The sequence below is a fragment of the Artemia franciscana genome, chromosome 12 (genome assembly GCF_032884065.1).
Source record: "Artemia franciscana chromosome 12, ASM3288406v1, whole genome shotgun sequence".
Taxonomy (NCBI): domain Eukaryota; kingdom Metazoa; phylum Arthropoda; class Branchiopoda; order Anostraca; family Artemiidae; genus Artemia; species Artemia franciscana.
Window position 1 is genome coordinate 10765286 of NC_088874.1, and position 72089 is coordinate 10837374.

Consider the following 72089-nt stretch of genomic DNA (forward strand, 5'->3'; position numbering starts at 1 on the left):
TGTTTCCAACCCTGTGACACAGAGGAATAAGAAACACTATTAGTAGTTTTTTCCCTATCTGCGCAAAGAATTTGTTCATATGATGCCGTATTTGGCCTTTTTCTGTTACAAGTTGATCGTCTACAATGAAAAGCCTTGGGAGACGTTCTGGTTTCACGGACATCCAACTAACATCTTTAATCACGTCCCACGTCTTTGTTACATTTTTACAACAATCAACAAATCTCTTTGTAAAATGTTCTTTGTAAAAACTTTCTCTTTGTAAGAACTTTAGCTTAAAGAGCGAAGCATTGAGGAGGGGACAACCCTGTTCACAAACAGAATAATTTCTGTTTGTTGTAAGTTTTGATTTCACTACTCACTTGCAGTTAAAAAACTTGTTTTTTCTTCATTTTATTTAATTTTTAAAAAATATACATAAATAATAAATTAAATCAAAAATATATAAAAAGATAAATAAAATTAAATGACTCATTTATTTTAAATGAAAAATAAATAAAAGATAAAAATCAAATAAAAGATAAACAATAATAAAAATATTTCAATAAATAAGAAATCAAAAGAAAATCAAAAGAAAATCAAAAAAACTTTGAAAAAACACAAAAACCAAAATATGAAAAAACTGAAATATGTAATTTTACCACGCTGCCTAATCATTAAAAAACGAAATTATCGTATAGAGGAGAAAATCCAGGATAATACAAGCTAGTGAAAAAAAATTAAATTATAATGTAAGTATTTCGGTCAATACGCTTGACAGTCTCAGTGCACAAGATTAAAAAAAGAAGAAAAAATTTGATAAAAATCAAAAGAAAAAATAATCTTAAAACAAACACAAAAAGCAATACTTGAAGATTTGAAATAAGGGATTTCAACAGACTGGCTAATCATGATAAAACAAAAAAAAATCATTAAAGGAGAGAAACAATTATAATACAAGCTAGTGAAAACTGTGTATTTAAATGCAAATTTTTGGCTAAGTCACTTGAGAAACTCAGTGTATAATATTTCAAAAAGAAAAGTACTAATTAAAATCACAAATCTAGTATCACTGATTATCAGTCACAAAAAAAAAAAAATCAGACCCTGTGCTTGTGCCTTTGGCTAGTGAAAATACGATTAACGAAGTTTTGCAAATTGTCTGGAATCTAAAGAGAAGTGGAATTTTTATCTTTATAGACTTTCCATCAGCTATGAATGCAGTCCGTACTGAATACTTCAAAGGTCGGCATATGAAATCTTTGAGAATCATCATTGGTTTGCCTGTGAAACACATAGGGTCGAAAATATGGCTAGAGGTAAAAAAGTCTACTTTCAGTTCCTGGGACATTTTTCCTGATAACTAGTTAAAAGTGAGGAAAAAAGGCTATTCTGTTGTGTTGTAAGACGTTTTCTCCGTATTGAGAAAATAAATGATTTTAAGAGTCCAAAGTGGCTGTTCCAAGACTGTGAAATGTCTAAAATATCTTTTTGCCTGATTTTTGTAGTTAGTTTGGTCTGGTGAAGTGCTCACACCAGGTTCATTTTTTGTTTTTTGTTAAATTCTAGTTGTGCATCTGTGCCGCTATTCTCAACGGATTGGTGCCGAAAGCATTTCTGTTTTTTCCGCTGTAAACTCGCAATCAACATCGTATGGTTAGTTTTGCTCAATTTTAGTAGCGCTGGAACTGACAGAGGGTGCAGTCACCTAAAATAGCTAGAAGCAAACCCTATAAGTACTTGAAATTTTATTAAAGTGGTATGTGATAAAGATAAAATAGGATAGAGATAAGATGATTTCCTCCATAGTGATTATTTTACTCAGGAAATGATCCTACATTGTATTAACCCATCTGACCAGAGTTTGGCGCTTTTTGAATGCAAGGGATTTTGGAGAAGTTCAGAATACTTGTTTTCAGCTATTCCTGATACTGGAGTCAATGTTTTCGACGCTTGCGAAACTGTTTTAACATAAACGACAGAGGCATTGGCACTTTCCATTCTCAAAGGATACGTCTATGTTAACGAGATACGGGTTACAAAGAAACAGGAAGAATTGGCAATATTCATGAAAAATAATATATCTTACAAAGTATTTAGTGAATACAGTTATCTCTATTCCAATGTCAGTAACTGCCTAAAATCCAATAATGTAGATTCATCGGCAGAATTCTTAGTTTTCAGACTTTAAATCAGATTTAAATGATGTAAGTCGTCCCTGAACAAGTTTGGGTAGAACGTCCCCGTAAAAACCATGGATATCCAGAGGTCGAATACAATCTATAACTGGAAAGATAGGCTTTACCGCTCCTATTTGGACCAAGTAAAGCAAATTATTTACAGTTCACAAAGGACAAAATGTACTTACAACAATCCTGAGGAAAGAGAAGCAGTCATATTACGAAAGAGTTTTTGGAGACTAAATGATCACCGAGGAAAACATTGTTATTAGTTAACAAACAACTTGGCGAATCCTATGTGAAAACTTAGCCACATGAAATGAAATTCACGGAAGAGACTACTTGCACCAATGATAAACAGGGTGTAGTAAAATTGCTCAATACCCACTTTGCCCAAATTGGTTGCCCGAAAAAACAGCTTACATCACATCAACCAATGGTAAGCAGAATAACAGAGACTTTCTAGCTTTTTTAATTTCCTGTCAGTGAAAAATTAATTTTTTTCACCCATATGTCGACAAGAAATTATAAACTTCTCTCGACTACTGAAGAATGGTACCTCGTCAAGAGCAGATGAATCCACAAAAACCTACTTAAACAAATAATTCCGACAATAGCTGAAGTCCTAGCGCACATTATTAACCACAATTTCAAGGAGGAGATATTTATTCAGTGCCTCTAAACAGCTCGATTCATCACTCTTCACAAGGGAGGGGATCAAACAAACCGGTCAAATTACAGGTTAATACCTACTATTTCAGCATTTTCAAAATTACTGCATAGATGCATTTATAATATACTTGCAAAGTTTTAGATGAACACTGTATTCTTCTCTTCATCTTGATTTGGCTTTTGTAAAGATCACTCAACCGAACTCGTCATTTTTGTCATTTCTCTTTGTTCTCAACCCACAAGATAACGGAGAAAATAGAGGCTTCAATATTTGTTGACATAAAAAAGGCATTTGGTATAATTGATATATTATTTTATTCTGAAATTTAATTAAAATCAATATGGAATAAGATGTCCTGTAAATACCCTAATAACGTCATACTTAAAAGACAGAAAGCAGCATGTAGATTGGGTTGATGTTATGTCATCCAAAGTCCTACAGCTAAATATTGTAGGTGTCCTTGAGGATTTTATCCTAGTCCCTCTACCAGTTAGCTTTTACATAAATGACCTTACTCATTCATTAGATGAACGTGGATTGACTGTATTCTTATCTGACGGTACAGCGAATAGTATAAAAGTTTCAAAATGAAACCTCTATAAGATAAAGTGTATCAGATGTGACAACATGAATCAAGGGATGGTTGAGCTTTAATCATCTTAGTGTTAACTGCGATTAGACGAAGGTAATTGTATATTCTAGAACCCAGAAAACGTTTCATCTTCTAAGTAAAATCTAGATCGAAAAATATGACTTGAAAGTGGAGAGAGTTGAAACGATGCGATATTTAAATTGGATTATATTGGATGCTAATTTGTCATTTAAGACCAATACTGATAAGCTTCGTATTAAGCTGAGTAGAAATGTTGGGATAATTTGACACCTTTAGAACGTTCTACCATACCATTCAATGCATTGCATATTTTTTTTCTCTTGTCCATTTATATAAAAACTACTGTGCCATAGATTACACGAATAAATTCAAGACCCATCTTTATCCACTTCAAGTTCTCCAAAATAAAGTTTTGCCAACCCTTATGAACTACCTTCCTGCATAATCATCTATTCAAGACTCATCTTCTACAGAGTGCATATAAATACCTAAATATTTTACCTATTACACTCCTTATACATTTTACTATGGTGTTGTCTAAAGTGAATTATAACGAAAATTTACTTCGCTCTCTTTTTCATATGGTCAACTCACTTTCTTTGGAATCTACTCACTCCTACTCTACTCGACAAAATTACCTAATTCACCGGCCTCTTGTCAAATATGAGGAATCGTGGTTTTGTCTCAGGTATAGTTTGATAACAAATAGAAAAATAGAATAAAGGCATGGTCTCTGAGTAGTATAAAGAAGACATTTAAAGAGTTTTTGATCAGTGAATATCAATTTTTTTTCTCTTATTTCCTTTTTTTGTAGTTTATGAGTTCACCTCTTGTTAGTTCTAAGGTTGTCATTTTATTTATTGTTCTTTGGTTGTGAGTTTGAACTGGAGGGTACTATTTTTTCATTATATTTAAGAATGTGTTTGCACTTTTTAAGAATGCCATTTGCTCTATGCTGTCTGCTGGCAATAGGTTAAAATTGTCTTGTAATTATTGTAAAAAATATAAATTCCTGAGCCTGAACCCTCGCTCCGAGAAACTGGACCATGATCAATTTTTTTAATGCCAACACTTCCTTGCTTGACTAACGTGCCCTAAAAAGTCCTATTACATTACAACCAAGCAAATCAAGATTTGGCCAGGGTGTCACAGATTTAAAAAAAAAATTAGATATCTTTGGAGCAAATAAGCCTCGCTGTCTTAAAAGGAAATCCTTGGGTTCAGAAGGCCCATGAAAGATTTTCCCTACACCTTAGATTTGTGAAGCGTAACACTGAAGAAAATCTTGAAGTAAAAAGCCCTGGCTATTGTAGGTTTTAAAAGAAGACACCCAAGGAAATCCCAAGATAAATAAACCCCTTGAAGGTTTGTTATAGGTAATCCGGGGGGAAAAGAAGGCCTGGTTCTCTTAGGTTTCTCCCTACATCCTAGGTTTTTTAACCAAAACACCCAAGGAAATTTTGGAGTAAAACCACCCCAATTTCCTTAGGTTCTTAAATGTAACACCCAAGGGACTCCTGGGGTTACCTGGCCCCCTGGATTTATTTTGAAGAAAATCCTGAGGGTAAAGAAAGTCTGACCCTCATAGATGTTTAAATATAATAGCAAAGGAAATCTCTATTTAATGGGCTCGCTGAATAATTTTCCTTCAATTTTAGGTTTCTTAAGCATAACAATATAGAAATTCTGAAACAAAATCACTTAAGATTGCGTCACCCTCAAAACCTACGACGTAACACACGGGTGTGTTATACACGCACGCTATGGCATCAGGCCCAGGTGGGCACAATAGTGTCTTGAGTGGGTAGCAGTTCTAATAGTTTAACCTCTATCTGGCTTGTTAAAAGTGTCATGCTTCAACTATTTTTCGTTTGCGAAGAATTTAGGTTTGACAACAAACATTTCTTCTCATTTCATAATTTAGACAAATTTTACATTTTTGGCATTATATTTCAATGGATTTTTGATTTAAATTGCGGTAACAAGCAAAAATTCTTGTGCCAGATAACTTTTTTACGTTTGTAATGGTGTTTTAGTTTTAATAAAATGTTTGATTGATTCGTACATTTAAAGGTCCTGAGAATCCCATTTTTCAAACTATTTCATAGTTCTAAAGTAAACTTACTGGAACAAAAACGCTTCCATATTCATAATTTAACAAATTTCAAGCTCTCTTCCTTCTAACCATAAATTTAAATTATCAAACCTTTTAAGACTTATGCATAACTACATTTTAAAAACTTGAAGTTCATTGCTGGAAATGTGTTCGGAATCTTCAGTGTTTGAAATGTTATGTCATGTGTTGGAAATGTTAGTTTATTTTTGAAGAAGTAAGAAAGACTCAATAAATGAATCTTGAATGGTTTAGCTTCATTTGAATGAAGAATATCAATCTTTATAATGTCTTAGGATTAGTCCATGTCTTATTATTTCCGTTGCTGGTTAATATATTACCTATCAGTCATGTGCCATGCTGTTGCTAGTAGATTAGACTATGAGTAAAAATACTTAAGGATGTAAAGAATCCATTTTTAAACATTTGCATATAAGGCAGCTTTCACGACTTGTCTAATTATAATTTCTACAACAAATTGTGTGTCGTTTGCTAATTAGAAGACTAGTTACTACCAAATGTCCATTTTTGATATATTTTTCATTTTTAAGGGGGAAAGTGGTTGACTGGATAGTTTTCAGGAAAATTTTGTGAGTTAGGTCACGAGACTAAATTAAAAAAAAAACTACAAGTTTTGGTAGAAAAATCAGAAACTTTATATGCAATCATCTGAAAATATGAAAATTGTTAGGAGAGTCTTAGCCCCATAGCCTCTGTAGACTTTTTTTACTGTGTATTTTCATAGCCAATATCTTAGTAATTATTTTGGGACTGAGTGAATTTGAGAATTTGCTAATACGAAAAATTTGCAGGATAACCTTATTTATAAATTGTTCAGTTGTTATTTAAGGTTTTAGTTCTTTTCTGCTATAGTTGGCAAATTTCATTTTTGTCCAAGGTAAACACCAAGGGTATGTTTTAATTGATAAATAACATTTCTCGGTAGGTATACCTCTAATTCGGTTTAGAGCCTATTCGCATGGGTTAAGTCTTCAGGTTAATCATAGGCATAAGCTTTATCAAAAGTAACGTTTTTATGGTATTCCCTTATGTACCGGCACATAAGCCTTTTCTCTGCGAAATAGTATAGGCTCTCAAGAATTTAATCCTATGTTGTACACGGGAATTAGTTTTTCAACACATTGAAAGGTTATTTAGTAAATTCGACTACTTTACACAATGAATAAAACAGAAGATATCTATAGAAAGGCCTAAAACGTCAAGTAATCCTACTTTACCAATACTACCAACTACAATTCACTTCACCGTGAAGAGGTACTAACACAGCGGTACATAATCTCCTCCCCTACCCAAAATCTCTTTGGGAACAATACAGAGAATTTACTGAATGAAAATTCTATGGTCTGATAAAATTGTTTTGTTTATATATTTTTCTTAAGATATTCCTTCATGAAGAATTTCATGGCGAAGGGCAAAGGCGGAAAAAAAGTTTTATAAGTCTAATACTCTATAAGGACCTCACCCAGTCCATTAAGCATGTCCCCAAGAGCCTATAGGGGAACACACTAGAGATACGCAAGGTACCTCCATAGGAGTCACCGAACAAGAGGGACCCTTTCCCTGGGGATCCTTAATAGAAACAGGTGAATCCTTACCAGAAGTCATAAGTACATGCGAAGGAAAAAGCAGGTCAAGCAAATATACACTCAACTGGACCAACTGGCATGTCCAAACGTACCAAAAGTCAGAAATTTTAGTGAACAGAAACAAACAGAAAAATGGCTGAAAAGCCTGGTGCCATCTGATGATTAGTTTAAGCTTGACTAAGCAAAGCAAAAACAAATGAATGTGGATTGACAGTTTAGTTTAAATAAACAAATATTTATTCAGTAGTTTTTTTGCAACTTTTGAGACATAAAAGTTAATATACATTTCTTATTTCAGAAATTGGCAATGCAGCTCATATATCAAGTCACGTGATTTTATTTCTCATGATATCAATAGAAGAAAAATCACTTTATAACCAGGAACATAATCTTCTTAGTTTCATTCGTTTTCAGTTGGAATCAGTTATTTAGTGTAATTTCTATTGGTTTTGGGTGTCATTTGTTTATAATTCGTGATGTATTGTACTAATACAGTTAAAATGTATTTTACTTTCTTTTTGCTCATCTTCGGAATAATATAGGTTTTTACTGTTCTCTGGAAATGTTACTTTCCGGAAAAGTTTTTTCAAAAAACAGTGAGTCTTTATTTTCAATTGACGTAGTCATATTCATTGGTTAACAAAATAAAAGTTTAAGGTATTTCGTGTTTTTTTTCCATAAGAAACTAGATTTGGTTCACTAGGTGCACATTAGACCTTTCAATGATTTAAGGAACATGAATATTAGAACTTGGAATGTTATGACGTTTAAAAATGACTATTGTATCGAAATTTTCACTGAAAAACTACTATTTTTCATTAGTATTTTCTTTTTGAACAAAACTATTTTTTAATCAATTATTGGTGAGAATTTTTTTTATCTTGTTGATGTATTTTGAATGTATGTTTATTCAGTGATTTATAACTTGAAAATATTCCTTTTAGAAATTTATGGATTACTCTTTACGTTAAATCAAGAGAATCGCCCTCAAGAGATCTCAGGCTTCAAGAGAATAAAAATTGTATATAAATGTTTCTACCTTTTTATAAAGATGGTGTTCATCATGAATCAAAACTCTATATATAGATTTTAAAATAATATTTGAAAATTTTTCATAGCTCATCAAACGTTACAACAATTTGTTCAAAACTTTCGACAATTTCACTAATAATAAATCTGAGGTAGTAGCTGAAGAAAAACTTTACAAAAATCACTAAATAATTGATAAATTATATCCATTAAACCAAAAAAAACAACACTTTTCAATCACGAAATAAAGTCATAGTGTTATGCAAAGATTTTTAAGGTGTAAGAATTATGATTAAAAACATTTTTTTCTTATTCAGAACTTTATCTTCTCTTCTATTGTGTTTCTTATTTCTAGGAAATTGTTTTATGTTTAAAAACAATATTAAAAACTGGATAAATGACATAAAGGCTCTTTGTAATACTGTTGATTTTCTTTTCCTTTCAAAAATTCAATGTCTTACAAACACTCTATGTCTGTTAGATTTACAAACCTGATAAATAACAGAAGCTTAATTTAAAAAGTCTAAAATACTAATGGCTTCTTCATACCTTTAGTTTTCTTTGCCATGTTCGTCATGTTTCTAAAAAGCTATTTCATATCTTATTTCTAGTAACTAAAAAACTTTTAAGACAAAATTAGTTTTTCTAAGATTAGTAAAGAGCTCCATTAAACTGAAGATCGGCAGAAACAAAGGTTCATAAATTTCATTAAACTGGATAGTCTACTTTTAACATACTACCAAGGTAAGTGAAGCTGCCCACGTGATCAATCTTTTCGTTACCCAACGAAAGATGACCTTTTCGTATTTACTTATTCCTAGCCTTAGTGAGTGAGTGTTCTTAACATTAATTGTCAAATCTATTCTAGAACCCTGAACTCGCAAAACTTTCAAAAGTTCATTCATTTTGCTCACACTTTATCTAACAGCATAATCTATGTCCAGGAGAATTTCTGATCCTTAATTGATTCCATGGTCTCGCATTGCCTTTCCTGTGCTCCTTAACAAAAAGTCCATTAAAATGATCCATGTAAAGGAGGACAGAACACAGCACTGTTTAACTCCTGATTTAAAACAAAGCCAGCTGCTAACCCCATTTCTAACCTTAACCGCAGCAGGAATATTCTCGTATATAGCACTAATCATTTTAATGTATTTATCTGGTATACCATATAAGTATAAGACCTCTGCTACAGGTCTTCTATCAACAGTATCAAACACTTAATCATAATCTATAAGACAGAGGACCAAAGGTGTTTGACAACTAAGAAAATTCTCAGTTATTAACATAAGAGTGAAAATTTGGTCGACGTATCCTCTACCTTTTCTAAAACCGCACTGTTTTTCTCTTAGAACTTGGTCTACAGCATCTCTGAGTCTAAAATGTATCATATTACTAAGTAATTTACTACCCGCAGAGACCAGACTAATGACTTTATATTTACGACACTCACTCTTTTCACTTTTCTTATACAGTGGTTTAATTAAGGTTTTCTTAAAACCGTTAGGCATTTCTCCATTTTCAAAAATCATATTCATAATCTTCAATAGCTTATTTCTAACCTCTGAGCCACCATATTTAAAAAACTCAATTACCACATATCAGCAGCTCGAGCCTTATTTTTTTTCAATCTTTTTAGTTCTGTTGCCAATTCCTCCTCAAAAAACTAATCTTTCTTCACGTCCAAGGTATCACAATTTTTTTCATTTTCGTCTACTTTTTTTCCTGCAAATGTATCTCAAATTCTTGATTAACCTTCGATTTGCTGTTTTAATCACACTCCGCAATACAATTTACGGTGGATCGAGTAAATGGTCAATTGGTAGAATAAAGAATAATTTGAAAACATATTTTTCTGACAAGATTAAGCTAGTGGGAAAAGAAGGTAAAAAGGTTCGAAGAAAAAAATAAATACAGCCCTGAAAGACGATAAACAAATTCATATTAGAAGCAGCAAACACCCTATTATATTTTCAGAAGTCCCAGGCCTATGCTAATAATGTTGTCTACAAGCTAACAAACTTGAGATCGATTTTGTTTTAATATGGAAACAAGATTAAATCCACGTTAACACATTCTTGAAAAATTTGCTCGACATAGATTTAAAGCGTTAGACGTTATAACTAGTTTTATTACAAACAATTATTTCAATAAATCACAACTGCAATCTGTTGTCAAAGCAAAAAATATTAAGATATACTTAACATATTAAGAAAATTAAAATGATATGTTTCAAAATCGAAATTTCAATTATTTAGAAAAATATTATTTGAATAAAAATAAATTTTACTTATATTTATTGTTATTAATTTTAAATTTTAAAGTCGAAACAATTTTAATATGGTAAAATTTATTTAAATGTAAAATATTGAAATATTTTAGACAAAATTTAATCACATTTTCATATATTAAAATTTAATAAAAGTAAATGCATAAAAAGTCATTTTACCACTTAGTTATGCACTTGCCTCAAAAATTTCATATCAATAAATATAAAAATGAATGAACATAAGCCCTTGTCAATTTAGTGTACCGCCTTTCTTCAAGTCTAGTATTCTGTCAATAATTATACATAAAGCGGTCGAGAATCTCTTATGATTGAGATATGTCTCTTATGATTTCGGATATACAAGTTTCATCAAATTTAGTTCTACCCATCAAAAGTTACGGGCCTGAGAAAATTTGCCTTATTTTGAAAAATAGGGGGAAAACCCCTTAAGCTTCTTATCTTAACAAAATCATATCATCACATTCAGCGTATCAGAAAACCCTACTGTAAGAAGTTTCAAGCGCCTATCTATAAAAACGTGAAATTTTGTCTTCATGGGTTTCCGTGAAGTCCGATCACGGGTTTGTGTTTATTTATTTGTTTTTTGTTGTTGTTTTTTTTCCAGTGGTGATCGTATCGACCTAGTGGTCCTAAAATGTCGCAATGGATTCATTCTAACGGAAATTTAAAATTTCTGTGCCCTTTTTCAGTGACGAAGAAAATTGGAAGGCACCTAGGCTCCCTTCCAAGCTCATTTTTTCCCCATAGTCACCATATCAAAATTTTGAGACAGCTATCTTGTCCAACATAGTCGACAAACCTAATAACTATTTCTTTGAAGATGACTTACTCCCCCACAGTCCCCGTGTGAAGGGCTGTAAGTCACAAATTTTGACAATTGTTTACATATAGAAATAGTTATTGGGAAGTGTATAGACGGTTTCAGGGGATTTCTTTTGGTTGGGAGAGGGGATTCGAGGGGATGGAGTTACGTGGCATGATATTTCCATGGATAATTTATCATGGGGGAAGAGAAATTCCATAAAGGGGGCGTAAAAATTTTTAGCATTTCTTAAAATAAATATTGAGAAAATAAATTTGAAAAAGTTTTTTTTTTAACTGGATGTAAGGAGCAGCACCAAAACTTAAAACGGACCGAAATTATTACACAAATGAGGAGTTTCATCTCCTCCTAAATACCTTGCTCTTTACGCTGAAGCATTTTTTTATTTTCAATTATGTATTTTACGACCTTTGTGATTCAGGGGTGATCCTTAAAGAATTTGGATAAAATTTAAGCTTTATTGTAAAAAGTGAGTTATTGACAAGAGGACAAACCCTCTCATATACGTAATAAGTGCATACGAATATAAAAGCTCGAAGGGGTGGGGTTACATGGTATGATCTTTCCATGGATAATTCATCATGGAGGAAGAAAAATTATAAGGGGGGGGCAAGATTTTCTATCATTCCTTAAAAAAAGTAAATAATAAATATGAAAAGTTTTTTCAACTGCATGTAAGGAGCAGCATTAAAACCTAAGACGAACAGAAATTATTACGCATTTGAGAAGGTTCACCCTCTCCCAAATACCTCATTCTTTATGCTAAACTATTCTTTGCAATTTCAAAAATTTATTCTACGACCCTTGTGATTCGGGGGTCATTCTTAAAGAATTGAGATAAAATTCAAGATTTAGTGTAATGAGCGAGGTATTAACGAGAGGACGAACCCTCTCATATAAGCAATAGAAGTATACGAATATAGAAGCTCGTTATGCAAGTTAATTCGTAAGATACGGTTATTTATTACTAACAAAAATGTTCGTAAAAAAATTAAAAGTTCTAGATGTCTTTTTAAGTAACCAAAAAATTGAAGGGCAAATAGGCCTCCTACCCCACCCCTTTCTTATCAATATTGTCCGATTAAAACTATGGGAAAGTCTTTTAGCCACAAAAAAATAATTGCAAATTTAGTTTTTATTATTCATCTCCGGAGAGCCATAATCAAAACAATTATCAATTCAAAATCGTTCAGAAACAGTCATGAGCATCTACTCGAAGCTGACACCAAGGGAAATGTAGATATCTACACCGACGATCAGTAATATATATAAGAGTAAATCAGAAAGGAGTATAAAAGACAGAGGATTGGGAAAAGAAAATAGACGCTTTAATTTTCTTGATGATCCCAAGTCCACGGGAAATTTTCCCTCTTATTATTTGAATATGCCAGTTAAATGATAAATTTTAATCCAAAAGAACTCTCAGGAATCGCACATATCGATCCGGGGGACGACTTATGGAGCCTCTTGGTGTATAAGGCTCAGTAATTGTGGGGCAGCTCACACCTTTACGAGAAAAAATTAGAAGGTATGACTTTCTTACATTTAAAGTTAGTTGATTTATGTCAATCCAAAAGAGTATTTTTTCAGTCATTGCTTGAAGCTTTAGAAAAAGGGAAGATTCGTCTGGAGCTGCAGCACCTAAAGTAGTGTCATCTGCTGATACTATCAATTCTTCTCGACTATGAGATGTGAACACCAACATACTCTGAGAGTAAGACTTGTGACGCAATCCACAGCAAACATTGTTAATTGGGGTGTTCAAAAGTTGGCAGGGATCGTTCACATAGATGAGGCAGGCCCAAGAACAAAATCTTTGGTTACTCAATATTCAATTGGAAATCTTTCGTCTTTACCTTCCTTGGCGATAGATCTATCAGTTAAGTATGACGAGAACTAAGACAATGCCTCCCCACGCACACTAAGATGATAAAGTTTACCAATGAAAATCTTACGTGTTAGGCTGCCAAAAGCCTTCTTTGCATCAAGAATAATGGCTGCCGGAAAAAAAATTAGAATCTAAAGATAGTCGTATAAACTGAAGAATTCTATTACAAGCATGTTCTGTAGAATACTTTGCGCAAAGCCTGAACTGATACTGACGGAAAAAAATTAGCTTCGCGAAATCTCACGAGACGTTTGAGCATTGCCCTTTCAAATATCCTAGAGAACACTGACAAAAGAGAGATCGACCTGTAGTTCGAAGGATCCTTATGGTCACCTCCTTTAAAAAGAACTATCACACGTGCAAGTTTAAGACCTTAGGAAAATAATCCAAGTTGAAATGACCTATAAATCAAATGGTTAATTTGGGTGATAATAGATGGAAGAATATGTTTAATTACTCTAGCAGAAATTTGGTCAAAAGCTGCTGAAGAATTCTTTAAACACAAAACAATATTTCTTATTTCCTGCATCATAACCTCCCCAAGAACTATTGATTTCAAGCACAAAGAACCTAAGAACTGTTTCCAACCCTGTGACACAGAGGAATAAGAAACACTATTAGTAGTTTTTTCCCTACCTGCGCAAAGAATTTGTTCATATGATGCCGTATTTGGCCTTTTTCTGTTACAAGTTGATTGTCTACAATGAGAAGCCTTGGGAGACGTTCTGGTTTCACGGACATCCAACTAACATCTTTAATTACGTCCCACGTCTTTGTTACATTTTTACCACAATCAACAAATCTCTTTGTAAAATGTTCTTTGTAAAAACTTTCTCTTTGTAAGAACTTTAGCTTAAAGAGCGAAGCATTGAGGTGGGGACAACCCTGTTCACAAACGGAATAATTTCTGTTTGTTTTAAGTTTTGATTTCACTACTCACTTGCAGTTAAAAAACTTGTTTTTTCTTCATTTTATTTAATTTTTAAATAATATACATAAATAATAAATTAAATCAAAAATATATAAAAAGATAAATAAAAATAAATGACTCATTTATTTTAAAGGAAAAATAAATAAAAGATAAAAATCAAATAAAAGATAAACAATAATAAAAATATTTCAATAAATAAGAAATCAAAAGAAAATCAAAAGAAAATCAAAAAACTTTGAAAAAACACAAAAACCAAAATATGAAAAAACTGAAATATGTAATTTTACCACGCTGCCTAATCATTACAAAACGAAATTATCGTATAGAGGAGAAAATCCAGGATAATACAAGCTAGTGAAAAAAATTAAATTATAATGTAAGTATTTCGGTCAATACGCTTGACAGTCTCAGTGCACAAGATTAAAAAAAGAAGAAAAAATTTGATAAAAATCAAAAGAAAAAATAATCTTAAAACAAACACAAAAAGCAATACTTGAAGATTTGAAATAAGGGATTTCAACAGACTGGCTAATCATGATAAAACAAAAAAAAAATCGTTAAAGGAGAGAAACAATTATAATACAAGCTAGTGAAAACTGTGTATTTAAATGCAAATTTTTGGCTAAGTCACTTGAGAAACTCAGTGTATAATATTTCAAAAAGAAAAGTACTAATTAAAATCACAAATCTAGTATCACTGATTATCAGTCACAAAAAAAAGATCAGACCCTGTGCTTGTGCCTTTGGCTAGTGAAAATGCGATTAACGAAGTTTTGCAAATTGTCTGGAAGCTAAAGAGAAGTGGAATTTTGATCTTTATAGACTTTCCATCAGCTATGAATGCAGTCCGTACTGAATACTTCAAAGGTCGGCATATGAAATCTTTGAGAATCATCATTGGTTTGCCTGTGAAACACATAGGGTCGAAAATATGGCTAGAGGTAAAAAAGTCTACTTTCAGTTCCTGGGACATTTTTCCTGATAACTAGTTAAAAGTGAGGAAAATAGGCTATTCTGTTGTGTTGTAAGACTTTTTCTCCGTATTGAGAAAATAAATGATTTTAAGAGTCCAAAGTGGCTGTTCCAAGACTGTGAAATGTCTAAAATATCTTTTTGCCTGATTTTTGTAGTTAGTTTGGTCTGGTGAAGTGCTCACACCAGGTTCATTTTTTGTTTTTTGTTAAATTCTAGTTGTGCATCTGTGCCGCTATTCTCAACGGATTGGTGCCGAAAGCATGTTTGTTTTCTCCGCTGTAAACTCGCAATCAACATCGTATGGTTAGTTTTGCTCAATTTTAGTAGCGCTGGAACTGACAGAGGGTGCAGTCACCTAAAATAGCTAGAAGCAAACCCTATAAGTACTTGAAATTTTATTAAAGTGGTATGTGATAAAGATAAAATAGGATAGAGATAAGATGATTTCCTTTATAGTGAATATTTTACTCAGGAAATGATCCTACATTGTATTAACCCATCTGACCAGAGTTTGGCGCTTTTTGAATGCAAGGGATTTTGGAGAAGTTCAGAATACTTGTTTTCAGCTATTCCTGATACTGGAGTCGATGTTTTCGACGCTTGCGAAACTTTTTTAACATAAACGACAGAGGCATTGGCACTTACCATTCTCAAAGGATACGTCTCTGTTAACGAGATACGGGTTACAAAGAAACAGGAAGAATTGGCAATATTCATGAAAAATAATATATCTTACAAAGTATTTAGTGAATACAGTTATCTCTATTCCAATGTCAGTAACTGCCTTTAATCCAATAATGTAGATTCATCGGCAGAATTCTTAGTTTTCAGACTTTAAATCAGATTTAAATGATGTAAGTCGTCCCTGAACAAGTTTGGGTAGAACGTCCCCGTAAAAACCATGGATATCCAGAAGTCGAATACAATCTATAACTGGAAAGATAGGCTTTACCGCTCCTATTTGGACCAAGTAAAGCAAATAAGTTACAGTTCACAAAGTACAAAATGTACTTACAACAATCCTGAGGAAAGATAAGCAGTCATATTATACCAAAGAGTTTTTGGAGACTGAATGATCACCGAGGAAAACATTGTTATTAGTTAACAAACAACTTGGCGAATCCTATGTGAAAACTTTGCCACATGAAATGAAATTCACGGAAGAGACTACTTGCACCAATGATAAACAGGGTGTAGTAAAATTGCTCAATACCCACTTTGCCCAAATTGGTTGCCCGAAAAAACAGCTTACATCACATCAACCAATGGTAAGCAGAATAACAGAGACTTTCTAGCTTTTTTAATTTCCTGTCAGTGAAAAATTAATTTTTTTCACCCATATGTCGACAAGAAATTATAAACTTCTCTCGACTACTGAAGAATGGTACCTCGTCAAGAGCAGATGAATCCACAAAAACCTACTTAAGCAAATAATCCCGACAATAGCTGAAGTCCTAGCGCATATTATTAACCACAATTTCAAGGAGGATATATTTATTCAGTGCCTCTAAACAGCTCGATTCATCACTCTTCACAAGGGAGGGGATCAAACAAACCGGTCAAATTACAGGTTAATACCTACTATTTCAGCATTTTCAAAATTACTGCATAGATGCATTTATAATATACTTGCAAAGTTTTAGATGAACACTGTATTCTTCTCTTCATCTTGATTTGGCTTTTGTAAAGATCACTCAACTGAACTCGTCATTTTTGTCATTTCTCTTTGTTCTCAACCCACAAGATAACGGAGAAACAGAGGCTTCAATATTTGTTGACATAAAAAAGGCATTTGGTATAATTGATATATTATTTTATTCTGAAATTTAATTAAAATCAATATGGAATAAGATGTCCTGTAAATACCCTAATAACGTCATACTTAAAAGACAGAAAGCAGCATGTAGATTGGGTTGATGTTATGTCATCCAAAGTCCTACAGCTAAATATTGTAGGTGTCCTTGAGGATTTTATCCTAGTCCCTCTACCAGTTAGCTTTTACATAAATGACCTTACTCATTCATTAGATGAACGTGGATTGACTGTATTCTTATCTGACGGTACAGCAAATAGTATAAAGGTTCAAAATGAAACCTCTATAAGATAAAGTGTATCAGATGTGACAACATGAATCAAGGGATGGTTGAGCTTTAATCATCTTAGTGTTAACTGCGATTAGACGAAGGTAATTGTATATTCTAGAACCCAGAAAACGTTTAATCTTCTAAGTAAAATCTTGATCGAAAAATATGACTTGAAAGTGGAGAGAGTTGAAACGATGCGATATTTAAATTGGATTATATTGGATGCTAATTTGTCATTTAAGACCAATACTGATAAGCTTCGTATTAAGCTGAGTAGAAATGTTGGGATAATTTGACACCTTTAGAACGTTCTACCATACCATTCAATGCATTGCATATGTTTTTCTCTTGTCCATTTATATAAAAACTACTGTGCCATAGATTACACGAATAAATTCAAGACCCATCTTTATCCACTTCAAGTTCTCCAAAATAAAGTTTTGCCAACCCAACAAATATTTATTCAGTAGTTTTTTTGCAACTTTTGAGACATAAAAGTTAATATACATTTCTTATTTCAGAATTTGGCAATGCAGCTCATATATCAAGTCACGTGATTTTATTTCTCATGATATCAATAGAAGAAAAATCCCTTTATAACCAGGAACATAATCTTCTTAGTTTCATTCGTTTTCAGTTGGAATCAGTTATTTAGTGTAATTTCTATTGGTTTTGTGTGTCATTTGTTTATAATTCGTGATGTATTGTACTAATACAGTTAAAATGTATTTTACTTTCTTTTTGCTCATCTTCGGAATAATATAGGTTTTTACTGTTCTCTGGAAATGTTACTTTCCGGAAAAGTTTTTTCAAAAAACAGTGAGTCTTTATTTTCAATTGACGTAGTCATATTCATTGGTTAACAAAATAAAAGTTTAAGGTATTTCGTGTTTTTTTCCATAAGAATCTAGATTTGGTTCACTAGGTGCATATTAGACCTTTCAATGATTTAAGGAACATGAATATTAGAACTTGGAATGTTATGACGTTTAAAAATGACTATTGTATCGAAATTTTCACTGAAAAACTACTATTTTTCATTAGTATTTTCTTTTTGAACAAAACTATTTTTTAATCAATTATTGGTGAGAATTTTTTTTATCTTGTTGATGTATTTTGAATGTATGTTTATTCAGTGATTTATAACTTGAAAATATTCCTTTTAGAAATATATGGATTACTCTTTACGTTAAATCAAGAGAATCGCCCTCAAGAGATCTCAGGCTTCAAGAGAATAAAAATTGTATATAAATGTTTCTACCTTTTTATAAAGATGGCGTTCATCATGAATCAAAGCTCTATATATAGATTTTAAAATAATATTTGAAAATTTTTCCTAGCTTATCAAACGTTACAACAATTTGTTCAAAACTTTCGACAATTTCACTAATAATAAATCTGAAGTAGTAGCTGAAGAAAAACTTTACAAAAATCACTAAATAATTGATAAATTATATCCATTAAACCAAAAAAAACAACACTTTTCAATCACGAAATAAAGTCATAGTGTTATGCAAAGATTTTTAAGGTGTAAGAATTATGATTAAAAACATTTTTTTCTTATTCAGAACTTTATCTTCTCTTCTATTGTGTTTCTTATTTCTAAGAAATTGTTTTATGTTTAAAAACAATATTAAAAACTGGATAAATGACATAAAGGCTCTTTGTAATACTGTTGATTTTCTTTTCCTTTCAAAAATTCAATGTCTTACAAACACTCTATGTCTGTTAGATTTACAAACCTGATAAATAACAGAAGCTTAATTTAAAAAGTCTAAAATACTAATGGCTTCTTCATACCTTTAGTTTTCTTTGCCATGTTCGTCATGTTTCTAAAAAGCTATTTCATATCTTATTTCTAGTAACTAAAAAACTTTTAAGACAAAATTAGTTTTTCTAAGATTAGTAAAGAGCTCCATTAAACTGAAGATCGGCAGAAACAAAGGTTCATAAATTTCATGCGTAAAACTACTACAAGTCACCAGAAAAATTAATAAAGCCAAAATTAACTGGAATTTATAGTAGATAAACGAGTCAAATTTTAAGTGAACAGAAACAAAGAGAAGTATGGCTGATGAACACTGTGCAATTTGATGACTAGAATTTAGTTTGAACTTTACTTAACAAAGCAAAAACTAATGAATGTGGACTTTGACTTACTTACTTGACTTAAGTCCCGTCCTTTGTGGCTGTATTGGGGCTTCTTCTCTTCTGAACAACTGATGAATGTGGTGACGGTAGTTCGATCTATCTGGTGCTAGACGAAGTAGCTGGGGAAGTTTATTGGCCAGGAATTTTTGGTCCATCTCTTACAAGGTCGGCCTCTCGGGTGCGTGCCATGAACTTGTCCTTCGAATGTGATTTTTGGGAGCTGGTTGGCCGACATTTGCTGGATATGGCCAAGCCAGTGGAGTTGCTGGCTTCTGACCCGGTCCATGATGGTGCAGGGACAACGGAATAGTTTTTGGAGGTCTTCATTTGAGACTCGGTCCATGTAGGTGATCCCTGCAATGCGTCTAAGGCATGTAGTTTCAGATGCGGAAATTCTTCGCTCATTGTCAGCCTTTATTGACCAATTTTCGCTTGAGTATAAAGTAATTGGGATTATGAGAGAGTTGAAGAGTCGCACTCTTAGAGAAGTTGACAGAGTCTTGTTTTTCCAGATTGGCAAGAGGTTCTTGAAGCCGGTGCCTGCCAGGCCAAGTCTTCGTTTTATCGATTTTGAGCAGTCGTTATCAGAAGTTAGGAGGCTCCCTAGATAGATGAAGAAGTCAACATTTTCTACTGGCTCTCCTTTTATTGTTAGCTGCACGTTTCTTGAAGTAGGATTTCCAGACACCAGCATAACCTTGGTTTTGGCTGTGTTAACGACCATCCCAAAGCCCTCGGTCGCCGACACTAGCTCGTCGGTGTCAGCTTCGAGTAGATGCTCTTGACTGTTGAATTTTTCGATGTCATCTGCATATGCCAATTTATCGATAAGCTTCCCTGCAATTTCTGCACCGTCAACAGTCTCGGCAAATGATAGCGCTGCATTGAGGAATAGGTTAAAGAGGTGGGGTGACAAGAGACAACCTTGAAGAACGCCCGCCAATGTCAGAAACCCCTCTGTAAATCCCTCGGACGTTTGGACTTGGCTGACGAAATGTGAATACATTCCTCTTATCAGGATTACTATGTTTTCAGGAACTCCATAGTGTAGCAGGATGTGCCATAATGCATCTCGCCATATCAAGTCAAAAGCCTACTTTAAATCAATGAAGAGTAGTAGCAGCTCTTTTGCAAACTCGATATACTTCTCCATCATTTGCCGAATGGAGAAAATCTGTACTATGGCAGAGCGGTCTTTTCGAAAGCCTGCTGGGTATTCCCTTAAGATATGGTTTGTCCATAAGTGACCGTCTGAGATTTCTGACGGTCAAGGAGTATTTTTGTAAGAATTTTCGCCGGTTGGCTAGTTGAACTAATTGGTCTGTAGTTGTTAGAGTCGCCCTTTTCCCCCTTTTCAAAGGGGGGACGATGGTGGATTTCGCCCAAGATCTGAGGAAGTGGCCCGCTTCCCAGACACTTGTTATGACTTTGTGATAGATATCGACCAGCTTTTATGGGCCTGCTTTTAATAGTTCTGACTGAATACCATCCGGTCCTGGGGCTTTATTAATTTTTAGAGACTTTATTGCTGAAAGTGCTTCATCTCTTAGTGGAGTAGGGCTTGGGTCTACTGGGTACTGCGGTAGTGGGAAAGATATTAAGATGTTCGGGTTGGGCGTTATTGTGGGGTTCAGTTTTTCTCTGAAGTGATCCTTCCATCGTTCTCTTCTTGCCTCGGAGTCCGTTATTGGGAGCCCGTGTTTATCTAACAATGTAGGAGCGGCCAATGACTTCATTTTTGACAGTTCACGGACTTTCTTGTACATGAAGTGGCTATTACCTTTTTGAAAGGCTTCTTCACACTCACGACATTTATCATTGACTTAGTGTTGTAGAGCTAGCCGGATTTTCTTTTCTACTAGGTGCTTCAGCCTCTTGTACTCGTCCTTGCTTTGTCAATCTACCATGGACATGCTTCTTCACTCACAGATCAATAATTTCGGGGGTGATCCACGGTTTATCCAAATGGATCTGAATTCCCAGGATTTCACTAGCAGTTTCTCGTATGACGGGTGCGCTTTCATCGACCTATCAGTCAATTTCCTCTGCAGTTGGAGCTTCCATGGGTTGGATTCTTGACAAGTTGTTTGAGAGTACTGTTCTATACCTGTTCGTTGTTTCTATATTTTTCAACAGGTTGACACGATATCTTGGTAAGCTTTTCTTAGGCTGTTGGGACTTCCAAATACGCAAACAGAGTTCAGACATGACTAGAACGTGGTCTGAGTCGAAGTCACCACCGGCTATGGAGACTGTGTTCAGTACTGATAATTTCCATCGCTTGCCGACAAGTATGTAATCAATCATGTTTGCAGTGTGGCCGTCAGGGGATCTCCAAGTGACTTTCTTTCGTTCTCTATGACGGAACATTGTGTTCGTTATGAAATGTTCGTTATCCCGACAAAAGTCGATGAGCATTTCATCCCTGTGGTTCTGCCGCCCATGCCTGAACTTGCCCATGACATCTTCAACTCCATCATTTGAGTGTCCGACAATGGCGTTGAAGTCCCCAATCACGAACAGAACATCTTTCTTGGGACGGAACGCCGGTTTGTCAACGGTTTGTTGGAGTAGGCTTTAGAATTCTTTGGCTTCTTGGTCATTTCGGGACGAGTCTGGGGCGTAAACTTGGATTATGGTCATATTAGCAAGGGTTCTTTTCAGAGGAATGGTGATAATACGTTCAGAGACAGGATGGACGACAGGAAGAGACTGTTTGGCTCGCTTGAAGAGTAGGAAACCGACACCTTGGTGGTGAACTCCATCACTTCTTCCAGACGTGATGAGTGTGATGTCTTTTATTTTTTCTATTCCTGTGGAGGGTAGGTGAGTCTTAGAAAGTCCATCAATGTCCCAGCGGTAACGGTTCATCTTGTCTAGGACTAGTTCCTTTTTTCCTGGTTTGGCTAATTTGTATATGTTTAGCGTTCCTAGTGAGAGATATGTTTTTGGAGTTAGAATAAACGAAGTCTTCTCCGACTGGAGAGTCGTCAAATTGGATAAATGATCTTCGGCTGCCCCAGACGCGGTAGCGAAATCATTTTCATTCTCATCATTATCAACATTATCATCATTATGCAATTTGCAATTCTTGGTGTCATACCGTCTGTTACCCCGGACGTGGTAGCACTAGTTCTTACTTTCTTATTCGCCATTTTCATGATTTATAATTAAGAGAAGGAGTTTCTTGGCTAATTTGTCAGGGTAGCGGTAGGCCACTCCTTTCTACCCTTAGCAGAGGCCTTTGTCCATGAAGCTGGATCGTCTGCTCTTCACAGTTGTCCCTCTAGGAAGGGATCCTTCCGTTTGGTGGTCTGCAACACCAAGCAATTTTTTCCATTGCTGGGGAAAGGTGTGTAACAACCGGGACATGTTCACATGCCGGTGGGCCCTTCATGGTGTACATCAGAGTGGCCTTCCTCCTCCTCCACCTGTATTTTTGACCCCCTGGCGAAGGTGTCCCAATTTCAATTATGGACCCCCAGGAACTAGGTCCCCCCTTGGTCCACACCTTCTATGAAGGTATCCTACATATCTGTAGAAGTTTCCCCTATCCACCACCTGGGGACGTGCTGAGTGGCCTGGGGGACGCGCCCTACTAAGAAAAGACTCAATAGGACTCATATTGATAATTAAATATAAGAAAACACTGATATTTATTAGTAATCTTTTCGTAATTTATGATATATTAAAGTTAATATACAATTCTTATTCAAGAAATCGCTCCAACCTTAATTGCTCCAACCTTATTTCAGCTCCAACCTTAATATTTCATGTTGTTTTTAATTCTATTACCTTAGTGTTGGTAGTTGACAAGGTTTTGAGGCTGTTTCACTGGTTAGTTGGTTTAGAACGGGAGTAAATTATTTGAATCTGTTAGCTCGACCAGGGTGGACACAGCTTTAAATAGGTCCTGGGGAAGTCTATGAAAAATCATGACAAGTGTCGTATAATGTTACCCCATCTGTCTATTGCACTCCTGGTCAAATGCAGCGAATCAGGTGATCGGTACCTGCTCTAAGTTTTTTATTTTGGCAGTAGTCACCCTAGAAATATCAGTGTTGAAAGCGGTATTACTATTCGTTGTGGAGGTGGTAGCAGTAGTAGTAGGATTTGCAGAAGTAGTAGTGGTAGAATTAGTAGCAGCAGAAACATGTTTATATTGCCCTTTGGTAAATTAATCATTTCCCCTTATCTTTCCCTGAAATTTCCTACATAATACTCGAATTCATTTATCAGATATTCAAGTTTAATAACCGGCAAGCCCTTAGTATATTTTGATTTACATTTCTCTGAACATTTTGTAAGACCATCGTCTCTATTGTTTCGGCCTTTCCTGACATAAAAGGTCACACTTGTTTGCACTTCTTGAATACGAAAACTGTATGTAACCAATGCAAAAAATAGTGTAGCTTAGAGCCCTTTTCTTGAGTTTATAGTAATGTTAATGAAAATTACTTTAATAAGAATAATGTTAAACAAGATGCCTCTCATAAGATTTCCATCATATTTCCTGGAGGAAAAATACGTGAAAGAAGAATCTGGTTTGTCATTTGATCCCTTTTAAGTTTTAAAAATGGCATTGGAAATATGAATTACCAATCAGATGAGCTCCTTCCAAAGTTTTACCGCAAATCCTTCTATAAGAAGTTCTTTGGTACAAAACAATATTCAGCCTATATTTTTCTTTACTTAGGCAGCGTCTATGATTATTGATTGGGCTAAATGAGAAGAAAAGACTGTATTATATTTTGATGAATTTTATAGCCTTTTAAAACAAAATTTTCTTGCAGACTCTCTATATTTAATAAACGAACAAAATGGATGTCAATTTCAAAATACTGTGTAATTAGTTAACAAGCATGAATTCCAAGATGGGCTGGTGTGCAGGTCAATAGAACCGTTCGGAAACGGGTTGTTGAAATATGTTTTGAGACAGCTGTCAAGGTTTGTGTCACGGTGTGAATTAAGCTTAGTCCAAACCTTGGATTGTTGTTGTTTTCTCCGTTTCCAATGTCTATGTCTGCTTCATCTTCCCTATAAAGGTAAATTATTTCTTATGATTTTGTAATAACAAAGTTAATACAACATTGGATGTTGCACTACTCCAAAGGCAACTGCTAAGAAATCTTAAGTCCCAATATTTTATGTATTGGTCATTTTATTTATGTTTACAAGTGTTCTTGATCTATTGAGTAAAATAGAAAATAAACAATAATCAAAATTTTTTTAGATACTTTACGTTCATTTTTAGTGAACATCAATAGAGTTTTTAGACAAATATATTTTTAACAGCTTGTAAAAACTTTAGATTGCTTAAACTTGAATTACATTACCTTACACACTACAAACAAAAAGTATTAAAGTAATCTATGATTGTAATTTTCAAGTCTCCCTTCAAGCACAAAAAAAGTAGATGAATCACAAAAGAAGTGATTAATTTTAAGCTCACAGCATACCAGATGAGTATTTTGGCATCAGTGCAGTTACTAAAGTTCACACCACATTTTTTATTTCAAATTTCTCTGAGGATCTTAATAAGTGATCCAATCACATAGAATATTCAAATGACAACAGGAAAGTGTTAATCAGTTCGAATGTCATTATTTTTTCTCTGTTTTATTTTTTTCACTAATATTTCTATAATGTTCACATGTAAGTCATGACTCTACTTCAAGTTGAAATTTTGGCTTTTGGATTGATTTAATAATTATTTATAGGAATTGCACCGGCCTAGTTACCAATAAGCGTTTTTTCCTTGTCTCATTTTCCAATGTTTTGTTTTATTTTCTTTCTCCTTATAATTCTTGCCACAGAGTCAGGTTGATAGTTATTAAAAATTTAATATTTTGGCCGACGGGTGTATTTTTTGTCTTTTTGGTTTTGTATTTTGTTTTTTCTCCCTGCAATCCTCACCAAAGAAACCTATGAGAATTTTATGAATTGGATTTTTCTTATGAATTTCAGTGTCGTATGTGTATTTTTTTTTATCTTTTGGTTTGTTTGAGTAAATCTTATCTAAAAAAAATTTCCAATAGTTCTAAGGGTTTTATCTCATAGTTTTCAATTTTTTATTCTTCTAGTTTTTTTCCGAAGTTCTCATAGTTTTTGTAAATTTCATGGAAAAAAAGAATTTCCATGCTTATTGCGCAATAATGATGTTTCTCGGGGTTCAATTCTGGGACCACTGCTCTTCGTAATATATATAATTGACCTTCCAACAGCAACAAAAACCAACAAACTGAATTTTCTTTTCACCAATGATACCAGATCGACACTTGCAAGGAATTCTGAAGAGGATGTTAAAGGGAGGTTGCAAATCGTGTTTTCCCAGCTGATTGTATGGCTAAAAGCTAATCTTTTGTCACTGAATGCCGCCAAAACTAAATTTATCATTTATAGTAAACTTGGACACAAAGGAAAAGGAATTTAAACTATAAGTAATCAGGCTAGAGTTATTCAAATTCAAAGGGTCACTTCACTCCGGCATCTTGGAATAACTATTGATAAAAATCCATCGTATAAAGAAAATTGTAATAGATCACGCGTTCAAGTTGCCCAAAGAGTTGGTGTAATGAGAAGGCTTAAGAATTTTTTCTCTCATAAAATTCAACACCTCATTTATTTTGCCTTGGTGTATTCCCATCTTACGTATTGTCCCCTAATTTATTTGGCAACATTCAAATATCATATGAAACCGATATAGACTCTTCAAAACCGGGCTCTTCGAATTTTTCAAATATATTTACCGTCACCTTCTTCTTATCCAAATAAATCTAAAACTAAAACTTTATATTTATTAACTAATATTTTGCCTGTTTCAGAATTATTCACTCTTCATTCTTTTTTATTTAAGGTAAAATATTACCGGTCGGAACTGCCTTCATACTTTCGTACGAATAATTGTTTTCCTGAGCAGCCTGACCATGTTTATAAAACCTGTAATAAATTGAAAGTGCAACACCTGAGATTAACTATACGGTTCTCACCATGTTTTTTGATCATTGGTTCATGGCATCTTTATCTACTATATATTGACTACAGTAAATTTCTCTCAAATAAAAAAGCAACTTCTTTCTATCCTTATGAATAAATTCAAGAATCAGTGATAAAAACAATCTTAAAGTAAATAGTTTTTTGTTTGGTGTTGATATGGTGGGAGCATTTTTCTTTTTATTTCCAAATAAGTTGCCGGTCATCGGTTACCCTCGCTTGCACAGTGTTTTTGTTTTGTTTTTCAGGTTGATTTCGCCGATTGTTGGTTGTTTTGTGGGTTGGTTCCCGTCTAGTAGTGAGTCATGGATATATTTATATTAATTTTATGCATTTTCTTATTTCTCTTTTGTGTCAAATGAGTGTGGTATATTGTTATATCGGGTCTTTGTCAATCGACTTTATGTCACCGGCTTGACCTATATTTATATTGTGTGTTGCAAAGAAGTTTAAATAAAAATCTTGAATCTTGAGTCTTTTAATAAGATATATCTAAGTATTGTTGCAATTTCAGTTGTATTTCCTATATTTAGTTACTAAACGAAACCAGTGTTCATTCTTTACTAACATTTCTATTGATTATTATTTTAAAATTATGCTAAGGCCATAATCGGCTTAAAACAAAAATCTTGAAAACTATATAGCTTGTTATTTCACATACGTAATTATTTCGGCAAAATCCACTAGGACTTATTTCTAGAGGTGAATATGAAAAAACTAAATAAACATTTCGATCTTAAATTCTTTTTTTGGGTAGGCTTCTGCAATTTTCAACTCTATAGAGGAGAAGCACAATTCAAGGATAACATAAAATATTCGGTAAAAAAGCATTTTATCTATTAATAATAGCTCATATTTGCTCTTACTATGAATACTAGCTTTTATTAGCATTTGAAAATATGATTAGGTTCTGACAGTTTTTGTTTAATCACATAGAGTGCAAATCCTTGCATTTCTTAAATAATTTTCTTCCAATCTATTGAAAAGACATTCATATAAGCAGAGAAAATATTAAATTTATTCCTACAAATCCAAAATAATAATTAAAACCGCTTTTATCAAGCCAATTTCAAACAGTGTTTAAGCTATCGTGCCTTTCAGAGTCGAAGAACAAAATAAATACCAGTATCAATATGTCCGAACAAATTTATTATATTTTCACTGATTTTCACAGTGGGTATAATGACTAAATAAGAAGTAGAATATTCAATATGTTCCAAAGGCTTAATAGATCAGAGAAAACAAGCCATTATCCACATTTAGTGAAATATAATCAGAAATGAACTAGTGCTGATATTATCTCTTTTTTAATAATGTCACACATTATTATTGGAGTATTCCCAAACAATGGGATTTCCTGACATGTATGTATAATTTTCTCTATTTTATTCAATTAGAAAAACTTAATTCTGATGAAAGTACTGGGTGAAGTTGAAACTTGAAACAAACAAAATTCTAGCTTTAACATTCAAGATTTATCTTCAATATCAGTTTAAATGAATTAGCTTATAAAGCTTTTATAAATTTGTAGAATTCCAAAACGCCAATACTACTAAGAATACATAACCACTTCACCAAATATGTTTAAGAACAAAAAATCTTACAGAACGTTCAGGACAAAATTTAGTCCCAACAATAAATAGACAAACCAAGAAATAAGTTATTTTCAGGATAAAATCTTATAAAACAATATTTGATCTAGGAATATTAGCTCTTTTATTAGCAGTTGAAGATGTGATTTTGCTCAAGCAATTTTTTCTATTTATATTGAATGCTGATCCTCACATTACCAAAAAAGTTGAACCAGTTGAACCAACCACTTGAAGAAAAATTTATATGAGCTAAGAAAATATTAATTTTCTTCCCATAAATTCAGAAGAAAACTATATTTAGAACTATCTGTGACAGGAACATGGCAATCAGTGGCAAATTGAATCGTGTCAGATAAGCTCTTTCAAAGATTGTTCATTCAGAGTCAAAGAAGAATATAAATGTCAAAATCAATATGGACACACAAATTTACATATTTTTGCTAATTTTAATTGTTTGTATAATAACTAAATAACGCGGAATAATGCATGTATTCCAAAGGTTTAACAAATCTGACAAAGAAGCTAATATAAACTTCTATTATAAATATAACTATAAATAAATTAATGCTAGTATTACCTTATTTCTAATAATGTCATATAGTGTCATTTCAGTCTTAAGGAAAACTGTGAATTCCTTATGTGTATTTCAGTTTTTCTGTATTGTATCAATAAGAAAAATGCCGTAATTCTGATGGAGGTAAAGGGTGAAGATGCAACTTAAATCAAAGAAATTCTAGCTTTTGTACTTTATTAAAGATGTATCTGCAACATCAGTTCAAATTAACTAACTTATAAAACTTTTATAAATTTGTAGAATTCTGAAAAATCCATACCACTAAGAAAGCAAAACCACTTCATCGAAATTTTATTAGGAGCCAAAAACTTTGCTTAAAGTATAAGATACATTCATTTGGCTCCTAATAGTCCTTTGTAGGCCAATAAATAGGTTAATTTAAGAATAAATTTATATTTCTCGTAAGAAATTTAGTAAAATGAGTTTTCCTTGGTGTACTATATCTTAAGAAACTATAAAACGTTGAATAATTTCATAAGTCAGTTCCTTAAAAATAGTACTGCACATATGTATTGCGTGAACTGCTAAGTAATAACTTTTTATGTTTTAAATCAATTGTTTTTCACTTGTTTTTCTTCAAGTCCAATAAAAAAAAGCGTTTTTAAATGAAATTTCTGTTTTCCAGCTCATCCGAGTCTATTTTGTCGTTAAAAAAATAAGAAGATATTGTTTAGTATGTATAAGAAATTGAGTTTGTGGCAAATATTTAGATCTCAGGATAATATTTGAAAGAAATTTCCCTGTAATAGTTGAATCCTAAACTAGACAGTTTAAAATTTGACAGTGAAGTAGATTGATGGAATAATTGAAAAACGATTTCTGAAGTTGCAGCTAATTTTGCAGAAAAAAAATAGGAAGGCTGCTCTTAATAATAGTAAAAATTCGTTATGTTTCATTGAAAAAAAAAAGAGAGTTGTACAAGAAATGTCTGCTCCATAGATCATATAAAAAGACAGCATAATACTAAAATAGTGTACTGGCTCGTTAAGAAATTGAGATGGATTAGTCAATCTGATTTTTACCTGTCAAACATGGCAATTGGGCACTAGTTAATATTAAGGAACGAGTTAAAAATACATTGGCAAAATATATTAAGAATGTGTTTAACTGAGATAGACTTACACGAAAATAAAAGAGGAGAGTGAAAAATTTGTGACATCTTGAATGCAACAAGATGTATTTTATAGGAAAAAATTGGTGACAGAATTAAATGGATTAAAAAATATGCAGCCTAAGGATGCATAAGGATGCTTTAAACATGGTTGTTATAGTGCTAAAAAAAAGCGATTGAAGACCATGAACATGAATTACAAAAATGAGGATACACATAAAATTTTGAAAAGTTTCCATTAAACCACTGTATAAGAAAAACAATAACAGTTAAATAAGCATTTATAATGGGACTAGTCTTGCTTCTGAATGTAAGAAATTTTTTCATCTGATTAAAGACTCTAGACTTAGAAATGCTGCAGACATAGCTTTGAGAGAAGAAAGGCACGATTTTAAAAATGACAGAGGTCGGGTTGGCCAAATTTTCACTCTAAGTTTAATAATTGAGAAATGTCCTAGTTATCAAACACCTTTAGTCGTTGGTTTTCTAGATTCTGAGCAAGCGTTTCATTCGGCAGATAAAAAGCTTTTTCAAAGGTATGATCCTTCTATGATATGCTAAACAAATGTGTTAGATAAATTAGTGTTATTTAAAAAAATAACACTGCTCTGGTTCAGGTGAAGAATGAGGTTAGTGGATAGTTTTCTATTAGTTAAGGAGTTAAGAAAGGTTGTTATCTATCTCCAATGACATAAATCATTTTGATGAACTTTGTCTTCGCACCAAAGAGCACCAAAAACGTAATTGAAGAATATGGATTTAAATTCAGTTTCATTTGGTTTATCTGACAAGTTCATTTGGGTTTATTAAAAAAATTATAACGGTCATAACATACATAATCTCTCATCTCTATGAAAAACTGCATGATGAGTCCCATATCACCTCAAAAATAAATACACAATATGGCTCTCCCTCCACTGCTCGATACAACCATGACCTCTATCAAAAAACATCCTTACAAGTCCCCACCTTTTCATCCAAGAGCAAACCACTCCAACCCCCATAAAAAAACTCAATAATAACTAAAATCACTATTCTAATCAGATTCTTTAATCAAATTAAACTACTTCAAAACAAGATAATTTTTTATTCTTTTTTGGAAAGAACCAAGGGAGCTCCTATCTCTCAGTTCAAGTGGTAGGGTATTGTAAGCCTTAGCACAGACGATGTCAGGCGAAAAATCTGATCTCACTGTTGGCGTATGTCGATTATGTATCTGTCCAGATAGTTTTGTAATTGGAAGAGGCTGTTCAGATACCAAACGGAATAGATTCCTAAAAGGCGGTGGAAGCAAGCCGGAGAGGAATCTGAAAGCAAAAACCAAGCAGGAAAGCTCAAACAGCGATTTCAGCGAGAGATAATCTTTTTTGTGTTTGATGATCTTCAAGGCATTCTTGTGGATGGAATCCAGTTTTTTCAGATGGGATTGGAATGTCAATTGCCATACCCCTGCACAATACTGTAAGTGCAGTCTAATGAGTGCATTGTAGAGAAGGGTAAGGGTTTTACATGGGAATGTTTGCTTCAGTTTCTTCATGATACCCAGATTCCTTGAAAGCTTAAATTCTACAGCATGGATTTGAGGAAGGAAAGAAAGGTTTTCATCTACTATTACTCATAAATATTTTGCACATCCATTTACTGGTCGTTGAATCTTTCCACGAGACCTCATAATTCCTGTTATTTCTGGGCGAAGGGTTCCTATCCTAAAAAATAGTAGGATGCAAGAATTTTCTACATTGATGACAAGTTTGTTGGCTTCCATCCACAGATAGGTCTTTTCTATGATGTTTTCAATTGCTACCTGGATATATTTTTATCTTGGAAGTAAGGGAATATAACATTCCCTTACTTAGCTGGTGCAGCTGATTTAAGTATACTAGACAAAAATCTGAATGAACTATCAGAGCTTTTGCGTTTTCGGGATATTAAAAAAAGATTTAAAAATTAATTTTAACAAGACTAGTTTGCTAAGGCTAGAAATATGCAAAAATGAAAAGGAGACGTAGATAGTGAGGAGATCGACCAGACAGGCAGCTTGACATAGACCATAAATAGGACAGCTTCATATATCTTGGTAGTAATTTTATTAATAATGAGAGCTGAGAAGATGTTAAAGTAGAAAAGCCATGAACCAAGGGGTTTTTCAAATTCGATAAAAGCTACGATTAATAATAAAATAAGTCTGCAAAACAAGAATACAATATTTTAAGCTACAGTGAAGGCTGTGGATAAACTTGGCTCTGAGGTTTGACCTCTGTGGTATACTAGATATTGATAGTTTTGGCAGCTGACTAAGTGACGTGTTGCAAACAGTATCCTTTACGAGAGATTAAGTTTAATCCTTCTTTTTAGAGCTATAATAAAAGAAAAGTTAAGATGGCCGGGGTACATTTTGCATATGAAGGATTATAGAATCCCAAATCTTGTCCTTTTAGCCAACTATCATAGGTTAAACAAAAGCCCCGTTGTCCTTGTTAAAGGTGGAGGGTAAGTCTTGAAAAAAAGATATATGGCGAATTGGAAGTTCTTGGTCGGATGTAAATATATAGTCTTTGAATACATGGTGATGCAGGAGGAGTGTACGTAGCTGTTTGGGTCTCAGGCACCTTTGTGCTGCTGCTAGTTGTTAATGAGAGTAGTAAAACCAGTTAGTAATGAAAAGAAAATTCAATCAGAGCAAGATGTATGACAAAATAATGAACGTCCTTTTTTTGGTAAAGGGGTTAATTCTTGTAAAATTTTACGGCTAAAAAATAATATTTGAAAGCATTTATTAAAGTCCAGATTTCTTTTAGGGTGAATCTACGTAAAAAAAACTTTAAAATTTTTAAATTGATTAAACAAGAGTGAAAAATATGATATTAAAATCGAGTAAATTAACTAAAAGCAGAAGGTTGTCAAATTTGATTCAACTAATGTTTAAAGACAAAACAAACTTAAACAAAATTTTAAAAAATTTGTTTTTACACTCAATAGAAGAAAAAACAGTAAGTGATTCCAGCCTAAGAACAATAAACACAAAATATTTGGAAACAGAACAGTGATAAAATTTCGACAACATCATATTTTTTTAAACTTGACCTATGTTAAAAGAGGTCACAAATCATCAATGTAAAAATAGCACATTTATAGCATTTAGCATACAGATTTAAATATGGGTAGACAAATTTAGTCCAACTAAATTAAATAAAGGACGAGTTCATTTGTAAAAAAAAACAAAAATTAAGATTTAAAATTCACCAATGAAATATTTAAAAGAAAGAAATCAACGGCAAAGATGAGTCAAAGTAGTGAAAGACAACGTGAAAGGAACGTGAAAAAAAAATAAGAAAGATTCAAGAAATCTTTATTTCAACACAAACTTTGAAAATGGTTAATAATATCATATCTAAATAAATGCATTATAGCATTTAAATGACAAATTTTGTAAAACGAAATATTTTACAGAAGTCAAATTTGCTCGAAAAGGCTTAAGAGACTTGAAGTACACCAAACATAAAGACCACAAATAGAATAAAGTCAGAGTTCATGAAATAGAATTTAAAAACAGCGCAAAAACAACAAGTAAACATGAAATTACGTACTTAATTGAAAAATGTTGAAAAGAGTGAATAATCCAATTTTAAAAGCAATATATTCTAATACTTCAAAGCGAAGTATGTGTGATATGCTGAAAAATCTGTGTTTTCGTTCTAAAAATCAGAAACAAAAATAAAATGTTTTATATCATTCTGTCTCTTAGGCAATTTCTGAAACTTCAAAAAACGCAAGTCTTATAAAATATTGATCAGGCTGAAAAATCCCAATCTAAAATTATATAGTTCAAAATTACGAATAAAATACGTATAATTAGACAACAAATCAGTGTTTTCGTTCTACAAAATGAGAAACATAAAAAAAATATTTTATATCATCCATATTCTTATAATATTTTTCTTCACTTAAAAAAAGAGTTTAATTTTATCCATTTCTTTAAATTAACATTAATTAAAACTTATTCTATACTTCTTATCAGAATTAATACATAAAATAGTGTTTGAGCATCCCTTGTGATGGTAAAACAGTATATTTTCAATTACTTCTTTTCTCTTTAATAAATTGGAGATTCGGGAATTTCGATTTTAAACTTCATGGTTTATATAGTCGGTTAGTGGAAGAAGTACATTTAAACTTTTGATGGCTAATACGTTGTATATGCCACCATTTTCGGAATATTCATCAGTTAATTTATTAGTGTAAAAATTAATTTTATGAAAGACCTCGAATGTTACCACTTTTTGAAATCTCTATCTAGAAATACCAAAGTAGAACCTATATTATCCGTACTATTCAATATATCCTTCCTTCTGGCTGTTCAGAATTTTTCAAGGTGTTGGAGTGGAAAACACACTACAGATTTATAATTTACCTCCATAAGAGGTGTGGAAAAGGAGCAAACCTTGTCCATAAAGGGTCCAAACAAAAACCAGGGTATTGTTTCCTTGGAGTTGAAAATCTTTAGGAAAGTTAAAGAATAAGCCATTAGTCAACACTCCACTGCGCACAATGTTGTTCCAAAACTTCGTGTGAGTTACAAACCTTCACTGAATAAAAGGTCAAATTACCGGGTGTTGCAAAACATCATCGTGGGAAAAACTTTAATATAAACGCCTGGTGTGGCGTAAGACTGAGATCTCTGAATATAGGCATCTTCAAAAGGCTATCTCAACCCTGTTGTTACACCTACATGGCTGTGAGCCTTACAATCAACTCGGTTCCCACTTGAGAAGAGAAACCCCTTGAATATGGTTTCCTTAAACAAATTTAACTTTAGTTCTCAGTTCAGGACTGATTAAATTATTATGTAAGATGCAAAAATATTTATGATTTCGAGCAATAATCAAATCTTTTAAAATAAAACTTGAAAAAATAACTGAAAATTGAAAACCTAATCCAACTGTCAAACCCATTTGCCAATCCTGCTCATAGAAGAGCATCACCGATTGATGAAAACCGTGCTTTTACCAAGATCGACCAAGGATAGCCAAAAGTGTCTATCCAACTGGAAGTATGAGGGATTTCTTGCTGTCTGCTTGTAAGCCAACTTAATTTTTTTATGCAGAATTGAATAACGTAATGGTTTCTGTCCTGCACTGGATATGGGACAATTGCTTTTTCTGGGGCCAAAATATTGTCAACGATTTAAAGAATATAAAAATTGCAACTTGGAATGGCAATAAATTAAAAAACAACCATTTATTATATTAAATTACTAGCTATTTAATATATTAGGTCATATTAGATTAAATTATGTCATATATATTAGATGAGTCTGAGCAAACAGAACATATTTTTAGAGGTTTTGAAAAATCAGAATACCAGAATAGGTTTGAAAATCAATATTAAGAAGACTAAGTCACTAAGGCTGGGAATAAGTGAAATTGAACAGGTGATGTTGGGTAGCGAAAAAATTGACCAGGTGGGCAGCTTCACTTAACTATGCAGTATTATTAGTAAGGATGGTGGGAGCAGTGAAGATGTTAAAAGTAGGATCGGCTCAGGGCGTTTTTTCTGCAGTTAAAAAAAATCGGAAAAACAAGCGGATAAGTCTGCAAACCAAGATTGGAATATTGGAATGTACAGAGATGACAATGGTCAAATATAGCTCTAAATAAAATCGTTAAATAATGTTTAATATATATATATATATATATATATATATATATATATATATATATATATATATATATATATATATATATATATATATATATATATATATATATATATATATATATATATATATATATATATATATATATATATATATATATATATATATATATATATATATATATATATATATATATATATATATATCTGTTTGTGCTTTTGTGTGTGTGTGTGTGTATGTGTGTTTGCTTGTGTGTGTGCGCATGTGTGTGTGTGTGTGTGTGTGTGTCTGTGTGTGTGTGTGTGTGTGTGTTTTGTGTGTGTGTGTGTTTGTGTGTGTGTTTGTGTGTGTGTGTGTTTGTGTATATGTGTGTGTGTGTGTTTGTGTCTGTGTGTGTGTGTGTTTGTGTGTGTGCATGTGTGTGTGTGTGTGTGTACAACTTTCAATGCTTTTATACCAAGTAATTAAGTCTCAAAACCAAGAACTGCATTTAGAACTTGTTTTGATTTATATATCTCTTTTTCCCTTTTTCGTTTATTTTTTAAACAGTAATAAAGACTGACCAGCTGTTTAGATGTGGGATCCAAAGCAGGAGTCAAGTAATTCAGTGTCAAAACAAGAACTAAATTTCTCTTGCTTTGATTTAGTTGTGTCTATCTCGCTTTTTCTTTATTTTTCAAACAGTAATAAAGACTGACTAACTTTTGGATTTAGTATCCAAACCAGGAGTTAAATAATTCAGTCTCAAAACATGAACTAGATCTCTCTTGCTTTGATTGACATGTTTATATTTCTCCTTTTACTTTATTTTTGAAGGAGTAATAAAAAAAAACTAACTAACTTTTTAGATATAGCATCCAAAGCAGTTGGGAAAGATTCGCTATTTGTCAGGACTGAAGGATTCAGATCAGTAGGTAACGACTCAGCAAAAGGGTCTTCAAAAGCCCAACGTCTTCTTCTACACAGTCCTATATCACCAGCTACGATTGTTGTTTCTGGAAGATAATCAGTGAGCTCTTCTGACGGAAATACTGCATTTGTTGTAATAGGTACTAGCTGGTTAACAAGTCGGTAGCACCAAGAATCTAGTGCACTAGTTGTTGTAGTGGTTGTTATTACAAGATTTGTTACAGTTTTCGTTGCAAAAAGGAACCTTTGTTCGGGCTCAGTATTAATGCTACTGTCTATTCCACCAGCTATGCACGCTGAAACACTTATACTAAGGCAAAATATTGCACAGAAAACCTAGAAAATCAAGATCCAAAGATTAATATTGTTTGAATAAGTTCGAGAGACTCTAAAATAACAAGACTCTTAGAAAACAAGTTGAATGACGTCAGAATTGATGGAACGAAATTTAAAAACGGGAAATTTCTGTTCCATGATTGGTGATGTCTAACATTATTTATTCCATTTGGTTCGACCTCCCAAAAATTAGATCACAACACCTAGTTTTAAAACTAAACTTGACAAAATGAATCAAACAATTTTTTGGATCAAAATCTTTCAATGATGACTCAACTGAAACTGCAAAGTGAATGCTCAGGGGTTTAATAATTTATTTTGGGAAATTGAGAGCCATTAAGATATTTACGTTGAACTTTTAAAGATTCGAGACGGAAAAGTATTGAATAGAACCACTTCTGTTTCAAAGGATCCTACAGCCCTTCAAAGTCAATTTTTTCCACATAATCTGAGAAGGGCAAGATTTTGATAACATTTTCAAAGATATTGAAAAAAGATGCATGAATTTTTTTAATTAGCTGGCAAGAAAGCAAACTGTTGCTTAAATGGAACGGAATAATTCAAAAATTTACAACTTAATTATGCTAAAGTGTAATGGAAAGTTCCATATTTATCTAGATCTCTTATATGATTTGAGAAGCCAGTTTCGGTCTCTGAAGCGTAAAATTTAGTGCCGTTAGGATAAACTCTGATGAATCAGAAGAGCAGAAGTTGGCTGGAGTTGTTTTTCTGTACAGCATAAATTTTGAAGTACTCTGTGTCCATCAATACTCAATACTATACAACGGATGAGAGTTTTAAGTGTGCCAGTTAGAATTGTGTTAGCGGTGAAAAGTTTAGGCTCTTCAACACCATGTAAAAATACACATACACATAGTGCAGAAGCACTATTTTGTTGAAATTCCAGAACAAAGATATAGCATAAACTATTCAAGTTCAAAGTTCAAGTTCCATTTAATTCCATGAAACAACAATAACAAAGCAATATCTTAAGGGGCTCAATGGTATGTTATTTGGGAAACGACATTGAATAATTAGAAAATGATATAACTTTGCATAAGCATTCTACACAACATCTAAATGCAAATCTATTGGGAAAAGAAATCAACTCACTGGCAGTCCCTACGAAATAGCAATTCTCAAATCACCCGACAATCAAATACAATTTAAAATTCTCTGCGTCATCGAGGATCCAACGCCAATAAAATAACAAATCCAAAAAAAAATTAAGTCATAAGAAACATCTAATAAGAGTCCTTAAAAAGAAACTTTTAATCTATCTCTTAAAGGAGCCAATTGTCCGTGACTGCCGGATATCAGTGGGAACCAATTTCCAAGCACACCCAAGAATCACAGCCAGACAGAAGTCTGAACGAAGCTTCGATATTTCTACATTCAATATTTCTAATGTCCTGCACCGTAACCTCCTCAAGAACCATTGATCTCAAGCACGAGGGACCTAAGAACTGCCCCCAAGACTTTGACACAATGAAGTTAGAAACTCTATCAACTGTTTTTTCCTTATCTCCGCAAATAATTATGTCATCTGAAGTTTTATTTGGCCTTTTTCGGTGACAAATTAATCGTCTACAATGAGAGACATAAGGAGACCTTTTAATTTTAGGGATGGCCAACTAACTTTCTTAATCACGTCCCATATCTTTTTGTATATTTTTACCGCAATCAACAAATATCTTTGTAAGATATACTGTTTTAGCTCTGCAAATAATTGATTTCAGTATATTACGGTACATATTACGGTGCTTATTGAAGACAAAAATTATAGTTTCTTTTTGAATAAATCATAATTGATGACATTATAAAAACTGTTAAAAATTATTTGTTAAGGTTCTGGTTTGATTGTTAGGAGAAATATGAGGATTTTTAATGCCACAATATCACGTGTACTTTCATCCCCGGCTCTTATTATTAACATATCCCTTACAGTGGGAGCCTTTCCTTGTAAGATGAAAAGAACAAAGAAACTCTCTTACAAAAATTTTTTTTAAATCATAACATGGGTCATTGATGATATATTCTAATATTGTCGTTGTCAATCTTGATACTTTTGAAAGTTATCCATTGCTATCTTACGAAGCAGGCCCTACTAAATGAGATCCTGATTTGTTTTTAGAGATCACTCTACAGATCATGTTGCTTTTCACCTCATTGATTTCTTGATTAATTGTTTGGAAAAAGTTTAAAATCTCCTCCTAGTGCTTAAGCTTATAAATGCTTTTAACCTGAGGGTTTCGGTTTTCTATTGGGAAGATTGGAATTTACAGTTATAAAAGGATTGTTTAGAGAATAGTCTACTAGTTATTTGAATTTTGGGTTTAATAAGTTATTGATGAACAATGTCGGTCTTGACCATTTCATACAATTTTTGGGTTCCATATTGGTTTGAATCAGGCTTCAGCTCTGGCTTTTTTATTCATTGATACGATAGAGCTCTTTCTCCAAGATTCTTAATCTGACTTCGCTTTATGATAAAATCACTGGGGTATTTACTAGTCAGTGTTTATACAGTTTGATTGCCTAGTCTAATGGGGTTCAAATATTTTGTGTTCTACTGTCTTAGGTTACTATCTGTTGATATTCAGAAGACAGATTCTGTCTCAAATTTAAAGTAGGTGGTCCTCAGAAGATTAACGATTTCTTGTGAATGAGCCAGCTCATAAGACATACAAGGTATAAAACTTTCGTGTTTACACTGCTTAGAATATCTCTTGAAAACAAAGCAGTGAGACTGCTGCAACAATAATTGCACGAGGAATTGAGCAATTGGATCTCTTAGAATAATTTTGCCACCTTAATTTTTTCTCTTTTAATTCAAGCTGTAGCCCAACCTTATATATCATACAGGTGCTCACTGTTGTCTAGAAACTTGGATTTGAATTTTAAACAAGCGTCCTGTTTTGGAGCAAAGTATTATGACATATTGGTGAATAGCTGGAAAAGAAAATGACACTATGACAGTTTTTTAACGCTTGAAGTACTTAATATTGGGAAACTTTGATATTATAAAGCAGAATGTATTCACATATTGGTGTTTAGATTATGTAAGTCCTGACAAATATAGTGGTTTTTATATAGAAAACAGGTTTTTTTTCTCTCTTATAAAAACAAAATGTTTTTTTTAGTTGTCTAGTTTTGATGGTTTGGAACACTGTTTTATATAGAAAGTGGGTGGTGGAACACCAGGGTACACATAAAAATAGGAAGAAACCCTTATTTTTGGTCATTAGATGGTTTTTCATATTATTAATCTTTTTGAAAATCCATTTTGATTTTATAAGAGAGATTTGTTGTACTTTTAATCTAGTATTTCCTTTCCTCCTATTTTTCCCTTTTTCTAATTTAGAAAAGTAATCGAGATAAAGATGGTAGGAGAGGTGTTTTTTGTCACTAAGTTTTTATTTGTCAACTGTCTACGGGTGCCCGTTCAGATGGAGAGTAAGTCTTATATGATTGTCTTATTAAATGAAGTAAACTAAAAAAAAAACTGAACATCAGAGTAACAAATTTCAAAAAGAAAATGCCCATTTTTAAAATCATAATTTTGGTCTTGAGGCAACTCAGATTAAAGATATAAACACTGCATTTTATTTGGTTTTAACAACTACTGCCATGAGTAAATACCATACCAGGAGTAAATACTATATTTTTTAGTTACTACCACCAACAGTCACTTGCAACTACTACCAAATTTAATAGTGAAAAATATAAAGCTTAGTTACTATTTACCATTTTTCTATTTTATTTGGAAAACAGTCAAACACTTGATTGTTAATTTATTCATAAAAAACCTCACATTGAAGTATTTTGTATAATTGACAATTCGTATCTTGAATAAAGGAATTTATGCTTTCCTTAATCTTCAATAAAGCATAAGAAATAACTAACATTTACTCAATTGATTGGGAATTGGAAGTTCTAGTGACATTTTTATGAGTCAAAACTGACCACAGGGCAAAAGTCCCCTTCCCATCCACCGCCTTTTCTTCCAAATACATTTGTTAAGAATCTTGAGATATCAATTTCGTTTGAATTAGTTCAAAATTTATATAAAAAAACTCTGGGTTTGGCAATACTCACCAGGGCCCGAGGGGTGGATTATGCCATGGGGTACATTTCGTTTTTATAGAAGGGATGCTCTTATAAGCCCTGGAACAGGGTTATTTGATTTAAAGTTCTAGTTAACATTTTAGGAGCCAAAAGACATCAAAGGGCAACAAGCCCTCTACCCCCGTGGCCTTTCCCCCGAGTCCCATATGAGAAAATTTGGAGATGGAATTTTTTTTTTAAATAATTCAAACATTAGATAGTTAATACTCTTGGATAGACAAAACCCCCAAGGGCCTGGAGGCATGGGTTGTAAGTTATTTCCTGGAGGCATATGTGGTACTTTTTGATTGTATGCTCACACATAGCTTAGAAAGGGTTCATTTGACTGAAAATTGGATTATCTAGTTCACTTTTTAACAGTTAAAAGAGATGAGAGTTCTTTTCCCCTAAGCCAATCGGATAAAAAACATTTAAACATTAGATAAGAAAAAAAAAAACGGCTCAGAACGACCCCTCAGAATCTGCCCTTTAAGTTAACGGGTAGGTTTTTTAAGTTATGCCCGTGGGGTATATATTGTTTTTTTACAAGGGACGCTCGCATAAACATTAGAGAGGGATAATTTATTAGAAACTGAAGAGTTCTAGTATACTTTTAAAGAGTCAAAAGACACAGAAGGGCAACTAGCCCCCCACGCCCTTTTTCCCCTCGCCCATCCAACAAAAGTTTTGAAATGGCATTTTGTTTAAAAATAGTCCAAAAATCAAAAAATAGAACTCTGGTTTTAGCACAAACTCCTGAGCCCGCGTTTCAGTTACTTAAATTATGCCCTAAGGGTATATAAAGCTCTTATGTAAAAGGAAGTCATTTAAACTTCAATTATGGCTCATTTGGTTGGAAATTGAAAGGCCTAGTATTTCTTTATAACTCAAAAAAGTCTACTCCCCTTTTTTTATAAGTCAAAAGGGATCAGAAAGCATTTATCCCCCTTAAAAACACACAAACACACACACACACCAAAATTTTGAGATTGCCAGTTTTCGTGAAATAGTCCAACGATAAGAAAACAAAAATTTTGGGTTCAACATACCCCAATCAAAATTCCCAGTGCTCTTTTTAAGAATCATTTTGATCAGACGGCCACTAGCCACCCCCAAAAATCCCTTTGTTCCCAAATAAATCTAATAGAAATTTTGAGACAGACCTTTTGTTCAAAATAATTTGAAGATCAATTAAAAAAAACTCAGGGGTCAAAACAGCCCCCCAGAGCCTAGTGAGGTGTTATAAGTTATGCCAGAGGGGGATATGAGTTTTTTCTGCAAAGGGTAGCCATATAAAAATCACAGGTGGTTAATTTGATTGGAAAATAATATATCTTTCTAAACTTTTAAGAGTCATCGAAAGTCATCGGTGGGCATAAGCCCTCCATCCCCCCCGCCAACCCTACCTCCTCTAAAGGCACATGATCAAATTTGGAGATGGCCATTTTGCTTGAAATATTTCAAAGATCAGATGACAAAAAATCTGAGTCCACATACCCTCCCCCCCTTGAAATTCGGGGGAAGGGCTATAGCCTAGGCCTCTGAGGGCTTTTAAAGTTTTTACGTAAAAGGTTTTGGTAATATCGTCATCCTATCATCAACATATAGTGCCATTATGCAAGGTGGTGTCATATTAACTTTAGAGGAAGTTCATTCGATTGGAAACCACAGTTTATTAAACCCTTTTTGAAATTCAAAACTCATCAAAAAGTGTCCCCTTCTCCTCCCCTCTTGTGCCTTTTCCCCCTAAATAAAGCTTCCAACAATTTTGGAATAGCCATTTTTTTAAAATAGTCCGATTCAAATATCTATGGCTTAGAGGTTGAGAAACCTTCCATAGCCCCAAGTGAAAGGATTATAACTTATGCAAGTTGCCCATTATTACAATGTAAGTTTCTTGTTGAAGTAGTGGACATATTAACTTTGGAGGGTGCTCATTTGATCGGAAATGAAAACTTTAGTTCATTTTAAGAGTCAAAAGTGATCAATGGGCAACACGCCTTACTTTCCCAAAGGGCATCTGGTCCAAATTATGAGATGATCATTTTGTTTATAATAGTTAAAAGGCTAATTAAATATCCTTCCGGGCTTTTCTCCTCTCCCAGCCCCGGAGAAACGGCTCTGAACAGGATAACTGGCTTATTGTTATTTTGATACTTTGTTTACTTTGATACTTTGTTTACTTAGATGCTTTGTTAGCTTTGATAATTTGGTACCTTGAAATTAGTTTTGATATTTTCATGAAAGTTAAATGTTTAAGAAAAGAAGATTTTGAAATAAGGCATCTTCTAAAACTAGAATTTTATAAATTAAAAACGAAAGAAAAATTTAGTAACAAAACCTTCCGAAAAGAAAATTTTTCAATGAAATATATAGCCCATATAAAACTTGAGACCAGCAGATAGAAATAACTGTTCAAATTCCAACTAAAAATGACAAAAAATTACTATTAAAGGATAAATAAAACCCCAAATCAGTAGAAATTAAATAAGCAATGATAAAAATAAAGAATAACACAAATACTAAAATAAATAAATACATTACATTAAATTGCTCTTAAGGAAAAAATAAAACCCGAAAACGAACAGAAAAAAAAACAATAATAGCAAACAAAAATACAATAGGTAATAATATAAATGAATAGACTAATCTTAAAATGAATGAAACTTAAATGTTATATGCATATTAAGCTTTAAACAAACAAAATTCACAACAAACAACAATTTATGTTTTGCTTCCTTCTCTCACTGTATAAGCCTACCTAATGTGTCATTGGCACCTTTAAAAACTAAAATTGTCTTGAAGAGTCTTTGAAAGTACAAATAAAATCATATTTAATATATTATGTATAATGATATTATTTGTTTTAAAATTATCAGAGCAAAATTTTATTTTTATTTTTCTTTTAATTTCAATATCAATGCTGTAACATTCGAAAAAGAGAATAGTTTTCCTCTAATTCGTTTTCAGTGGAGCACCGAAGATGGAGTAGGTCTTAGACTTTACAGTTAGGAGTGGTATAAAGGGCAGTCTCCAAACTTTTGTTTGGAGTGAAACTATATTATCTTAAACAGTCTTGGAAAGAACTAGTAAAATTAAACTGAATAATGAATATATAATGGTAATAATTATTGACAGCTCATCAATTCAAAATTTCATTTTAGTGTAATTCTTATGTTTATTTTCAGTGTTGTAATAAGTACAAAAGAAAATATTTGTAATATAATTCGTTTCAACTAAAGCACCTATGACACAATAGGTTTTAGACTTTTACATTAAGAGAAGGAGACAATACCCAAACTTTCTTTGTAGTGACTTTTGTTCACTTTAAGCCTGATTTGAATATTCATTTTATTTCCCTCTTCAAGGTTCATACAATTTCTTGTAATTTATTCATTTATTTTAGTATTTGTGTTATATTTTATTGTTTAGATTGCTTATTTAATTTTTGTTAATTTTGGGTTTCATTTATTCTTTAATAGTAGTTTCCTGTCTTTTCTAGTTTGAATTTTTACAGGTATTCTTATCTGCTGATCCTAATTTTAATAAGAAACTAATTTGAAACGTTCAAATCATCTCAAAGGGGATCTTGTATTAGTTCAAATGTTACTTAGACTCAAAACTTTCAAAAATATAACATTTAACATCTCAGGAACACCTAATAGTTTCAAAATGTTAATCTTAAGAATTGTTAAACAGGCCGGTAAACTAAATAAGAAAGAAATATATTTCACATCAAGGTTATAATAATCCATTTTAGGATATATCTCAGAAATGGTCGTTGAAATTAAGTTGATTTTTTCAGGCAAATTTTTGGTATAAAAGTAAATCAAAAGACAATATTGAAGTCCGTGTTGTTAGAAGGGTGTATCCGTCATTTCTCGGAAACATTAATGGGCCTTAACTTTCATTTCTTAAAGTTTGTTGAGAGATATAATGAACAAAATCAAAAGACACCCTTTCGATCCAAGGCTCTCAAAAGTTAATTGACACCTTATAAAAATTTTAAGGTACTCATTGAAATCCATATAGTGAATATAAATACTTATTCTGAAACATTATTGAAACTATTAAGGGTATTAATATGAAGTTTTCAAGATAATTTAGAACGAATATGAAAGTAAATTAAAACTCATCATATGTATCTAGGCTGTTTGACTGGTTTTTTTGCTAATTCTCAGTAATGCCAAAGGCCTTCAAATTAAAATACTCTAACAATATAGAAAGGAAATTGATCAAAATCAAAATACTCAATAGGCATCCATAATCTCTCTGTAATATATTGGTAACATAGACAGATGTTAGTTTGAACATTCCGGGGATATTGAATTATTTTGATGTAATTTATATGCATCCAGGCTGTCTGAAGGTTACAAGTACTAAGCACGAGCGAAAAATTCCATTAACTTTAAGCCTTAATTGAATATCCAATGGGTTTTAAAGAGAATTAAATGAATCCTTTTACACACATTTTGTCAAAGATGATTGTTCCTTTCTTAAGATTTATTAAGGGTATTCTGTTGAAACTTTCAGGACAAGCTTAGGTGGCTCTTGAAGTGTAAAGAAAGACATTGACGGGATTCAGACTGTAACGGGAGATTTTGAAGAAGTGGATAGAAATTAGTCGAAAACCTCCGTTTAGTCCTGGCAGCATTTTTGGAGTAAACTTGTAACATGGGAGACGCATACATTTTTGAAAGAACAGCAAAACCTAGCCATTTAAATTAGCAGGAGACATTAAATGGAAATATAAAATATAGCAATACACAAACTAAATGTAAATGTGTTAAGCGTATCTGTAGTATCAAGTTTATGGTTAAGGAAATAATTTTGAAACTTTCAAAAAATTTAAAAGAGAATATTAAGATAACTCTGAAGATAACAAGTCCAAATGAGAGTACCAGTTAAATGCTGATGGGAATCTGAAGGATCTGACAATATCGTCAAAAGTGGAAAAATGAAAGGGATAGCCAAAAGTATCAAGTTAAGATTCTTAAGAAAAGGTTTACGAAAGGGTTTTTAAACATTGAAAGGGTTTCAAAGGGTTTTTTGAGCAAAATCAAAAGAGATCTTACACCCAGTTGCATAACCTGACTGCTATGAGAGTCTATCTAAAATCATAGCGATTTTGCAAAAAAAAATTTAAAATTCAGTGAATGCTTAGGTAAATATATAAATACGCCATTTAAAACAACTGCATGTATCCGGTTTATTAAGAGTATAAAAATATAACATCTATTAAACAGTTTGACATATCACTTTGAAACTCTAAAGTAATATTAAGAGCGACTTTAAAACCAAATTATGACATACTAGATAGCTTATGGAAAACGTATAGCTATCACACTCCTTAGAAGGCTACATGTGTTAAGCTTTGAAAATTATGAAATGCTAAAGAATATATGAAGCCAAATAAAACTTTTTTTTTTATCTGCGATATTAAAAGAGTGTATCTGTAATATGTTAGCAAATTTAAAATATTCGATTCAAATTTTTTTGGTGTGTTAAGGTTGTTCGAAATTAAATCAAAAGACAACGAGTGCTTCAAGTTATTCAAAAGTAAGTGTCTTCAAAATCAATAACACAGCTAAAGAAATTGAGTAACAAGATCTTGGGTATATCGATATAACTTTTGAATTAAATCAACTGACGCTCAACACATCTAAATTGTAAAAAAATAGAAAATTCAATATTCCACAAACTTCTAAGAAATTTTAGCTGGTACCCTTAGGGAAAATCGAGTAAAAAATAAACTACTTTGCAGAATTTTTCGTGTTTCCTTAATGTCAAGATTAATTGATTAATAAATCAAAAACAAATATTTTTTTTAACATCATTCTTTTCAAAACTGCGTAACCAGGATATAACATTAATTGCTAGGTTTTTGTTTAGATCAGGTTTATTTAATAGCATATAATGAGATAATATAAAGTAAGTTATGGTAAATGCTTGTTTGGAAATTCATGTACAGCTTATATCGTTTAAAATTTACATATTAGACCCAACTTTCATACAGCGTAGGTGTTAGCCAAAGAAGTAAAACCCCTTATCATTTACCAATCATTTCCTATAGGCTCCAAGTTAATAATTCAAGTCATTCTAATATATACTTCTTTGACACCAAATTTGAAGAAACTAAATTTTGATTTAGTTTAAATTGCGCCTTCCTATTCCCTAAAATTTTCAGCTTCATACGATTAATGATATAGATACTAATATTATAGAAGTAGTAATCATAGATGGTAGCAGTATTATTAGTTGTAAGAACGGTAGTAGCATAGATAATAGAAGTTGTAGCATATACAATTTGTCTTTTTGTCAATTGAATATCCACATCATGTTTGGAAGGTGTTAGTTAATATCTTACATGTTACTAATATAACTCTAATATGCCTATATTACAATCATCACCCACTTAAGGTGTTTTAATTTTGTTCAATAGTTTCTGAAATTTTGTTTCCTTATTCAAAAGTTTAAAAAATGTATCTTTATGACAGCCTGGTTACATAGTTTTCTTGTCTATTAGTATCACCTTTATTTTCTCCGCGAGTGCTATTTTAAACTAAAGTTTATGCAAAGCGTAACTTAGTTCTCCATCCCTTACCAAACCTTCGGATTATTCAAAAAGTTCTCAAAGTTAAAATGACCAACGTAGTTTTAAGCTATTTAATTAGATTCTATTTGATTTAAGAGGATCCAAAGATGCATTTGTCATGTCCTATTAAAAGTTTTGGGTATTAGGTTAAAGCTTTCAGGAAGAAGTTATAAAAATTAGTTCTCAAAAATCATATCTGTGTCAAGCATGAAACGAACAAAACTCACAACAAACAAGAATTCAGGTTTTGCTTCCTTCTCTTACTATAAAAGTCTAAGACCTACTGCGTCATTGGCACCTTACTGAAAATTGACTTGAACAGTCTTGGAAAGTACGATTGAAAATATAATTAACATTTTATTTATAATGATATCACTTGTTTTAAACTTATCACTGTAACTGTCTTAGTTTATTTCTCTGTAACTTTTATTTTCAATTTCAATGCTGTAATAACTTGAAAAGAAAATATTCGTCATGTAAATCGTTTACTAAGCACTTTAAAGCTATTTTAATTCAATTCTACTTGGTTTATCCTTAGATTCTCCCATATGATACTATTTTCAAATCCTTATTTAGTTCAAGTCTCTTATGAAAAATTCAAAATCTTTGTCAACTGTTGCATTGTAATGTAATGACTTTGTCTAGTAACACTTTGGCTAGTTTTTTAACTTATACTTTCATCTAGTTATGCGAAAGCCTTGTAAGGGTCAAGGAGATTGGCTTCCGCTGTTGCACTGAAATAAATAAGAGCAATAAACTATATGTAATTAGTTTATTGGGTATGAATTATGTTTTGTTTTTATTGATTTCTTTTAGTTTTACTGCTGATGATGAACACCGTATATGTGTTAGAAATATACAGTTAAATATTTTTATATCTGTTCACTGTTGATTAAAAGGTTCCATCCCTATTTTGAACTGTTATACTTTTGTCATGGAAAGACAGTGTGGTGTTCAAACTTATTTGCGTCGATTACATATGGATAATATGACCAAAGAGGTTTCTAAATATATTAACACCTATAATAGTCACGCAAATGTTATAAATCAATAAGATTTTCTTTATCACTGTAAGAAGAAAAGGATTTTGAAACCTTCAATAAAATTCAATCTAAATTTAGGCACTTTTAAATGAAAAAATTTCGAACGTGGTCATATTTCAAGCTTTTAAATCATCTGATTAAAGATAAAAGGAGAAACAGAACTTTATTAGTGAAACATAAACTTTTCCTGGAAAATATTATATAGAAAAAAGGTGAATTCTTTCTCACTTTTTCTCACTTCAATCATGATTTTGACCTTTTCAGAGAAACATTACTTAAATTGTTTTAAATTTATCTAAAACTAAGGCCGTAACACCTTCATCAACTCTTGAACCAAGTATAATTAACTCTCATCAAGGACCTTAACATTAGAAGAAAAGTCCATATTAGAAAAAGCTTCAAAATTTTTCTCTAAAACTAATAAAGTCCGAGAAGAAGAAATTATTTCTTCAATAGAAACATCTTTTCATAGAAACTCCATCCTAATCAAAGATAAAAGACTAGTAAGAGCTTCTAAAATTAAATAAAATTACAAAAATAAAATTACAAAATTAAAAAAAAATTAAATTAAATTACAAAAGCAGAAAAGGATAACACTTTAGTGGTAATGGACAACAAGAGATTCGATTCAAAATTAAACGCTTTACTGAAAGGAAAAAAAAACGTACAAAAACTTTCTTTTGACCCGTCAGACTCGTACACAATGTAGTCTAAGAACGAGTTAAAGAGTTTGAAGGAAAAAGGGAAGATTAAATCTCAACTTTCTTACAAATTTTTACAAAGGAAGTTCTTTTTTACTTAAATTATATTGACTTCCTATGCTGCATAAGCCGAGTCTACCATTACGACCAACTGTTGCAATTACAAAGTCACCAACAAGTGCTCTGATTAAGTGGTTAGTGTCGTTATGTAAACCATCATGTTGACACAAATTTCTTACATCAAAAATTCATCAGAATTTGTAAAGAAACTAAAAGAAACGAAAAATTTCTTCAATTTCTATAATCTCAAATTTCAACATAGCACCAATGTATACGAGTATTGATGCAAAGACCGCAGAAATTCTTCTTGAAAGGAAGATATTTAAAGATTTTCAAAATTTTTTGAAGTCGGTGTAATTATGAATTTAGTTAGGTTGTGTAACACATTTTCTTATTTTTTTTTAATTCAGAGAGGGTTTTTTCGAACAAGAAAATAGTTTACCCATTGGGGCCCCCTTAAGTCATTTATAAGCAATTTGTTTTGTAGAAAACCTCGAAACAATAGCGTTAGATCCATATTTTCTTAAACACAAATTTTGGGGGAGATATATGAATGACATAATTTCAATATGGAATAATGGGGAGGAGAACTTGAAATGTTTTACAAAACATCTTAATTTTTGCGCACGTGATTTATGATTTACAATTGAATTAGAAAAGGATAAGAAACTTTCATTTCCGTATGTTCTTGTTTCAAAAATGAAAATAGTCTGGATTTTAAAGTTAGCACAAAAACTGCTAACAATATTAGATTTTTGTCGTTCTTCTCCGGTCATGCTCAACAACTAAAAATTGGTTTAATCATATCCTTAACTGACCCTTTTTTTAGAATTTGCTCTCCAAAATTTATTAAGGAGGAATTAGTGTTGTCAAAAGAAATTTTAACAAGTAACCATTATCAAGGCTGGTTAATTGGCCAGACTTTTTCGTAAAGAAGGAAAAAAAATTCTATAATTTTCTAACGATATACTGGAGACAACAGAGAAGAAAGATATTTTTTGTTCTTTGCCATATGTTCCAGGACTGAGTGAAAAACTTAAAAGACTTTTAAAAATAATTGTCTGAAGGTACTTTTAGGAAGTAGTAATACTTTGGGTAGCCTTTTAAATTCTTGAAGTATCGAGCTTCCGTAGAGCAACACAGTGGGGCTTATAAAATCATATGTACTTGTTGAAGGTCTGATGCGGAACGTACTAATAAGAATTTGAAAATGAGATTTCTACAACATCAAAATTCTATTTCATTATCCATAAGATTTCCAGGCGGTTCTATTGGGAAATATTTTAAATTATCGAAATCGTTTATTTTGTTCGAGAGTGTCTCTTTGATTTCTAGAGACCAAGGCCAAAAGCAAATTTTCAGGAAAACAATCGAACTTACAAAAATTATTCAAAAAATTTGCATGCTATCTATAATACTACAACTACTACCATAATATTCCGTGTACTTTATTAAGGGCAAATTTGGACTAAACCAAAAGACGTTTTGTGCATGTATATTTTCAAAATAGTGTGTCTCTAGAGCTTATTCAAGTATTAAGTTAAAACTTTCAGAGAATACTTAAAGGGGAAGATCACGTCACTCAAAAACAATATGTGCACACGTGCACACTACTTATTGGGAGAAAGAAATGAAAATTTTTTTTTCTATAACATCTTGATTTTATGGGAGGTGATAAAAAACTTACAATAAATTTATAAGAGGATAAGAAACTTCAATTTCTGGATGTTTTTCTTTTATAAAAATGAAAATAGTCTGGATTTTAAAATTTACAGAAAACCTGCTATCAATAATAGATATTTGTCATTCTTCTCTGGTCATGCTCGCCAAGGAAAAACTGGTTTAATCATATCCTTAACTAACCGCAATTTTAGAAGCTGTTCTCCAAAATTCATTGAGTAGGAATTATTGTTGTTGAAAGAAATTTTAATAAGTAACCATTATCCAGGCTGGTTATTTGACCAGTCTTTTCTGAAAAGAATAAAAAAATAAACTAGAATTTTTTAAGGATATTCTGGAAACAGCAGAAAAGAAAAATTTGCTTTGTTCTGAACCATATGTCCCAGGGCTGAGTGAAAAACAGAAAAGGAATTTAACAAAATAATGGTTTAAAGGTATCTTTAAGAGGTAGCAATAATTTGGCTATTTTTTTATTCTGGAAGGGATCGGAATTCCGTAGAGCAGCCAAGTAGGGTTTATAAAATTCCATGTACTTGTGGAAGTTCTTATGTGGGACTTACTAACCAGAATTTAAAAATGAGATTATTACGACTTCATAATTCTACTTTATCGTCCTTCAACCCAAATTTAAAAACTGAAGATTTCACGTCGGATCTATCGGAACATACTTAGAATTATCCAAATCATTTAATTTTGTTTGAAAATGTTTCTTTGATTTCTAAGCACTATGGTTTCAAGCAAAGTTTCAGGGAAACAATCAAAATGAAATGAAAAACTACTCAACAATAATTCCATAAGCCAAGATAGAGGTGAATTTGGATTAAATTAAATTTATGATAAATTACTTAGGTCAAATAAAGTAAATCTCACCTCACCTAAGAGCTATCACCTCCGTCCACCTGATTTGTCAGATAAATCTAATGAGCCGGACACGATAAGGTAAAACAGATTTGCTTCCGCTGTTGTATTGAAAAAATAAGAGCAATAAACTATATGTAATTAGTTTATTCAGTATAATTTTTTTTTTTATTGATGTCTTTTAGTTTAGCTCCTGATAATGAACACTGTAAATTTGTTTGAAATATTCAGTTAAAATTTTGTTTTATATCTATTCACTGTCGATTAAAAGGTTTCATCCCTGTTTTCAACTGTTATACATCCTTTCTAAAATCATACTGTTCTTGTATTGAGAAAATATCTACAGCATCTCTAAGGTTAAAAGGTAAAGAATCTCTAAGGTCTAAAAGAAAGAAAACAATCAAAATGGGGTTTTCAAAGGCTAAATGAAATTACTAAGCAAAAAAACATAAAGTGAATGTTTTGAGAGAACAGCAGCGTCTCTAATTCAGTGCAAAAAAAATGATATAATAAAGTTAAAAGCAAGAAAAATAAAACAAACACGAAAAGTACAACAAAACCAATGAAAAATCACCAACGAATTAAATAAAATTCAATAAAAGACCAGAATTTATAAAAATCAAATACAAAACAACAATAAAGTAAGTTATTCATCAATATGTGTGATTTTCAAAAATCCGAAAAAATATAAACTACCATCAACGGATAGTAACGAACAACTGAGAAATAAAAGAAGAAATTTCATTCTCTCAAAAAAAACGTAGCAGCAATTAAATAAATTGGAGAACTAGATCACTTAGTTTCTGATTTTAACTATTTTATTTTTCGTGGATACCCTTTGAGACCTAAGGGGTTAATGATGTATTGGATTATTTGATTTGAGAAGTGGTTCATGGTTTATTTCAGGCATTTCTAAAATATTGGCTTCTCTTTTGAGAAAACCGAAATACAAATCATTTCTTCTTAAAAAACCTGAATCTCTGTTCAAAGCTATGCCTAATGTTTGTATTTGTAGACTTCAGCAGCTTCTCTGTAGTACTGGACAACACCTTCGTGGGTGTTTGTTCTTTTGAAATGTTCACTTTCTGTGTTTTCTTCAGTATTTTCATTTTGCCTTTAAAACCCTATTTTTGATCGTTCTATTTTGTTATGTTATACCAGATCATTCCCTTTCTACAAAAATCAAGCTAATGCTTTTATTGTTAATAAGCTCACTCTTATCACTTTTTGCAGTGAAGCGTTTGATTTTAGTTCCCTTAGAATCTCTGGGTTCTTCCACATTTTAACAAACATTTTCATAAGCTACAGCAGCTTTTTATTTTTATAGTGTCCAGTAGTTGTCTTTAACCGCATAACCACCATGCTAAAAAAGTCATTTGTTACACTACTAGGATCAGTAGCGCGATTTATTAAATCTAATCGTTACGTTAACAGATTTTTCCTAACAAAATACATTTTTATTCATATCCAAAGTCAAAACTTTTTATTCTCATCTATTTCGTTCCTAGTAACTCAAACAGGGCTTAGCACAATGTAAAAATGTTCTGCCCATATTTTAAATCTTTCCCTATTACTTTCTTATCACCCCAATTCCTCGTTATTTTGTTCGAAAGTTTTCTTAAGGGTTATAGACTTTCCTTGCATCAAAATCTACTACTACTAAAATTAAAACATCTCATTTCTGCACCAGGGGGCCTGGGACAAATGGAGCTACACAAACTTCTTTTTAATCTGATTTATTAAAACTATCACTCCTTAAACATTCCAAGGAAGTTGCCCTTGCCAGTAAATCTATTTCTATAACATCCTACTACCCCGTTTGGGGAAAGCCGGATTTTTACGTGGCCCTATATAGTTGGATGATAAGGACAAAAATTGCTTTTGGCTGCCTGACTAACCGTCTATTCCAACAGACTGTATCATCAGGTACCCAAAACAATCTGAAAGCAATTTCTCTCAAAAAACTCTATTATCGAAAGAGGAAAATAGAAATTCTCCTCTGTCATTTGAAGTCCCGATGCTTCGGAACCTTACTTTACCATTATCATCACTGTAGCCTTTAATTAATTCAAAACTTTATCTTAACTTTCTTCGAAACTTTTCTCAGTTGCAAGAAGATAATCTTGTTCCTGGTTGTTACAGTTTAAATGTCTTCATTGTAAAAACCATTTTTTATTTAATGTCACCAAGGTAAGTAAGGCTGTCTCAAGGATCAATGTAACAGTAAACAACACCAGTAATCGTTAGTTTTCTTGCTTATGTATTTTATTAAATTTATCTTAATGAAGTAGATAAAAACTGACGTATTCTTTTCTAAGTTTATCACTTACTTTATTTATTACAGAAAGTAGAAGAAAGTAATGATTTTTTTCTAACCTGATTCATGTTTCCTCAGTATAACATCCGTTAAGACTCTTTATCAAAAGAACACTGCTCATTCCTTTTATTCTTTCTTGTGTTTTATAGCATAACGTTTAAACTCGTTATAAAAAAAAAAATCAACAGTCAGGTTCTTATATGTATCTGGTGTATACATGTAAAAATATACCAAGTTCAATAGTTTTACCAAGTTGTCATTCCATTTGCTTCTGTCAACCTTTAAATTTGCTTTGATTGGCTTTGGGCATTTTCACTCAATTCTAGGCTTTTTCACGGACTTAACTAATCAAAAGTGTTTGGCTAATTGAAAAACTTATCACACACTTTAAGTTTCTGTTAGATTTGACTTAAAAAATTTCAAATAATCTTAAGCCTACTAAACGAAATAATTAGTGGGCTGTCAGCTAAAATATTTCCGGCTATCCGCTAATATTAAGGTTTAAGGTCTTAATATGAAAAAATATATGGAAAGTTTTTTGAAATAACTTCATTGATTGAATAAATGATAAAATGAATATTAAGAGAGAAAGTTCATTGCATAATAAAAATATAAACATCTTAGTTGTGGAAAGTCAATATAATAATTCCACTGGATATATATTGCAAATTAAAATTGTTAATCATAATGACCAGTTTTTGTACATGTTCTGCGAGTAATTTAGATATTCTTTCATTTTTATGGCAGATTGCTGTCAAGCAAATTTATCTAAAGGCAAATATAGCCTTTAAGACCCCTAAGAGTAATAAATTTGTGTCAGAGTGATAATTTGAAACTATTAATAAATGTTAAGAAGATCCTCATCTAATTACGCAAAGTGTGTTTAAATCAAGTTTGTCAAAAGGTGAATTCGAAATCATAAGCAGCAAAATAGCACTGCCTAAGTAAAGAACGACGATTGATAATGTATTTTTTTTTTCAAATCAGGGACCTTTGTATAAGGGTACTATTATAGAAGCTATAAAAGGGACTAAATTTACTAGAAAATGAAACTTTGTTTTCCTATTTTAATAGTCAGAAGTGACTGGATAGCAACCCTCCCCACGTCCAAAGTTTTTTAATACACGTCCAAAACATTTTGAGATAACCATTTAAATCAACATAGTTGAGAGGTCTTGTAATTAAGTCATAGTGGTTGACACCCTCCTTCTCCCCCACCATCCAACTATTATTTTCTCCAAATTAATCTGGTAGAAATTTTAAAATAGATATCACAAGGCCTCTTGGGTAAGAAAAAAACCCAGAGCTCGGGGATAAGGGTTGTAAGTTGTGTCCTGAGGGTATTTAATGTTTTCATGGAATAGGTGGTCGTATAAACTTTAGGGGAGGATAATATAATAGGAAATTGAAAGTTGTAGCTCTTTTCAAGAGCCAAAAGGAATTGTCCTTTTAGGCCAACCACCCGGGGCTACACGGAAAGCATATCTTCCTCGTCTAGGGTGGCAGGATGTCATAAATAAAGATTTAGAAGAAGTGGGAATTTTCTGGGAGGGTGTATAGAGGGAGGCCTTGAATAGATTAGGTTTGAGGAAGAACGCACGTAGTTGTGTTGGCCTGAGACGGCTTGGCGCTTCATTGAGTTATTAATAGTAGTAGTAGTAGTAGTAGTAGTAGTAGTAGTAGTAGTAAAAGTGATGCAGGTTAACTTTCATAACTCCCCAACGATACTCTATTTTCCCCAAACATATCTAAACATTTGAAACTGTTTGAAAGTTTTGAAAAAGTTTATATAATTTTCGTAGAATATACATCTAAGAGTTCTCTAAAAAGGACTATTTGCTTATTTTTTTAACAAATTTATATCATTCTCAAAGAAAATTAAATCTCAAAATGTTCTAAGAAGGACTATTTTGCCGTGTTTTGAACAAGTTCATATCATTCTTCTTGTGAACATCATCTTTCAAAATTCTCTCTGAAGACTATTTTGCTATATTTCGAGCAAGTTTATTTAATTTTGTAAGAAATCAGCTCTGTAAATTCACTTAGAATGAATATTTTCCTATGTTTTGAACAAGCTTATATGTTTCACTAAGAAAACTTTTCTAAAAATCATCTTATAACTAATATTTTTATTGGTTTTGAACAAGTTTATATCATTCCTTAAGAAACCATTTCTGAAAATTCTCTAAGATTTGCTGCTTATATCATTAGTTTATGTTATAAGTTTATATTATTCTCTGAGAGAAACATCTTTAAAAATACACTAAGAAGGACTATTTTCCTATGTTTTGTGTAACTTTACAACATATTTTTAGAAGAAATCTCTAGAAATTCTCTAAGAAGGACTATTTTTCCATGTTTTGAACAAGTTTATATCTTTCTATCAGAAATTAAATAAAAAAAACCGGTTTTTTAACTAAAAGTAAGGAGCGACATTAAAACTTGAAACTAACGGAAATTACTTCGTATATGAAAGGGGCTTTTCCTTCTCTTCTCCCTGCTCTTTACGCTAAAGTTTGACTCTTTCTCTTAACTCTACTTTTTTTAAAAGTAAAGAAACTTTAGCGTAAAGAGTGGAGGCGTTTAGGAGAATATTTTTTTTCTATGTTTTTAATAAGTTTTGATCATTTTCTAATAAAATATCTCTAAGAAATGTCTAGGAACAGCTAAATTAATGAGTTTTAAACAAATTTATATCATTAACTAAGAAAATATCTCACAAACTTCTTTACTATTTACCTAAATTTTGAGAAAATTTTAATCCTTTTAAAGGATTTTTTTCTTTAAAATTTTTCAAATCCAAAATAAGTTCAATATTCTCTCCATTCAGATCTGATAATCTACCTTTTTGATCAGTTATAATCATTTTTTAGTGCGTTGATATATTATTTTCGATTGATTGAAAGATTTTGCCTTTCTATAGGATTCTCATAAAGAAGCATTCCAGGTTCTGTTTTTGGAGCTAAATTCCAGATTACATTAGAAGCTGTATTCCAATTTACAATTGAACTGTCAACTAATGAGCAGTGAATATGCATTTCATCAATATTTTCTGTAATATTAGGAGCTATAGCACCTTCATTATATTTACTACTTAGTTCTGCGTCATTTTAAAATCCTAAAATAAAACATAAATCACGATTTAACCGAAATTTACATTTTTTTTTAATAATAACAAATTTCATTATTGCTAGATAGGTTGACAATGATTGGACATCAATCTAGGGATTAACTGAAATAACGAGTAAAACAAAATATCTTAAGCTCTATTCATCAAAACTCCATTGGGTATAATAACGTTCACCCATTCATCCTTATTTTTTCCCTGTTTTGAAAAGCATTGTTTTTAAATTAATCACTAATATTGTACCATGAGTACCATAGTGTTCATTGAGTTACAGCTATTTCATAATCAGTGTTTTGATCTAACTTGGTCAGTTTACTTGTATAAAACTGTTCAATTTTACTTTTGTTACCACTAATAGCAATCAAAACCATTTATTAGAAAGATATTTTTCTTCATAGAATTTAAATTATGAGATAGTTGTTACAAATTGTCTTGTAATCAGTTTTCTTAATAATTTTATTTTTGAATAATGAATCGAGCAGGTCAATAGCATCATATCTCACTTCATCACATGTATTTTCAGCAGCTCTGCTACCTAGTTTGAAGTTCCTTGCTGAGGTTGCATATAATCAAAAGTACAGTTAATAGCTTATAACCTTCTTTTGTAGATTTTTGTGAACTGAGACTTTTTTTCTAATTCAGTAAATTTTGACTCCTTTCATCCTACTTCCGTATCTTTGATTAAGTGTTTCTGATTTATCTATTGCCTCTATTAAATATTGATAATTGTCTAAATAAAAACTATGCATTTTTAAACAGGGTTCTCTAGGATTATAGTCCTTATTGATTTCTTTTAAAATTTCATCTTGTGTTCCAGAATCGACATGAGCAATGAAATTTGGCCTATTGGGGGTAAAATAGCTTGAATTGAGTGAGCTTTATTGCTTGATTGTCAACTAAATTTGTTGCTCAAAGATTGATCCAACCGTTGTAATCGTCTATGTAAATTTAAATCATTTTCATGTAATTTATTTCTAATTATATTTTTATATTTATCTTCCGTTTTAAGGAATAGAGCACCCAGTTTTTCAGCCTAGTCACAGAATCTGCCTTACTCTAAGGAATGATCTTGAATTATATTTCTTTGTGTTTCTCGACTTTTCACTATACTCGCTAATAATTTTTTCAACTTTATAGGATCCATTCATAGAGTGGAAGTTTTTATTGAATAGCTATCGAGAGATCTCGTAAGAAGTGACAAAAATTAGTTCACCAGGTCTATGCGATAGTTCATACGCTTTAGGGGTAGAACCTTTTACTGCAGCTATTTAAAATACTTCAGTTGTATAATTTGGTAGGTAACCTTTATCAAAACACCCTTACTATTATTAGTTTTAACCAAATCACCAACATTGAATTTGCTTACGGATTGTTTTGAAATATGGACTTCAGGAAAAAAGTAAGTTTAGACCTTGTTTTAATTTCCTGTTTTAAATAAAGAAGTTGTTATACCTAAATTATAGATGCTAAAGAAATTCCGACCGCATTTTTTTATATTAAAAACCTACATTATAAAAATCCCCTTTGCATACAAAAAAAGAAACATTCATTAATACAACCAATTACTGTTTAAGAAAAACGTAAAAAAAAAAGATTCGTCAATATTTCCAATTTCTGTTAAAAAAAAGTTATTTGTCGGGTTATTACAAATTTATTATTGAACTCTGTTTGAAAAATTGCATTAAAAATGCAACGAAAATTTATAGGGCTGAATACTCTGTTTTACAGTCACAACACCCAAACTCTAAAAATAAAAAATAAATAAAAAAACTTACTAATATTACTTATGAGTGATAAGCAAAACCTTATAAAGTGTGGATAGTAGAATTTATCATTGTATATTCAAATCCAGTGTAAGAAGTTGCCTTAGAAACAAAAGAAAGTTTCTTTCGAAAGAATTTCTACTCTGATTCTAAATATATAAGTTTCATCAAGTTTATTTTTACCCATCAAAAGTGACGAGCCTGAGAAAATTTTGTATATTTAGAATATAGGAAACACCCATAAAAAGTCAAAGAATCTTAACGAAAATCACAACATGAGATTTAGTATATCAGAGATCCCTACTATTTAAGTTTTTAGCTCCAATCTACAAAATGTGGAATTTTGTATTTTTTGCCAGAAGACCGATCACGGATGTGTGATTATTTGTTTGTTTTTTTCTTTTCCCCAGGGTAATTGTACAGACCCAGTGGTACGAGACTGTTGCAAAAGGGCTCATTCTAATGGAAATTAAAAGTTCTAGTGCCCTGTTTCAGTGACCAAAAAAACTGGAGAGCAAATAGGCTCCTTCCCACGCTCATTTTTCCCTAAAAGTACTGTATCAAAATTTTAAAATATCCATTTTACTCAACATGGTCGAAAAACCTTTTGATTATGTCTTTGGGGATGACTTTCTCCCTCTCAGTCCCCAGGGGACGGGATGCAAGTTAAAAACTTTGACCAGTGTTTACATAAAGTAATAGTTATTTGGACGGGTAGAGACGATTTCAAGGGGACTTTTTCACGTTAAAGGGCGTTAGAGAGACGGTTAAATGGGAGGATTGTTCCATAGAGGTATTTATCGAGCGGGAAGTAAATTTCCATGAAGGTGCCAGAGGATTTTCTAGCATTATTTAAAAGAACAGTGAAAAAATAAATAAATAAAAAATTTTTTTTGTGGAAATAAGAAGCAGTATTAGAACCTAAAACGAACAGTAATTTCTACATATATAAGGGCTATCGTCTCTTCCACAATACCTCACTCTTTACGCTAAAGTATTTTTAGTAATTTCAATTATCTATTCTACGGCGTTTGTGATTCAGGGGTCATTCTTAAGGAATTGGGACCATGTTGAAGCTGAAGAGGATTTTCTAGCCTTATTTAAAAGAACAATGAAAAAATAAATAGATAAGAAGCTTTATTCTGTTGGAAAAAAGGAGCAGTATTAGAACCTAAGACGAACAGAAAATTTTTTCGTATATAACGGGATTTGTCTCCTCCAAAATACCTCACTCTTTACGGTAAAGTATTTTTAGTAATTTCAATTACATATTCTACGGCGTTTGTGATTCAAGAGTTATTCTTAAGGAATTGGGACCATGTTGAAGCTATAATGTAAAGAGCGAGGTATTGAAGAGGGGGAGAAGCTCCTCATATACATAATAAAAATATATAAACATAGAATTTCGTTACGTGAGTTAATTCGTGAGTTACTTATATTTATTACCAACACAAACCTTCGAAAAAAAAAAGTTCCAGTTGCCTTTTTAAGTAGCCAAAAACTGGAGAGCAGTTAGGTCTTCTCCCCCACCTTTTTTTTATCCCAATCATCCGGTCATAGCTATGAGAAAGCCATTTAGCCAAAAAAAGTAATATGCAAATTTCGTTTTAACAATTCATTTGTGGTGAGCCAATATCAAAACATGTATTCATTCAAATACATTTAGAAATTAAATAATGAAAGTTTTTGCCTGCAAGAAAGGAGCGACATTAAAAATTAAAAAAAACATATATTATTCCATTTATGAGAGTAATTGTCTCCTCCTCAATGCCTCGTGCTTTCCGTTAAAGTTTTATTTTTTTTAGTAGAGCTGTGAGAAGCTCAATTTCAAGTTCAAGCTCTATTTATTTTCATAAGATAACAATAACAAATCAATATCCCACAGGGCTCAACGGTCCGTTATTTGGAAACGGCATACAATAAATATGGAATCATAAAAACTTGTCATAAGCAAACTAACCAGCATCTAAATATAAATATATGAGGAAAATATATCAACTCACTGGCTGTCCCAACGAAACAGTGACCCTCACATCACCCGATAATAAAATACAAATTAAAATTCTCTACATCATCAAGGATACGACACCAACAAACAAACAACCCGAAAAAGAAAAAAAAATCATAAGGAACATTCAATAAGAAGCTTTTTATCAGACACTTTTCATCTGTCTCTTAAAGGAACCAAGTGTTTTTGACTGCCGGATCTTAGCGGGACCAAGTTCTAAGCACGCCCCACAGTCACAGCCAGGCCGAAGTCTGAACGAACTGAAGACTAGCTAGAATTATCATAGTTACGAACCATATACAGATTTACTTCCCTTAGTAGTTTGAGTAGTCCCGAAAAAACAACATGGGAGATCTCTCTGCAAGTATTGATATGCCAACGAAGATAGAGATAAATCATATATCTTTAATCTTGAGGTGGTCAAGAGAAGTGTGTGTAGCTGATTAGAGAATTCTTGCTGCTTTCTCATGAAGATGGTAAATAGGAGAAAGTGCCGAGGGAAATATGGACATCTATACAGACGATCAGTAACATATATAGGGGTAAATTAGAGAGAAGTATAAAAGACGGAGGATAGGGAAAGGAAATAAACGCTTTAATTTTCCTGATGATTCCGAATCCAAGGAAAATTTTCACTCTTATTATTTGAACATGCCACTTAAATGATAAATTTTCATCCAAAAGAACTCCCAGGAATCGCACATATTGATCCGGGGAACAACTTATGGAACCTCTTGGTGTATGAAGCTTAGTAATTGTGGGGCAGCTCACACCTTTACGAGAAAAAATAAGAAGGTATGACTTTTTTACGTTTAAAGTTAGTTGATTTTTGTCAGACCAGAAGAATATTTTTTCAGTCACTGCTTGAAGCCTTAGAATAAAAGAAGATTCATCTGGAGCTTCAGCACCTAAAGTAGTGTCATCTGCAAATACTATTAATTCTTCTCGACTATCAGATATGAACACCAGCAAACTCTGTGAGTAAGATTTGTGACACAATCCACAGCAAAAATTGTTAATTGGGGGATTAAAAAGTCAGTAGAGATCGTTCCCATAGATGAGGAAGAGGGCAGGCCCAAGAATAGAACCTTGGGTTACTCTGTATTCAATTGGAACTTATTTCTGGGAAATTGTTTTATGTTTATAAATAATATTAAAAACTGGATAAATGACATAAAGGGTCTTGGTAATATTGTTGATTTTGTTTTCCTTTCAAAAATTTAATCTCTTACAAACACCCTATGTCTATTAGATTTACAAAACTGATAAATTACACAAGTTTAATTTAAAAAGTTTTAAATACTAATTGCTTCTTCATACCATTAGTTTTTCTATGCCATGTCCGTCATGTTTCTAAAAAGCTATTTTATATCTTATTTCTAGTAATTAAAAACTTGCAAGACAAAATTAGTTTTCTAAGATTAGTAAAGAGCTACATTAAACTGAACATTGGCAGAAACGAAGGTTCATAATTTTCAAGCGTAAAACTACTGTAAGTCACCAGAAAAATTAATAAAGCCATAAATGACTGGATTTACAGTAGATAAACGAGTCAAACTATAGTGAACAGAAACAAAGAGAAGTATGGCTGATGAACACGGTGCAATTTGATGACTAGAATATAGTTGACCTTTAGTTAACAAAGCAAAAACCAATGAATGTGGATTGATAATTAGATATAAGAAAACACTGATAATTATTCAGTAACGTTTTCGTAATTTATGATATATTAAAGTTAATATACAATTTTTATTCAAGAAATCTGAAATACAGTTCTTATATCAAGCTATTTGCTTTTATTTCTCATAAAATCAAAAGAAATAAAGCCTATTATAACCAGGAACAAAACAAATACACTGGGATTGACAGTTTAAAATTTTTAGTAATAATTTTCTTGGCTTTATTCGTTTTTAGCTCGACCCAGTAATTTATTGTAATTTTTATTGGTTTAGGGTGTCATTTATTTACTATTAGGGATATATACTGCTACTAAACTTGGAAAAGTATTTGACTTTCCTTTTGCTCATCTTCAGAATAGTATAGCTATTTACTTTTCCTTGGAAATCTTATTCTGTTGAATACATTTTCTTAAAATCCGTTTCTTTTTGTTTTCAATTTACGTATAAATTTTTATTTGTTAAGAAATTAAAAATTATATATTAAAAATAAAAAATTCTCATTGGACAGCATTTTAATTTTTTTTTTTAATATTTGCCCTAGAGAATATCTGGACACAGAGTATGTTTTGGTTTGGTTTCCTTGAAAACTAAAAGATTTACACCAAATTTTGTTACTTTGGCAAAATACCTGCCCTATTTTAACAATCAGGATACTACTAAACTCTGTGTAATATGTTAATAGTAAGAGCAGTGGTAGTGATAGCATTAGCTCCGAAAATTTCAACATTATACTCTCAGTCTTTTTGTAGATATGAACAAGGCCTTTTATTGCCATCCAGCACACATCTAGTGTCTTTTGATAAGGTGTTAAGGATTATTCACTTCCCCTAAAAGTTGTTACTTCAAATCCTATCCAAGTCTTAGGATATAGGGACTGATTCTCTTGATAGCTAGTTTTTTTTTGATAAACTGAATGCATATAACTATTTTGATTAGGTACAAAAGTAGCATTAATAGCAGCAGTAGGGAAAAAAGAAGTACTTCCAAAGTAGTAGTAATATTGATAGCCGTATGAGTTTCAGCTTAAAACCCCAAGACCTTGCTCTGATAATATCATTGCACGTCTTTGGTAACCAAAGTGTAAATATTTTTTTTGAATTTGTTCATCCTCTCCCAAGCCATTCTCTGAAAAGTTTTCTTATAAATTTAATAAGAGCATTAGAAGCATTTTAGTGATAATAGTACCCTTAGCACTAATAATATTCATATTGTCTCTTTTTGGTAATATGGTGAATTTCAATTTAGTTCAACTTCTTCGTAAGTATTTCCTGAAATATTCCGCTTCATGCCCTTAGCCTTGGTGAAATTAGCAGTTATAGAAGTATTGATAGGATTAATAGCTGTAATAGCAGTATTTATTAAAGTAGTATTTGCAGTAGAGGTAAGAACAACAGTAGTTACAATAATAGCGGTAGTAAGTTTAAATATTACATTTTGAACGTTTGAACATCCATCTCATCAAGTTCTAGAGGTTTTACCTAATTTCTCTAAGCATTTCATTAGATATTTCTGATAAACCCTTTGGATCACCCTCTGAACTTGTAGTGTGCTCAACACGCTTTGCTTTCCACATTCAACTATTCAACACCCCTGGAAAATTTCCTAAAATTGTCACCTTGATACACTTAGCCTTAGTAGTGGTCAAAATAAAGGTAGCAATTGTAGTGAAAGTAGTAGTAGTGGTGGTTTTAGAAGATTTATGTAGTTGTAACAAAAATTTTCTGACTTTTTTCAGTTGTCATCCCACTATCATTCTCTGAAATTTCCAGTTTAATACCCATGTTTATTCTTGAGATACAAGTTTTTGACAATCAGCCTGGATCTATTTTTTTTTGTTTAGCTCAATTTTATTCCTCAATATTCTGTAAAATTTTCCAATTTTAAGGCTTAGCCTTTATAGTTCTATGCTCATAGTAATTTTAGTAGCAGTAGGAGTAGAAGTAGCTTCTAGGGCTGACCTATTGCCTTTCTTAAGATGTTCCCTTTTGATACCCTTAGCCTAATTAGTAATTTAGATAGAAATTGCAGTTTGAGTATTAGTAAAAGTATTGGAGATGCTACTATTGGCAGTAACATTATTTTCACTAGTGGCTGTAGAAGTAGAAGTTGCAGCAGTAGCAGAAGTAGTAGCGGCAGCCGAATTAGTAGTAGGAGCAGTAATTGCAGTAGTATTTATAGTTGTAGTAATAGTAAAAGTAGTAGTAGCAGTAGAACCGACATTTTTTTTTAATTAATACTCCCCCTCTTCATATCTTGAAAATTAAAGCTTAATACACTAAGCCATTCCCAGGGTATGCTCTTGTGAATACCATACACAGAGTGGGTTTTATATAGTTCAACTTTCCCATCAATATTCTTTCAAATTTTTACCTTGATAGCCTTAGTAGCATTAGTAGGCAACTTAGTATATGCAGCAGGAAAAGCAGCAATAGTTTAATTGGCAGTAGCTTTAACCGTAGTACCCGTAATTAAATGAAAAAAAACTAGTTTTTTAAAGTGAAAGTAAGGAGCGACATTATAACTTAAAACGAACAGAAATTAATCCGTATATGGAATGGGTTGTCCCCTCCGCAATCCCTCGCTCTTTACGCTATTTTTTTTATTTTTTCAAAAAGTAGAATTTTGGCAACGAGTCAAACTTTAGCGTAAAGAGCGAGGGATTGTAGAGGGGACAACCCATTTCATATACGGAGTAATTTCTGTTCGTTTTAAGTTTTAATGTTGCTATTTACTTTCAGTTAAAAAACTAGTTTTTTTCATTTAATTTCTGAACGTTTTTGAATTGATGCATGTTTGATTTCGGCTCTCCGTACATTAATTATTAAAATGAAATTTGTATATTAATTCTGTTTTTGGCTAAATGGCTTTCTCTTAGTTTTGAACGGACGATTTTGAGAAATAAGGGACGGGGAAGGAGACCTAGTTGCCCTCCAATTTTTCGGTAACTTAAAAAGGCAACTAGAACTTATAATTTTTAACGAACGTTTTCATTAGTAAAAAATATACGTAACTTAAGAATTAACTTATTTAACAAACTTTTATATTCTTATATTTTTTTATTTCATATCTATGAGGGGGTTTGTCCCTTGGTTAATTCCTCGCTCTTCACACGAAATCTTAAGTTTTGTGCGAATTCTTTAAAAATGACCCTTGAACCAGAAAGGCCGTAGAATAAATAGTTGAAATTTCTAAAAATACTTTAGCATGAAGAGCGAAGTATTTATCTCCTCCTAAATACCTCACTCTTTATGCAAAAGTATTTTTAGAGCCCCTCATATGCGTAATAATCTCTTCGTTTTAAGTTTTAATGCTACTCCTTAAATTCAATGGAAAAAACTTGTTCATGTTTATATTTTCATTGTTTTTTTTAATAGTATTGCTAAAAAATCCTGCGCCCTTTTCTTTGAATTTCTCTTCCCCCGTGAAATATTCTTCCAAGGAAAGATCTTCCGCCATAGCCCTCTCCTCAACCCCACACCCAAACCAAAAAATACCCCTGAAAACGTCGGTACACTTCCCAATAACCATTACTTCATGTAAACATTGGTCAAAGTTTGTAACTTGCAGCCCCTCCCCCAGGGACTGTGTGGGAGTAATTCATCCCCAAAGACATAATTATTTTGGTTTTTGACTATGCGGAACCAAATGGCTATCTCAAAATTTTGAGTTTTTTAGGGGGTGCTTCCCCCTATTCTCAAAAATAAGGCAAATTTTCTCAGGCTCGTAACCTTTGATGACAAATATTAAATTTGATGAAACTTATATATTTTAAAATCAGCATAAAAATCCGATTTTTTGAATATATCTTTTAGCATCGAAGTTCCCTTTCTAGAGTTTCGTTTACTATTGTGCCGGGTCGCTCCTTACTACAGCTCGTTACCACGAACTGTTTGATAGCCTTAATATAGTTGATATATTGCTAATTAAATGTTATAAAGCATTCCTAGAATATTGTATATATGCCCTTTTGACAACCGATATGGATTTAGTGTTTGTTTTGATTTACTTCAGCTCCAACCTTAATATTTCATGTTGTTTTTAATTCTAATATCCTTAGTGTTGGTAGTTAAAAGGGTTTTGAAGCTGTTTCACTGGTTATTTGGCTTAGAACAGGAGTAAATTGTTTGACTCTGTTAGCTCTACCAAAGTTGACGCAGCGTTAAATGGGTCCTTGGGAAGTCTATGAAAAATCCTGACAAGGGTCATATAATGTTACCCTATCTGTCTATGGCACTCCTGGTCAAATGCAGTGAATCAGGTGATCGGTACCTGCTCAAAGTTTTTTATTTTAGCAGTAGTCACCCTAGAAATATTGGTGTTGAAAGCAGTACTATTAGTCGTCGTGGAGGAGGTAATAGTAGTAGGAGGAGTTGCAGCAATAGTTGTGGTATCAGCAGTAGGAGTAGATACACGTATATATTTCCCTTTGGTAAATTAATCATTCCCCTTATCTTTCCCTGAAAGTTCAAACAAAATACTCGAATTCATTTATCAAATATTCAAGTCTGACAACATGCAAGCCCATAGTATATTTTGATTTACATTTCTCTGAACATTTTGTATGACCTTCGTCTCAATGGTTTTGGCCTGTCGTGACACAAATGGTCATATATGCTTGCATTTCTTGAATACGAAAACTGTATATAACCAATGTAAAAAATAGTGTAGCTTAGTTCCCTTTTCCTGAGTTCATAGTAATGTTAACGACAAATAGTTTTCGGACCTTTCAACTATGTTACATAAGATGCCTGTCATAAGATTTCCATCATATTTTCTGGAGGAAAAAATACGTGAAAGATGGATCTGATTTGCCATTATACCACTTCTAAGTTTTGAAAATAGAACTGGAAAAATGAATTACTTTTCAGATGAGCTCCTTTCGAAGTTTTACGGCAAATCCTTCTATAAAAAGTTCTTCGGTACAAAACAATATTAAGCCTATATCTTTCTGTACTTAGGCAGCTTCTATGATTATTGATTGGGCTAAATGAAAAGAAAAGATTGTGATGAATTATCCTTTGATGAATTTTATAGCCTTTTAAAATAAAATTTTCTTGCAGACTCTTTATATTTGTTAAACGAACAAAATGAATATTTTTTCTCAATTTCAAAATACTGTGTAATTAGTTAACAAGCATGAATTCCAAGATTGGCTGGTGTGCAGGTCAATAGAACCGTTCAGAAACGGGTTGTTGAAATATATTTTGAGAAAGCTGTCAAATTTTGTGTCACGGTGTACATTAAGCTTAGTCCAAACCTCGGATTGCTGTTATTTTCTCCAATTGCGATGTCAATGTCAGCTTTATCTTCCCTTTAAAGAAAAAACATTTTTTTTTATGATTTTATAATAAGAAACTTAATAAAGCATTGGATGATGCACTATTCAAAAGGCAACTGTTAAGAAATCTTTAATCCCAATATTTTATGTATTGGTCATTTATTTATGTTTACAAGTGTTCTTGATCTATTCACTAATTAAATAAAAAAACAAGTTTTTTAAATGAAAGTAAGTAGCGACATTAAAACTTAAAACGAACAGAAATTACTCCGTATATGAAAGGGGATTTTCCTCCTCGACACCCCGCTCCTTACGCTAAAGTTTCTTATTGTTTTAAAAAGTAGAGTTGCGAGAAAGAATCAAACATTAGCGCAAGGAGCGGGGTGTCGAGGAGGAAAAGCCCCTTTCATATACGGAGTAATTTCTGTTCGTTTTAAGTTTTAATGTCGCTCCTTACTTTCATTTAAAAAAACTTGTTTTTTTTATTTAATTTCTGAAAGTTTTTTAATTAATGCATGACTGATTTTGGCTCTCCGTACATAAATTATTAAAACGAAATTTGCATATTAATTCTTTTTTTGGCTAAATGGCTTTCTCTTAGTTTTGATCAGACGATTTTGAGAAATAAGGGGTGGGGAAGGAGGTCTTGTTGCCCTCCAATATTTCGGTTACTTAAAAAGGCAACTAGATCTTTTATTTTTAACGAACGTTTTTATTATTAAAAAAAAATACGTAACTTAAGAATTAACTTACTTAACAAACTTTTATTTTCTTATATTTTTGATTATATATATGAGGGGGTTGGTCCCCTCGTTAATACCTCGCTCTTCACACTAAATCTTGTTTTATCCCTATTCTTTAAAAATGACCCCTGAATCAGAAAGGCCGTAGAATAAATAGTTGAAATTATTTAAAAAAATTTTAGCATAAAGAGTGAAGTGTTTATCTCCTCCTAAATACCTCGCTCTTTATGCTAAAGTATTTTTAGAACCCCTCATACGCGTAATAATCTCTGTTCCTTTTTAAGTTTTAGTGCTTCTCCTTACTTTCAATTGAAAAAACTTTTTCATGTTTATATTTTCATTGTTTTTTTTATAGTAATTCTAGAAAGTCCTGCGCCCTTTTCATTAAATTTCTCTTCCCCCATGAAATATTCCTCTAAGGAAAGATCCTCTCATATAGCCCCCTCCCCTGAACCCCACACCCAAACCAAAAAAATCCCCCTGATAACGTCGGTACACTTCCCAGTAACCATTACTGTATGTAAACATTGGTCAAAGTTTGTAACTTGCAGCCCCTCCCCCAGGGATTGTGGGGGTTACGTCATCCCCAAAGACATAGTTATTATGGTTTTCGACTATGCGAAACAAAATGGCTATCTCAAAATTTTGATCCGTTGACTTTGGGAAAAAAATGAGCGTGGGAGGGGGCCTAGGTGCCCTCCAATTTTTTGGTCACTTAAAAAGGGCACTAGAACTTTTTATTTCGGTTAGAATGAGCCCTCTTGCAACACTCTAGGACCATTTGGTCGATACGAAGACCCCTGGGAAAAAAAAAAACAAAAAAAAAACAAATAAACACGCACCCGTGATTTGTCTTCTGGGAAAAAATACGAAATTCCACATTTTTGTAGATTGGACCTTGAAATTTTTTCTATAGGGTTTTCTGATACGCTGAATGCGATGGTGTAATTTTCGTTAAGATCCTATGACTTCTAGGGGGTTTTACCCCCTATTTTCCAAAATAAAGCAAATTTTCTCAGGCTCGTAACTTTTGATGACAATAACTAAACTTGATTAAACTTATATATTTGAAATCAGCATAAAAATCCGATTCTTTTGATATATCTTTTAGCATCGAAATTCCGTTTTTTAGAGTTTCGTTTACTATTGAGCCGGGTCGCTCCTTACTACAGTTCTTTACCACGAACTGTTTGATATAGAAAATAAACCATAATCTTTTTTTTCGGATATTCTACGTTCGTTTTTTGTGAAAATCAATACAGTTTTTAGACAAATATATTTTTAACAGCTTTTCAAAGCTTTAGATTGTTTAAAGTTGAATTACATTACCTTACACACCACAAACTAAAAGTATTAAATTAATCTATAATTGGAATTTTCAAGTCTCCGTTCAAGGATAAAAAAAGTAGATGAATCAAAAAAGAATTGATTGATTTTAAGCTCACAGCGTACGAGATGAATATTTTGGCATTCGTGCAGTTACTGAAGTTCACACCACATTTGTTATTTCAAATGTATCTGAGGATTTTAATAAGTGATCCAATGACAGAGAATTCAAAATGACTATAGGAAAGTGTTAATCAGTTTGAATTTCATTATTTTTCTCTCTGTTTTATTAATTTTACTATTATTTCAATAATGCTCACATGTAAGTCATGACTCTACTTCAAGTTGAAATTTTGGCTTTGGGATTGATCTAATAATTATTTGAGGCAATTGCACTGGCCTTGTTACCAATAGGCGTTTTTTCTTCGTATCATATTCCAATGTTTTGTTTTATCTTCTTTCTCCTTTTAGTTCTTGCCACAGAGTCAGGTTGGTAGTAAAAATTTAATATTTTGGCCGATGGTAGTAGTTTTTGTATTTTTGGTTTTGCCTTTTGTTTCTTTCTCCCTGCTCTCTTCACCAAAGAAATCTATGAGAATTATTTGAATTAGATTGTTTTTAGGAATTTCAGTGTTGTTTGTGCATTTGTTTTATCTTTTGGTTTGTTTGAATAAATCTTATCTTAAAAAACATTTCCAAGGGTTCTAAGGTTTATCTAATAGTGTTCAATTTTTCATTCTTTAAGTTTTTTTGCAGAGTATTCATAGTCTTTGTAAATTTCATGGAAAAAAAGGATTTAGATGCTTATTGCGCAATATTGCTGTTCGTCAGAGTTCAATTCTGGGACCATTGCTCTTCTTAAAATATATAAATGACCTTCCATCAGCAACAGAAGCCAACAGCCTGAATATCCTTTTCGCCGATGATACCGGATCAACACTTGCAGGGCATTCTGAAGAGGATGTCAAAAAGAAGCTACAATTAGTGTTTTTTCAGCTGATTGTATGGCTAAAAGCTAATTTTTTTGTCACTGAATGCCACCAAAACAAAATTCATCATTTATAGTAAACTTTGAAACAAAGCAAAAGAAACTTAAACTATAAGTGATCAGGCTACAGATATTGTAATTCAAAGGGTAACTTCACTCCAGAATCTTGGTATAACTATTGATAAAAATCTATCGTATAAAGAACATAGTAATAGATTAGGCGTTAAAATTTCTCAAAGAGTTGGTGTAATGAGAGGCTTCAGAATTTGTTCCCTCATGAAATTCTACGCCACATTTATTTTGCCTTGGTGATTTCCCATCTTACTCATTGTCAGAAAATCAATGAAAATCAATTGAAGAAAATCAATGTCAAAATTAACATGGACACACAAATTTACATATTTTTACTAATTTTAATGGTTTGTATAATAACTAAAAAAGCGGAATAATGCATGTATTCCAAAAGTTTAATAAATCTGACAAATAAACTAATATCAACTCCTAGTTAAATTTAACTAGAAATAAATTAATGCTAGTATTACCTTGTTTCTAATAATGTCATATAGGGTTATTTCAGTCTTAAGGAAAACTTTGAATTCCTTATGTGTGTTTCAGTTTTTCTTTATTGAATCCATAAGAAAAATGCCGTAATTCTGATGGAAGTACAGGGCGAAGATGCAACTTGAATCAAAGAAATTCTAGCTTTTGCACTTTATGAAAAATGTATCCGCAATACCAGTTCAAATTAAATAACCTATAAAACTCTTATAAATTTGTAGAATTCTGAAAATCTATACCATTGTGGAAACAAAACCACATCATCGAAATTTTATTAGGAACAAAAACTTATGCTAAAAGTATAAGATACATCCATTTGGCTCCTAATAATCCTTTGTGGGCCCATAGATATGTTAATTTAAGAATAAAATTATATTTCTCATAAAAAATCTAGTAAAATGAATTTACTTGAGTTTACTAAATCTTAAGAAATTATAAAACGTAGAATAATTTCATAAGTCAGTTCATTAAAAATGGTATTGCACATATTTATAGCGTGAACTGCAAAGTAATAGCTTTTTATGGTTTAACTCAATTGTTTTTCACTTCCTTTTCTTCAATTCCAATAAAAAAGGCATGTTTAAATGAAATTTCTCGCTTCAAGCTCACCCGAGTCTATTGTTTCGTTAAAAAAAATATAAGAAGATAATATTTAGCATGAATAAAACAACTGAGTTTTTGGCACTTTATTTAGACTACAGGATAATATTTGATAGAAATTTCCCTGTAATAGTTGAATCCTGAACTAGAT

General features: G+C 32.2%; 1 protein-coding gene across 1 annotated transcript; it reads right to left on the minus strand.

Moving 5' to 3' along the window:
* Positions 1-24161: 24161 nt before the first annotated feature.
* LOC136033671 (uncharacterized) lies at positions 24162-54024 on the minus strand. Its single transcript, XM_065714504.1, has 3 exons — positions 53928-54024; positions 36104-36507; positions 24162-24373 (listed from the first exon to the last, which is right to left on the minus strand). The coding sequence occupies exons 1-3, from the start codon at positions 53934-53936 to the stop codon at positions 24190-24192; spliced, it is 597 nt and encodes a 198-aa protein (XP_065570576.1). The 5' UTR covers positions 53937-54024; the 3' UTR covers positions 24162-24189.
* Between the last annotated feature and the right edge of the window lie 18065 nt (positions 54025-72089).

Bases quoted from the DNA above. Each gene is read 5' to 3' on its own strand.
- LOC136033671 (XM_065714504.1), bottom strand. The intron at 24,374-36,103 runs GTTAGTTAGTTT...TTACCTTTATAG, and splicing joins TTGGATGCTATATCTAAAAA to GGAAGATGAAGCAGACATAG.